The sequence below is a fragment of the Clarias gariepinus genome, chromosome 1 (assembly GCF_024256425.1).
Source record: "Clarias gariepinus isolate MV-2021 ecotype Netherlands chromosome 1, CGAR_prim_01v2, whole genome shotgun sequence".
NCBI classification, from domain to species: Eukaryota; Metazoa; Chordata; class Actinopteri; order Siluriformes; family Clariidae; genus Clarias; species Clarias gariepinus.
Window position 1 is genome coordinate 35,942,280 of NC_071100.1, and position 72,089 is coordinate 36,014,368.

A 72,089-nucleotide genomic window follows, 5' to 3' on the forward strand; every position below is an offset into this window, starting at 1 on the left:
ATTGCGTAGCTTAGTCCAGAATAAGCAATAAAATACAATTTAGGAGAGCATGTGTAGCCAGGCCAAAAAATATAAGAAAGCTTTAACATTAGACAGCCTTTGTTGTCATAAGCTCCAGCTGATTTTGGGAAAATCTATCTTGAAAAGCAAATTATTTCTGCTGTCTAATGGCTTTGAACAAATCCTAGTGGGATGCCTGCCTGAAAAAAATGTGGTGGTCAAGTCTACTGTTACACAGTTTGTGAACAGCATTGTTTCTCAGCTGGCTGTTTTACAGTAAATGTATTCATTTAAAAAGAAAAAAAAAAGCATATTAAAAAACATCGCCCTTTTAGAGATTTAAACTTTTTGTATCCATTTCTTTGGATAGAAAGAGATCACGAGGCCAGGTGGAATAAAATAAATAACTAAACATCAAATAAATTTTTGCCCTCATTTGACCTTTGTTTTTTTCCCCTGCATATGTATTTTTAAGGATCCCATCCAGATAATAGCTTCTGCCCGTGTAAATGACACTCACCTGTCTTGCGAATTATCTATGAACATGTTGCAGAAATACTAAGACACACCCTCATCACACACACCTACCCTACAGTATTATATGGACTGTTTAGCATGACCACAGATCTCCAAATGTTTTGTGTTGAATACACATATAAAAATAGCATTAGAATTACAGGTTTACAAAACTACAGCATTCAGAAAGTCCTGAGCTTAAATCCTTTTGGACGGAGTGAGGCGTAAGGGTGAACTTGATCTAAGTGAACATTGCACGGGGAATTTACAAGCATCAGTCCCTTAGTCAGTAATGCAGAAGAGCTGCTCATTACTATGCCAGCAGTCATATCATATTTTAACCCCAATACTTTCTTACTGTTGCTTGGCGCACAAAATAGCTGTCCACTGACATGTGCTAAAGTTTTAGTGATAAATGTGTTTCATCTTTCTGCCTGCTAAGAAGTTCTTGTTAATAATATTGAGAAAACATCTGTTTTCTCTCGCTGTGTGTGTGTGTGTGTGTGTGTGTGTGTGTGTCTGTCTGTGTCATTCCTTGGCATGAAGACTAAGCTACAAGTGAGTGTCATAGAGAAGGATATACAATTTGCCAACAATTCACTTAAACTTTTCCTTATCACACACACCCTATGTGCTTAGAACCACATCCAAAAATAGTTGGTGAGGATTCAGTGAGACCTCATATGATCAAAACCTTCCAATCCAAACCTTTTATACTTGAGTTATATTTATGCAATATATACTATATTTAGCCTTCCTAAAAAAGACACCACAATCATGAGATCTGGTATTTATGAAAGTGCGTCAAAAATGATCTGCACGCTGAATGTAGGATTTATTTTAATACATTTTTAGAAAAGACAAATACATCATTTTTCGACATTATCTTCTCGCCTTTTCAATACACTTTATCCATCTGTCAACAGCCTTTCGTATTCCCTCTCCTCCCTCAACCTTTCATATTGTAGGCTGAGCTGTGTGCCACGGATGTACAGTACAGATGTCTTTAGTTCTGCATCAGAAGTGAATCTTCGTTCGTCTTGGTAGGGCTGATTTCATGGGACCAAACAGGTGAAAAGTCCGATGTAGCAAGATCAGGACAGTACAGAGAATGCTTTAACACTTGAAAAGAAATTTTTGCAAAGTGTCGACAGTGTGAGCAGAATAAGCATCTCACTGTAATGAGCGATGTTGATTGTTTAACTTTTCCCTTATAATGTTCCAATACTGTCCCTTGAGAAGCCCAGGAATCTGTAATCATCTATTCTCCTGCTGATGGTTGACTTTTGAACTTTTTCTTGGTCGGCGTTTGAGGATGTTTTTCGGTCCATACTGGCGTTTACTCTCAGTCTCATAAAGTACTGTAGTAATGAATCCATGTTTCGTCACCAGTAATGATCCTATTTTAGCCAATTTCACCTTGATCAAAAATTTTGTTTGCAGATATTTAAACTCCTCTGTTTATTCTCTTCCGTGGGTTGTTTCAGTACCCATCTTGCACAAATGGCATCTGGTACACCCGCTCACCAATAAAAAAACAATCACTGCTCTTCTTTGGTGCAATCCAAAGTGGGGCATCCAGTTTTGCTTTGCAGTTACAAATAAACTGGTGTAACACATTCACAGTCAACAGAAGTTTTATTAACTCACTCTCACTTACTCATCTTCTATACCGCTTAATCCTGTATACAGGGTCAATTGGGAACCTGAAACCTATCCCAGGAGACTTAGGCACGAGGCAGGGTACACCCCGGACAGGGTGGCAATTCATCGCAGGGCACACACATACATACACACACTCACACACCCATTCACACACTACGGGCAATTTGGGAACGCCAATTAGCCTGACCTCATATCGAACCCGGACCCTGAAGGTGCAAGGCGACAGTGCACTACATCAACTCGAGTGCAAATAATTTTTGACTCAGCCTGGTATTACCAGTTGATGGTAAATAAAATAATTCCAAGCTGTACTGTAAATACACAAAAACCTAAAAAGAATAATGACAATCCATGAAAAAAGAGCCCGAAGCTGCATCTGATTATATATGACCAATGATTGTAGGGAACACTCACTTGTATGTATTTCTTTTACGAATTTTGTCCACATATGACATCTATAATAAATGTCCAAACATGATTAAAGTAACTATCATCCAAAGCTACAGTACCATACTTCAAAAACAGTTTTAAAGTTGGTGTCAAAATGTATTATTAGGCAGCATGTTGAAACAATTACTTTGTTTAACTTTGTAGGAGGAGGTGACATGGAACAAGTGGTATGTGTTCATATCAAGCTCTTTTCCTTTGTCATGTCATGTAGATAAGTGTAGAGAGGACACAGAAGCGCTTTCACGCGAATCAGAAGCTTTGAAGAGCCTCTAATCTTTAAAGGAAGTCAAATGATATGCACTTTGTCACATACAGAATGTGTGGACTTTTTAACCTCGGGTGCTTATGTGATGTCACGTGATTTTGAAGAAATGATTTGTGTTCATTATATACAAAATAATGTCCAAGAAAGTAAAATTTGAAATACAGCACCAAGTCACCTGTCCTGTTGCTCACATTTTAAATTGAGTTTTCTGTTGTAAGAGTAAAACTAGCTGCACAGTTTATTATAAGTCCAAAAAAACAAGTTGGTACAGTATGTAGACTGGCTACTCTCCAAGGTGTTAACGAGTGTGTGAGTGTGTGTGTGTGTGTGTGTGCGTGTGTACATGGTATGCTGCATTGAAATAGCCTCCTATCCTGGGTGTATTCATACAGTACCTTGCACACAGTGTTCCAGGAACAGGCTCAGGATCTACCATCATCACTGAACATGATAAAGTAATTCCTAAAGTTAAATGAACAAACTTGATTCAATATTTCTTGTCTGGTGTCCCTAAAAGCTGGCACTTTTTAAATTTGTTGATAGAATGCAGAAATATTGATCTGTGGATGTACTTTATATTGATGCTTATTGAACTTTTTTTTCTTATTCTGGTACACATGTATTTGTAATAAGCATGAAGAAAGAAATGTTCTCTCTTTTTTCCCCTACTGCTCTATCATGGTTTTTTTTGTCTGTGAAATATTTGCTCAAGGATGTAGGTCCTTAGAGAGGCGTCTCTTCAGAGAGGTGTTACAGAATAACTTCTGTAGCTTTGATTCGCAAGCTTGCTTGGATCATCGACTATTTCCCACTTGGTCTGTGCTCTAATGTGGCAAAAAAGAGGATACTGTGGCTGATAATGGTAGGAATTCCTCAAATCCCTAAGATAACTGTTTTTGGTTTGTGTTGTACAGTGTTTAGTCTGAAGGAGATACTTAATTGCTAAATAAGGGCTGAACCCAGAACATCTTAATTTTTTGTTTGGAGGAAGATCCTTTTTCATTGGTAGCTAAAACCAGCCAAGCCTAGCTTGAATGAGTCAGAAGATAATGAGAGACGTCAGCACAAAAAAATAAAATAAAAATGAATGAGTGTGAATATGATTAATAAGAATAAGAAAATATTATACACACGGGGTGAAAGTACACTCTCTGGATTCACTACACGGAATTAATCACATAGCTCTAGACACTGAATGGTTTGGCCTGTGTTTGCTGGCATACAGAAAAATGAAATAGTTATATTATCCCAACCATTCTTTAAGGATGTTGTAAATTGTTTAAAATGTTTTCTATGTCGTATGCATTTTTTATAACTAAAACACTAAGACTTAAATACTTAAGTATTAAATTAAGTTTTTAAAGTTTTATTTTTGGTTTAAAAAAGCCTGTACAGTCAGCAGGAAAGCCTTTCTCTTGTAAGTTTAAACAAAGCCTTTGTTTTTATTACAGCACACAAGGGGACACGCAGTAAGGTCAGTACTGTGTCAAGTTTTACAGCACAACTGCCAAGCATCAAGAAGTACAACAAAGTCAACATACAGACTAATGCAGTTAAGCCTGGTTTTGAGTATTACTATATACGTACAGTCACACACACACACACACACACACACACACACACACACACACACACACACACACACACACACACACAAAAGACAAACTAAAAAAATTGTTCAAATAGTATGAAAATAATTCCTAATACTCCCAGAAATACTTAATAAGAGCTGGAATATACAGTACCTGTGCTATCTAGAAAGATCCTGGAAAAGTGATAACCTGGTCATTCAGAACATTCAGGTCACCAGCTGACTACATTTTATTGCCACATAATGTTGCTGAGCCTAGCCCTGACAATCTGAAGCAACCGCAGATCATAACACTGCCTCCAGGGGCGCGTACTGTATAGTGGCCCCTATGCATGATGGGTAGATCACTTCATGTGCTTCCCTTCTTCGCCCGAGGCACCCATCATTTTGGATTTTGGAATGAATTTGGACTCTTTAGACCACATGACGTTTTCCCACTGCTCCTCATTAACAAGTGGTTTTCATAATGCCACACAGCTGTTTTGTCCCAATCCTGTGAGTTCTCATCACATTGTGTGTATATGGAAATGCTCTTTCTAACCATGTTATCTCACCAAGTGTTCAATTCCATCCAAAATCTCCATTTATGATTTTTTTCCCCCAACCACATTTCTTCAAAATAGTTGATGGTTCAAAACATTTTTATGTGTTGAAGGGTTATTAGACAATATTACAAAATATGCTAAAAATTATAAACAAAGTCACCATGTGATCTGTACAATGAATCTGAAAAGTTCACCATGCTCACGCATTGTGAGTGAATGGCAGACAATAAAAGGAGTGGTCATGGTCTTCAGAGTTTGTCATTGAATTAATTGAGACACAACGTACCATCAAGCTGTGAAATATTATTATTATTTTTTTTATTATAGACATAGGAAATAACGCGCTAGTAATGGGGGAAATAACATCTTACAAGGTCAGACTTCCTGCCCTTTCATTTCTCCTGCAGTAAAACTCATTTGCTTTATCATACTGTATCATACCTGGTGCAAACAGATATAGATAAATGCATTATCTTGATTAGTTAATCCTGTCTATCTGGGAGCAGATTATGTATTATATTATGGTACACTTATATGGTAAACCAGTGTTATTTTACATGAATATAATGGGCTGTGCTGTGTTCTGACCCACAGATTAGCTTTTGGGACAGTCATTCAAATTTTTACAAGAGAATTCGAATGCAAAATCCCCTTAGACACGCACACCCATACATACACACCACATTTGGCGAATTATTAGTGCCCACTAAGAATGCATGTTCTTAATTTATTTACAAATGCTAATAACTCTGTGGAACCCTAATATTCCAACTGATGCATCAATCTGGGCTTGATAGAAGGCCAAGAAATCTGGACCCCATTTTCAACCTAAGAACTGAAGGCAGTTCAACTTCTCAGATAACAAAAACTGCTGCAGTCAATCCGAATGGTATCTGTTACATTTGTGCATGCAATGGTTTCTTTTCTTGTTGTGTAGGAATGCTATATAAAACCGACCCAAAGCACGATTTTCAACTGGTTCATATTATCGTGGGGAGAAGAAACACGTTACGTGCTGATTGATGATATGATCAAAATGAAAGATAATATAAACTGAAGAAAGCAACACCAAAGACAATTTAGCAAAGAAAATCTAACTGAATGAGATAAATTTTTGGCATAAGCACTGTTCTTTGTCTAAACAAATATGTCTTCAATAACGACAGATGTCCATAGTGTTGTTGAGTGATATATATGGAGTTGCACTGCGATCCTTATGGAGCGAACAACTGTATCAGCAGAGTACATATAGAGAGTAGCAGCGAGATCCCAAACTATTTCCATAAGTTTACTTATGAGAACCATACGGGCACGCTCTGAGAAAGAGTTAGCCTGCTACACCTCCCCCAGATTTCCAACATGCGCGCACACACACATATCCCTCCCCCATCCCTCCCTCCTCTGAAAACATACAATTCTTTTTTTTGCAACTCTTCCATTGCTCCTGCCTCCCAATCCCCCCCGCCTGTAGAAATTCCGAGGACAGACTGCAAGTCCTCAGTCTAGGCGCAAAACTACATCAGACTGGAGAGCGAGCGAAGGGCTAAAATAAAAAGTAGAAAGGTTTAGGGTGAAATGTAAATGTAGCTAGTAAAAGTGAAAAAAAGAAAAGAGAAAAGGTAACAGGGACCAGTTAAGGAGAGAGAGAGAGAGAGAGAGAGAGAGAGAGAGAAGTTGTGGAAGAATGGGCTCTTCAATGCTCTTTGTGATTCTTCTGTCTGTACTACAGTATCTCTCTAATGTGCAGACTCAGGAGATGCAGGAGCAAGATGCCCTTTGCAACGAGAACAGCTGTTTAGTAATCTACTTTCAACGCAAAATCTTCCTGGATGCCTGGCGCAGCTGCAGGAAGCAGGGAGGCAACCTTGTCACCATTAAAAGTCCAGAGGAGGCAGGCTTGATTGAGACTCTCTTTTCTAACCTGGAACCGATGGAAAGTACCCGTGTGTTTGTGTGGATTGGTTTGCAAAGGCAGCCCCGTAAGTGCGCTGCTGGACATCCCATGCGAGGCTTCTCCTGGATTACTGGGGAGGAAGATACACATTACACCGACTGGCTGCAAGATTACTCTCCAAACACCTGCTTAGTTCCACGTTGCGTAAGCATTGGTTATAGTAGCTCTGCTCAACAAAGCCAGGACAATTTCAAGTGGAAAGATGAACCGTGCTCAATACCTCTGGATGGCTATTTGTGCAGGTACACTTTTTCTGGCATGTGTCAAGCTATTTCAAATGAAGGGTATGGGAATGCACTGTACACAACCTCATTTCACCTTGTCACCTCACTCTTGACTCACATTCCATCTGGGTCAGTTGCAACTGTACCCTGCATGACTTCAGGTGACCAAACAGTAGTGTGTGCTTTACGAGAGGATGGGACTGTGGGTTGGAACAAAGATCCTCCTTTCTGCTCTGAAATTTCCAAGACCACCTGGTGTGAAAAGGATAATGGTGGCTGCCACCATTACTGCTTAGAAGATGAAAAGCACTACTACTGTGATTGTAAAGAAGGCTTTCTTTTGGCTCAGGATGGAATGAGCTGTTTCCAAACTGACCCCTGTCAAGACTCTCCCTGTGAATATGAGTGTCTGACAGTAATGGACAGTTATCGCTGTGCCTGCCAAGAGGGGTACATGCTGGCACCAGATGAGCAAGGCTGTCTGGATGTCGATGAGTGCTTGCAGAGTCCATGCGAACAGATCTGCGTAAATGCCCCAGGCACCTTTGAGTGTCGCTGTCGTGATGGCTATAAACCCAATGAAGAGGGAACTTGTGAGGACATAGACGAGTGTGCAGAGTCTCCGTGTGAGCATGAGTGTGACAACATAATAGGTTCTTATGTATGTTATTGTCACCTTGGTTTTTCTCCCCTTCCAGGGGATCCAAGTCGCTGTTATGATGTTGATGAATGTCAAATTGAGGGAACCTGTGAGCAAATGTGTATAAATTCCGTTGGAGGATTTGAATGTTACTGCGAAGAGGGTTACGATCTGCAAAGTGACCACTCTTCATGCAGACCCACCGATGAGCAGCAATCTTACACAGTCCCTGCATCCATTTATTCAATTACAGATCTTACTAACCAAATGACAGAATACCAAGACCCAGATTACTACAAGCCACTTGAAAGAGAATACTTGGATTGGCTTACTGAGCTTCCTAACGTGGTGATGGTTTCCACTAGTGCTACTCAAGAGGTGACTGAAACTGCTTCATCAACTGAAAGCCCTGTTGTGACCACTAACATGCAATCAGATAAGATAAACCAACAAACAGTTGCTGTGGATGGCTTTTTATCTTCTACTACTACTACTACTACAACTCCACTGCCAGAATATTATGAGGATGAAAGTACCACAGAATTTACCACAATGTCTCTTACCACTACCATACCAGGTGGTGCTAGGAATTGGATCTGGTCCAGTTCTAGCCGAGATGAGCTTGATGAAATGGGACCTGAACAAACAACCTCCATCACAGACAGTGAATATGAAACTTTTGATCCGAATCTTGATAACGCCAGCAATGATTATGAATCTCCAACCTCTTTCACTGAATTACAAACCCCAACACAGCCCCAGGGACCTAAGGATGGCAGCAGGAATGAGCATACTCAGGGCAGCAGCTGGTTGCTGGTTGGATTGTTGGTACCGCTTTGCATCTTCATTGTTGTCATGGTGGTACTGGGTATCATCTACTGCACTCGGTGTACCCCTAAGCCACAGAACAAGAATTCCACTGAGTGTTACCACTGGATTGCTGGTGCTGGTGATAAAGCAGCTGCTGATATGTCAAGTGGTGGTGTAACAAAGGTGTAACCAAACTGTGCAAGGACAAGCAAATGAACATATACATGTACAGTGTTTTGAAATATTTACAGCAAATGATAGGACAAGGAAATTAGATGAAGAACTGTCTTGTATCAATACAATCTTCAATTATTCATAAAGGATGGAGGATTAAATGGAATATCTGTTAGTGATAAGAAAGAGGAAATGAGAAGAGCTTGGACACTTTTAAGACTGTTTCTCTGCTGTACTCTGCTGAAAGTGAAAAGAACCCATTCTTTTATTTCTTCGCCTCCTCATCCTACCTGTGACATGGCTGCTTACCTGTTGAGATCTAGCAGCCCCAAGGTCATAGCTAATGTGAAAAGACACCTTAGCCTTGTTTCACATATTTATTATTATTATTATTATTATTATTGTTGTTGTTGTTGTTGTTGTTGTTTTTTTGTTTGAAACAGCATTTTGATCGGATTAATGTTCATGTCTGACAGTAGCCTCAGAGAAGTGTCCTTTTTGTGAAAGTACTCCTGCATTTGTCTTGATATTGAGCTGTACTACTTGTTTCAACTCTCTGAGCCAGATCTGATGGAGGACATTTTCCAATTGCAACTTAGAAATAGACCGACTTAGAAGTTTGTGATTGTTACCGTGGACATCACTGTGATCTCTGTGAGTCATATTTAACTGCCAGCTATTAGTGTGAGGTAATGGTTTATTAACAATGTGCCCAAAGCAAGTTATGATAATGACTTTATTATTAAGTCACATCCTCACATGCACATAGGCTTGAAAGGAATTAACTGGGATGGAGTTCAAATGAACATATGTTTTATGAGGCTCTTTTTTTTTTACTTGTACATATTATTTGTGGCATCATTATGTTCACACATACAGTATACAGTAAATTACATGGATGATATTGATGTGTGACCAAGCAAGCTATGTCAAAAAATACTTTTAGTCTGTAAATATTGGACAATTTATCTTATGAACACTCAATGTTGGAGTAATCATTATTTTCTGCAAGTTCCGCACATTAAAGTATGATTCCACTTTACTGATGATTTCATTGTTACTTATTAAGCAGAGTTTCCTAATTTTAGATTTCATAAAATGTTTTGCAAAAAAAACAACTCTTTGCAGCTTTCTAAATAGCAATTCAGACTTCAAGTGACACAAATAGTTCTGATATTTTATATGCTGATTTATGTTACAATGATCCTTATGTGAAAATTCGAACTATGTTGTTTATGTTGTGTGTCAACATATTTAAATAAATTTAAAATTTCCACTTAAGTAAAATATTTAATCTAATTTAATTTAATACAGATAAATACATTACAAATTTCATTTATTTAGAAAAATATAAATAATATCAATATGACAAGACCAGAATCTTTTATTTTATCATGTACATAAAATAAAAATTGCACTTCTCCGTCAAGTAAAAAATTAAAGAAATTGCAATATATGCACAATGTTTAAAATAAAACATATGCACAATTCACCTAATGCATTTTATATTACAGATTGCTCCAGCCTACATATATTAAATTTTAACAGTACTTGCCACACTACCCATGTGTGTTTAATATTACTTGGGAACAAAATGTTTGGAAGATCTGGCTGAATTTTTTTAAGTTGGTTTATGGTCACTAACCCAATTTCATCAGGTCAGGCTTAAGGTACATCCAGGGTCAATCACAGGATGGCTGGGCCTGAATGGGTACTAAACCCTGGATTGGATACCAAGCCATCACAAGACACGGTTTAAACACACATTCATACACAATGGAAGGGTCAGGATAACTCCTAGTATTTTAAAAAGTGGTGAAAATACAGAGAGACGAAATGAAACCAGTGTGAACATGAGGAGAACATGAAAAACTCCAGAGACAGTAACCTGATCAGATTTAAACCAGAGACTCTGTGAACTATAAGGCTCCCAGTAGTAATTTGTTTATCCACTATAGCTTGAGGCATGAAAAGAATCTAAATCATATATTGAATATTTTGGAGGCTACCATACCACTCATAAGTATGAGTGCTGAAATCTTTCTCCAGGTTCTGTAAGTAAGTCACGTCTTTCGCTTTATGGCATTTAGAAACCAAGTGTTCATACAAATCCAATTCTTTCTGTATTTCCTGCCAAAACTAGTCTTTATCAAAGACCACAGCTGTCAGAAGTTTTGTACACATGTTAATGAGAAGGGCAGGAGGATTCCAGCGAGCAGTAATCTTGCTAAGCACCAGAAACAAACCCAATGTAAACATGCATATGTTATGTACTGTATAGTCTTCTTTGTTGAGTAGAGGCTTTGTAAAATTTTTGAGTTTGCAATGAGCTTAGTACTACATAATGTATACTTCTCTAACTGAAATAAAACCCTTCAAAGCAATAACATCTGCATAATAATCAGTGCCAAGTAGTTTCTTCAGATGAAGAAAGACTTTCTTAAATGCATAATGTGTATAATAAATATTTGTGACTTTTGTCTTCTGGTTATCTACAAAGCGTGTGTACATAGTAAGTGCTGACTTGGTCACATTGTGAAACAAAGTCTCATTGAACAATTTGACTCATAAAGCTTGTTAGCCTTTTATTAACTACTGTATGCTTAAATTTTCTCCTGATATGCACTACAACACAGTACAGCAACACAGAGGCTTGGAAAAATGCTATATTATAAATGTTGCTGAACAAGTTGATGAAATTTAATAAAGATTTTTAAGGGAAAAAAACATTCCTACTTTTTAAGCTGATATTGCTTCATACAAAAGCTTTGATTGTTTGGCTTTTCACCTCATCTGCTGTTCATTTTGCACAGGTCTGAGAGTTGGAACAACAGATTCATGATTGAAAATGATTTGGAGAGAGGTTTGATTGAGTCACATAAAGAACTTTACCTCTATTCCTATATTCCTATTCTGTATTATTAAGTGATTCTTTTGACTTGAGTCCTTTACATTTCCTGTCAGAGGATTTGGCTGAACTATAGTGTGCCTGATTAGCGTATGAAAGCACTTTGTTCATTGAGTTCGATCTGCTACACACCACCCCAAAACATTAGGGGTAATTTAAGTAATCAGTGCTGATGTTAAAAGGTTATATAGATGATATTGGTCTATAACTATGTTGGGATTGGTATTGTGTTTTGTGTAGTCCTGTGTGTTAAGCCTATGTAGAGATGTGGTACTTTCTCGTATGTATGTTTTGAGATTTCCAACATCTGGATAGTTTCCTCTCTCAGCCATGTGTGCTGCAATGGCTTCACTGTTTTGCTCTCTTTATTAACTCAGTTTGTCTCTGCTGAAATTCTCTGATAGTCCTGTGATGGTTTCTCCTCACTGTAAATTAATGCTTAATTTGTGTTTCAAATGAAAAGTGGTTACACTGACAGAGTTGGGCTTGGTTAATGGTTGTTTATTTTTGTACCAATTTCTTCATTTGAAATGTAATGAATTAACTCTATAGTACTGTTACCTAATTAACTATAAAAAACATTTCACTGACCCATCAGAGGAAAGCTAATTTATAAGCATTATCCAACTATTCAAATATTTGTTAATATGTATATTGTGTATAAAATATTCAGCCTATTTATTGGATCTATCAATCTTTTATAGGCCCATGTTTGAATAATTTATAGACTTAATTTTATTTTTAAGCCGAAGTTTGGATTAAACCCATAACCTTCAATTGAGCAATCAAACATGGTAATATCTCTAATATCCATCAGGACGATTAAAGAATTTATATTCACTCACTCATTGTCTATACCATTTAATCCTGTATTCAGGGTCGCGGGGGGCTGGAGCCTATCCCTGGAGACTTAGGGCACGAGGCAGGGTACATCCTAGACAGGGTGCCAATCCACATTGCACAGAGGCACACACATGCACACACACACTATGGGCAATTTTGGGAATGCCAATTAGTCTAATCTGCATCTCTGTGGGGGGCTGTGGGAGGAAACGGGAGTATCCAGAGGAAACTCACCAAACACAGGGAGAACATGCAAACTTCATGCACACAGAGACGCGAATCGAACCTGGACGGAAATTAAACCTGGACTCTGGAGGTGCAAGGCGACATTGCTAACCCCTACACCACCGTGTATAATGTATAATCAAATGTTTACTCTGCATTTCTTTTGGTCATATACTATACACATATTGAAATTGGATAGGAATTAAACTGAAAAAGATAAAAAAGGATGTTAGTGTAAGAGAGAATAATATATACAGTATACACCATGACTTTTTCATCATGTGTGTAAAATATATAGGTTTTTACATGCAGCCTGGAAATATAGAGATACATCTAAAAGATATTTTATAGAAAGCAAAGGGCACTGCTGGTGCTGGTCCCAAGGCTGGACATCTGGCGTAAAACCTGTGCCAAGTTGTTGTGCGGATTGAGGGTCCAGTGTGGCGAAACAACCAAAAGACTAACAGCAACAAAAATGTACTTGTCATCCTGTAATAGCATTACGCTGTTATGTTGGCCTTAATGCAAATGCAATAAAAACTACATACAGAAGAATAATGTAAAATATTTCATGCTATTAATAATGACAATAAAGTTTACCATTATCCTAAATCTAAGATTAAACAATATTTTTTCAATATTGGTCTGCTCTTTTTTTTCAATAAGTTTGTGCTTTAATTAGGTGCACAAAAAAAAAAACACAACCCAATTCTGTCAATTCCATCTTATTACTATAAATCATTGAACATTCAGTTTCTAACAGGACACACGGTTAGCTTAACTTAACAGCATGTTGTTGAGTTATATCTAGAACTGAATGTGGTGGGTTTCTTTACCTAACCAAAGACATGGTTCATTACAACTTAACTTTGAGAAAAATTTGCTGGCCGAATAGAATATTTTACGTTGCTGTGACAACATGTACCCAGTTTAAAATGTCAAGTTGACTCAAAATGTAATTCAAATATTTAAGTCAGTTCAAGTACAGTAGTATTGGTTGTGGGCTCAATTAATTATATTTCTCTAGGTTTAACTTACAGTAGTCCAACTTTTCATCTAGTCAAAGTTATTTCCTATTGTGGCCTAGTTATGTTGGTTCAAGTGATTTTTCTATACAAACAAGATGCTCCAACAATACCCCCACAAATACACAAACATTACCTAAAAAGACATTATTCTTCCAAAACAGGAGAATACAGGTTCTATTGTGTTTAAAGGTCAATTAAATACCTGGAGACGACCAGATGCTTTTCATTATCTTACTGATTCTTTTATATTACAATATTATAACTGTTTTTAAAACTCAAAGATGAACTGTTTATTTCCCAGTGTGGGAGTCTATGGGAACAAGAGTTTGTTTCTCAACATGTCTCTTCAAGTCCAATAGAAATCATTTGGATGGCTACATAGTTGTCCACCCAGTCCTTTTTGGAATTTAATGCTTAGAGCCAGACCTGACCAAACATCATGCCTAAAACTGCTGCATCACCCAGGGCCCCTAAAATACTACAGTCCCCTCCAACCTTGTTCAAGTTCTTAATGTAGCTCCAAATGGCCAAACATCACGACTCTGACCCAATGCCCCACTGCAGAGCTCTGGTTAAAAATAACAAGAAAGGTCTTGATAAATGCATAAATGCGTAAAAGATAAATGCATTTCACAGAATATATAGGTATGATAAAAATGAAATATATTAATAAGCCTATATACCACCAGCAAATTCTAGTTTCTGGAATTCTAATGATGGGTTAAAGCTGCATATTGTTTATATTCAAAAGTGTTTAATATTTTAAGGCTTTTACTTTGTCATTCTCAAGGTTAACTACATTTGGAGTGATGTTTTAAATTAACTGGGTGTTTACTCAATGCAATTTTCATATGGATAAATTAAACAACATAACACTTGTAGATTAGCATTGGCGACTCTCGCAGTTTTTCTTAAGGCCTCGTTCACACGAGCGTTAAAATAGAGCGGTTTTTTTTTTGCGTTCATAGCATCCGGTGAGCGCAGATCAAGCGCAGAGTGTTTTCTTTTTTTTTTTTTATTCAGTTTGTGAAAAGCAAACAATAACAAATTCCATCATTAACCGTATCAATACAACAACTGTCCAGGGTCTCAGTCCAAGGGAAGTCCAAAGTCCTTTAGCAAAGCCATCGTTCTTATTGCTTTTAAGTTCTTTGATAACTCAATTGATTCAAAATACATTTTCAACTCAAGTTTAAATCTTAAAAAAAGAGGTTTGCATTTAGAAAATTTACATTTATGAATATGATATTTAGCAAACAAGAAAATAAGGTTTACGAGATAAGAATCACCATTTTTTTCACATTCGTGAAAACCAAAAAGTACATTTCAGTAAGTAAACTCAAAATTAGGCTTCACATAACATTTGACAAATTCAAGAATGTCACACCAAAATGATGTTGTATAAGAGCAATTCCGGAATAAAGTTAGAGAAGAACTTCTCTAAAGTTGTAAAGAAGTTTCAAGGTTATCTAAACAGAAACAACAGTTGGTGTCAATATCCTTCTTCAGTTTTTTTAGGAAGCACTTATCCGGATAAACTCTATGAATCAACTTAAACGCTATTTCTCTCATTTTGTTAGTAATTAAATATTTGTGAGGTAATGACCAAACTTTCTTCCAGGGAACATCATTAACTAAACCATTCCAATAAGAGAGTACATGAGGCACAGAAATAGACTCCATCTGAAATAACACTCTAATTTTATTATTGTTTTTTGATTTGGACGCAGAGTGTTTTCTACACATAGGAGTCAATGAGAGTGTTCACACAGGCTTTGGTGACGTGCGTTTGTCCGGCTGCGCGTTTATACGGCATAAAAAAAACGTTGCATGCAGCTTTTTCTTGCCGTTCAAAACCTAACGAACGCAAGGAAACCGCTTCTAGTTCGTTTTCTTCGCGTTCATTTTACGCTTCGGAGGACCGGATATATCCCATGATCCTACAGTACATGCTATACATAGGGAAATGCGGAAAAGGCCAAAAAAAAAAAAAAAAAAAAGTTGAATAACCTACGCGGAATTTTTCGCATTTCTTCATATACCACAAAAAAAACTTCCTTTAATCCGACGTTGTGCGGTCAGAGTGAACCCGGTAACGGCGGGCTTTCATATCCAGTTCCTGACACACTGCCCCCACAGGTTAAAACACAAACTACAATCTGGGCTGCAGGCTGACGTTAGACAGAGACAAACGAACGCCGGTGTAGTAGTCAATCGATCGACACTACAAAACGCAACATGAACGTCTAGGACGTTCAGAGCAGTTTGTTTATCCAAAAGTTTAACGCCCGTGTGAACATTGCCTTAATCCCTTAATTTTATTCTGGGTACGTATTTATTTTTTAATCCGTGTATCTATTTATTTTTCAAATAAAATATTTTTCAGTTGGCATACAGGTATTTTTAGACATTTAAGTCTGAGGTGAGTTACTGTACTAAGCGCCACTACTCCTTAACTGTTCAACATTTTTTTTTTTCTCGAAATTTCGTTAGCTGAGCTCGTGCAGCCCTGTGTGCTGGGGTGGAGCAGGACACTGATGCTGGGCAAAAGTCAAGGCAAAGTGGGGAAACAGATAGATATGGTTATAAACGTTTAGCTTGCTAAACGTTAGCTGACTCACCTCAGGAATGTAAGGGTGCCTTAGTATAACGATACATATATCGATAAAACGCCTAAGTGTATAAAAATACCTGTACTGTAAGCTAATTCAAAATTTTTTTTTTTGTAAAATAAATAAATACATGGATTAATAAATACATATGTATCCAGAAAAGAGCGTCCAAAAACTCACAGGAGTCTTATAAATCACAAGATCAAGAATCAACTTTTTTTGTTTATTCAGTCTGTGTATTTAAAGTTTTCAAGAATACAATGTTACCTGTTGTCTCAACAAATACCAATGTAAGAAGTTGTGCCAACAATACAATATGAATTCATTTAACGTTTATCTAGGTGGAGTTTTTACAGTGTTGTTTTAGGGGTTTGTTGAGCATAACACTGGACACAATGTGGGAGAATTTATCCAGAATGGGGTGGCAGTGCATACACACACACACAAACGTGGGGGGACAAAGATAGATACGGTTATGAACGATTGGCTTATTAGCTCCTGCACAATGCAATAACACACTGATTCACACCTAAGGGAAATTAAGATGTTCATTGATAATAAGTGACTTCTTGAAGCTAATTGTGACTCAACACCTGTGGCATCACAAGACTGACATGATAGAGCAGTGCAGACATGCGAATTGCAGAGAAACCGTCAGGGTAAACATGTTAGGATGGTGCTGAAGGTTCATCAGAGTACTCTTTTAGTTTCTGCAGTGCAAAAAATACTCTATTCTGAGAAATATCACCATATTCCTTTCATATTTAGCAAAAGAGTTAAACATTATGCAGGATCCTGGTTTATTTTCTTAGACTGGAATCTTATCTGAGGTGTAGGTCATGTTACAGTGCTTTTCCACCTTAGTCTCTTACTCAGTGTTTAGGCATCAGGTCTTGTAAAGCAGCAAAACTTACAAAGACCTATCATTTAAACAATACAGCATTAGATCCACAATTTTTTCTTTATTAAGAACCCATATTGTAGGCCTTCGAGTGGCGCAGTGGTAAAGCGCTCGCCCTATCATCCGGAGATCGCAGGTTCGATTCCCGGGTGATGCGGTAACCTCTCACAGCCAGAGGACTAGAGAGAGCTGATTGGCCTAGCTCTCTCAGAGCTCTTTCACATTAATCACAGCTCTACAGCCAATCAGGGGTGTCTGTGAGCTTGCGCAAGCAAAAGGAGCGGATAGCGCTGTCCTCTGAGTGTGTTACGCCGCCCCCAACGCTGTGAGCGGGCAGTTCGAAAAGATGTGGTTGGAAGAAACACGTGATAGACTGAGTGGTAGCAGTAGCCTTAATGTGGGAGCCCCCTAGTGACAGGGAGGAATTGGACACGACTAAATTAGGGAGAAAATCGGGAAAAAATAAAAAAAGAACCCATATTGGAGAATTTTATTTAGCCTGTTTTGGAATTTAGTGAACTAACAAAAAAGATGGAAAACTAATACAATAAATGATTGATGAAATTGCATAATGTAAAAAATAGATAAGAGAAATACTTTCCATGCATGAAATCTGCAATACAAAAAGCCATAAATAGCGTAGGTCCATCCATCTTACACATATTGTACACTCACTGTGCACCTCAATAGGGACACCAATATGACTGATCATTTATGTACTGTAGTTATTCAATCAGCCTAAAGTCTAACTTTAATTGTGTTTTGGATGTTGGTGCCAATTTGGCTGGTTTGTGTGTTTCAGAAATTGCTGATCTCACACAATAGCATCTAGAGGTTACACAGCATGGCGTGAAAGGCAAAAAACATTGAAAGAGCGATGATATACTGTAAGAAAGGTCAGCAAGGACAAAACACCTAACATTGTAGTGTATGGACTACAACAGCAGAAGACTAGAATACAGTGGAAATTCAGATTGTGAGTAATGCAAGATATTTTAAAGGTAATTTTTACAAGAAAGGCTAATTAAGATATTTTATGAACCTTAAAACAAAATATCAACTGTGAAGGAAATAAGAGCTGGACGCTATTTCAGTCATAGAAAATCCATCATGCAATAATGTCAGAAAACAATCTTATTTCACAACTAAAAGACCAAATTTTAGGATGCAATGTTTTTGTTTTTCTTTATGAGATTTCTGTTTTGTTTTTGTTTTTTTTATAGTCAAATATTGAATATTTATAGTCAAATATTGAAGCCAGGGCCATTTATAGTATGAAACGGACTAATATTTTGCAACACCTTTTGTTTACACTATAAAACTTATTTTATATTTCTGTGGAGTTTTTTCGGCAGTGCTTATTGTGTTATACAAATTTAATTAAATTCTTTTGCAGCTTATTTATTTACTAATTTCACAACTTTGTTTTAACTCATTGTTGTTGCACCACATTAACAGTACTTCTGCACAGTGCTCTTAAGATCCTGACATAGAGCCTTGGTCAATCCAAAACTTCCACTTTCTTTTTGTTCAGCTATTTACTTTACTGTTGCTGATGTACTTGAAATCATTGTCCTATTGACTGAGTTTTGGCTAGGCTTCATGTGTTAAACAAATGGCCTTAAATATATCCCTAGATTGCTTTAGTATTGTGGAAAGAGGAATGTATGGTAGACTTGATGAGTACAAAGTGGTCAGGTTATGTAGCTGCTAAACATGCACAAAATATTATTTACCACCTGCTTCTTACTGGGGATAAGGTTTTTTGGTGATATGCAGTTACAAGCCCACTTCCGGAACGAATTATGCTTGTAATCCAAGGTTTCACTGTATAAGGCTATTATGGGTAAAAAATACCAGGGCTTTTTCCAGTCCTCTTTTTGATGTAGCCCATCCACCATAATGTTTGATGTGCTATGCATTCTAAGATGCTTTTCTGTACATCAAACTGAACAATCTAAAGTAAAGGAATGGCCTTTTTCTGATAATTTAAAAAGCCAGTTATGGTCTAATAGCTGTGGAATGTGCGATAGAATCCTGTTGCTGCAAAATCTTTGATATGTGATTTATATCTGACAGAGGTGAAGAGATAATACAGACGCACTTTACCTTGGCTCCACTGAGTCATGACTGGCAGGCTTTTCTTTGAATTCCTTAGCACCAACATCTCTGTGATGTGCCAACCCTTAGCTGATAAAAGAAGAGCCTGTGAAAATATTCGGATAGCCTTCTTCTATTCTGTGAGAAAGCTCAAACAAGGTACCAATATGTGTATAATATAACAACCAACATATCATTGTGTGCACATTTAATGCAAATACCTATGAATACTGTACTAGTTTCATTGTCAATTTCATCATCATCTTATTATTAGTAGTAGTATCATTATTTAGGTAACATGGTGGTGTAGTCATTAGCTCTGTGGCCTTGCACCTTCATAAGTTCATAAGTTAAATTCCTGCCTAGGGTCAGTGTGTGTGTGGAGTTTGCCCGTTTGGTGCATGGTGAGTTTTCTCCTGGTACTTTGATTTCCTCCCACAGGCCAAATCCTTGCAGAATAGCCTAATTGGCATTCCCAAATTGCATTTAGAGTGTAAATCTGTGTGTGCATGCATGCCCTGGGAAGGATTGTGATAGGCTCCGGGCCTCAAGTGACCCTATATAGAGTCAGCCTTTTTTGATCGATTTCTTTTATACAGTGCAAACATTTATCTTACATCCGACATCTCATTTTTCTCTTATGCTGTATTGTGGAAAAACCATTGACATGGAGGACTCTGAATCACGTTCAGGTATGTTGGAGATAACAGTTTTCATCTGTGGAGGGATTTTTAAATGAATTACAGCTTGAGTCAGGTAAATGGAAATATTCAGTGTAGCTAATAAAAAAAAACTGGTTTATGTTCGATTTCAATCCTAGTAACTGCCGGAGTAACATGTAACGTATGAAAACCACCTTGTATACATGTGCACACAGGATGGGATTTTACAGCAAGTCCATATAGTGAGATATTTACCCCCATCATATGTCAATCACTCCCTTTCTCCTTCTCACAGGCTCAAAACAAGCTAAACATAAACGTGTTTGTGGTTTGCTGCAATTTCATGGCAGTTATTATTATTATTATTATTATTATGGAAATGTGATCCTCTCAAATTGTCTTTAATGTTAGTTTCTTATTTGCTGCAGACTTATTTAGTTCCAGTCCATTAGAGAAGGCTGACAAAAGAGATGCACTAAATAGTTGAAGTGGAAGTGAGAATAGATAAGAACCAGCCGTGAAGAGGTGACTCATGTATCTCCAGGCACACCATATAGTGGGTTTATTTGTGGGAAAAAGTTCTGTGGAACCTTTCTTGTGTTCCAGGGTCATCCTTTAGGCCTGCTTGCTTCATTGCCCTAGTTGGGAGAATGCAGGCTATGGAACCATTATACCAGCATGAGCACACAACCATAGAGTCATTAGGAGACCACATCCTAATCCAGCCTTACAGTACATTACTTTTAGGTGTGTTGTTGATGGGTGAAGTGGGGATTTCTGGCAAAGGGCTTTTTTCCCTTTATTGGCATTACTGTATGTTAGAAATTTTTTTTATATACAGGATCATCAGATAACTGTCTGAATGTCTGAAAGCATTATATTCTGCATGTTCAATCCAGCAAAAATCACATACACCCTATACACCCTTGGATTATTTCTGTCCATGCCTTTTTTTTTCTTTTTTTTTTTTTACATTTTATGAGAGTTTTTTTTCTTCTTTTTTTCCTTTTATTTTGCTGTGGACTTTTATATTTATTTCCAGTCTGTTAGAGGGTACTGACAAAGGAGGAACCCTCTAATAGATGCAGTGAGAAGTCAGAAGGTCAATAAGTATAAGAACCAGATGTGAAAAGATGACCCACGTCTCCAGGCACACCATATATCAAATTAATTCTCTATCTTTAGAAAATATATGGAAGGAGAGGATTAACCAGGTATGCTTGATTGGCCTTTTATATGTATATAAACTGTGTTTTCTTTAAGCGCTTGATGATGCTATTTATGTTATTGGTGTTATTAATATGCCTCTCCCCTTACTTGGTGAGTTGTTGTTGTTGCTGTTTTTTTTGTTTGTTTGATTTCATATCTCATCTATTTTTCTAGCTGCACACACACCGATATAATACAGTAATGTAAGACCCTCTGAGCTAGAAGTAATAAGTATTTATATTTGTAACATGTTTCCTGCCATCTTCAAACATAGTACTATTGCATTAAAGAAATGATGGGAAAACAAAATGATGGAAAAACATTATTGAATAGCAAGAGAATCATTATTACTCTTGTGCGACATGTTTTCCAATCTACTGACAAATTGAAAGCGTTACAGGGTTCAGTGCTTGGTGTAAGAAGAGGTGCATGGGTTCAGAAATAACGATCAGCGACCAAGCTGATTAAGGAAGCAGTATGTCTGAAAGTGGTGCTGTGATACAATGAATAGTCAGAAATGTGCGAGCGTGAGAACATCAGGATCAACACCAAAAAGTGCGGTGAGGCACTTAAATCTTTCAACCAGAAAAATGCACTAAATGACAAAGGAACAAGTCCTTTTAAACTTTAAACTTGTGGCCAAGTACAAAACATTTAGGCTGGTTACCTCCATGAAAAAAAACAATGACATCATGATCCCATGATGGAATTGGGATCTCATGGTGTTACAGTTTGGGAGCTTGAATCCCTTGGGCAAAACCTGCTGAATGTCAAAGATTGACAAGCATCAAAAATACTATAGTACACATTGTAACTAGAGATTTTTTAAAAGCCAGTTTATTTATATTCATAGTTTTAGGCTTATTTATATTTTTCTTATAGCTGGGAGTCCAAGAAAGCAAAACGTGCATGTATTCCATTTGTTCGAGAATAAGCTCATGCATGCAAAATGGAAAAAAATGTGACAAAGTTTGAGCTACAGTTTGTAAAAGTGTTGCCTGGCTGGTTTCATGTTTATAGGGCGTGCTCCTGCCTTGTCCCAAATGTTCCCAGGGTGTTTGTGGCATAAACACATCCATGTTTAGTAGGTGCACATCCACATCAAAAGGTGCATTAATTATGATTTATCATAATTATCAACGCATTTTGATTATCTTCAAGGGAAATCCCATAATATCTTGTATGTTTAGAGAAGCAGAGAATCATTATGTAAACGTTTGGTTTCATTAAGTCATTTCAATTGCTTAAAGTCTTTCCCCAAAACAGGGTGAGTTGTATGTTTGTGTGTCTACATCAGTAGTCTATTAGGTACAGTATATCGAAACCGGTCAATCTTTTGTTTAATTTTAGTATTCGTAAGTAATTATTTCCTTAATTTATTCAATGAACCAACAAAGCATATCAGCGGTATAAGTCTGTAGGAGGCTAGACGGATAAATACAATGTAGGCTCTTTCAGGAACTATTTTAGACGGTTATTAACAAATGTTGTTGCTCAAATGCTTTGCTAGTTTTATGTACACATTCAGGGTTAGGAATCGGTCAGTGACCTCTCGTTCACATTAGATCGTGGATTTGTTTCTTTTTTGACCTGACACATGGCCTTTTGAACCATTGCATGAAAACCAATGCAGTACTTCATTTAAAAAAAGTATAAAGCTTGCAGGCAAAATCGATTGGTCTATTATTCACTTAAAACTGTAATCAAATAATTTTGTAAAGCTGCTCTGCAACAATGAACATAAGTGCTATATATATATATATATATTTTTTTTTTTCATTTAATTGAATTAATTGTTTGGTTGAAATTGAGAATATTCAATAGAAATTCATAAGTCTTCTACATGAAACGGGAGCTAATTAAAAGCCCTCTTTTACACGGCATATCACCAAAAAGCCTTATCCCCAGTAAGAAGCAGGTGGTAAATAATATTTTGTGCATGTTTAGCAGCTACATAACCTGGCCACCTTGCACTCATCAAGTCTACCATACAGTACATTCCTCTTCCCACAATATCAAAGCAATCTAGGGATATATTTAAGGCCATCTGTCCAACACATGAAGCCTGGCCAAAACTCAGTTAGTCAATAGGACAATGATCTCAAGTATTTCAGCAACAGTAAAGTAAATAGCTGAGCAAAAAGAAAGTGGAAGTTTTGGATTGTCCAAGGCTCTATGTCAGGATCTTAAGAGCACTGTGCATAAGTACTGTTAATGTGGTGCAACAACAATGAGTTAAAACAAAGTTGTGAAATTACTGAATAAATAAGTTGCCAAAAAATTTACTTAAATTTGTATAACACAATAAGCACTGTTGAAAAAACTCCACAGAAATATGAAATAAGTTTTATAGTGTAAACAAAAGGTGTTGCAAAATATTAGTCCGTTTCATACTATAAATGGTCCGGGCTTCAATATTTGACTATAAATATTCAATATTTGACTATAAAAAAACAAACAAACAAAAAAAAACATTCTGTCCTAAAATTCAGTCTTTTAATTGTGAAATAAGATTGTTTTCTGACAGTATTGCATGATGGATTTGCTATGACTGAAATAGCGTCCAGCTCTTATTTCCTTCACAGTTGATATTTTGTTTTAAGGTTCATAAAATATCTTTATTTGTCTTTTTTGTGAAAATGACTGTATATATAAAATATACTTATATATAAGTTATGGAATGTAAGTTATTGAAAAGTATTTCAGACATTTGTGATCTTGACCCAGTTTGGATTCATTCCAGAACTGTATTGTTCAGCTGATTGTTACAATGATAAATTCATGCAAAGATTTTTTGACTAATTTTTGTGACACCGCACCGAAAATGCTAGTTGGATGAATAAATGGGTGGAGCAACAGACACACAGAAAGCATGAAAACATAAGTGCTAAATCACCTAGTGGTTTTGGCATAATTAAATGACCTCATGCTTTGGAAATCAGTTTGTTACATTAAAGGTCTAAACAAAAGGCCTTTAAAGTTCTGTGACACTTAATTCATGAATGCATAAATGTAGAAAGGCTTCATAACTAGTGGAGTTTTGCTACTAATAGCAAAGTCTTCACACTCATCTTCTGGCCTTTTTAAATGATTTGAGTGAGTTCAGTGGCCCTTATGATGCTGCACTCAGCCACAATAATGTCCTTTTGTTCCAGACAGCTGGGACTGTTAGAATTATTGCAGGAATAAAAGAAGTGAAATGATTTCCAGCCCAAACACTGCATATGAAGTACAACATTTTATTACGAAACACTCAGTCTTAATGCAGCTTTATATTGAAGTAGGAAGGTGTTAAAACTTTTCTTTGGGCTACTGAGAATGAAAATCACTTTTGGGAGTGTTTTTTTATTTAGAATAAAAAGCACTCAACTTTTTGATACTGCTCTATATTGATAAGACAAGAGGTTTGTGGTTACTGTTTCACACATTATTAATATAATCTACTTGCGTGCTGACAGAGATGAAGCACTTGCATTTGCACAGAGTGTTTCCGACCCTGTATAACTGTATCATTTCCACGGGTTATACCCCAAATTTCAGAGCAGGCAGCATGGATTTGGAAAGTTTGACTCCTTTGTAGTACTAATCAGACGACCCATCTCTCCACCGGATGCAGCCACTGATAGCACATTAGGGCCTCTCTCTATGTATGTGAGGCAGCTGTACCAGTCTCCCTCAAGCACTGCTCTTCAAAGTACTGTTGGATTTTTGCTAACAGCTCATTTATTTGGCTCTTGCCAGCTGCCAGCTTCTCTAATCTGCTTTCCAACAAAGTTAAGCCATTCCCTTCGGTTTTATAAAACTGCTCAGTAGAGTTTGCTGTCCACTTTTGCTTCCGCCACTGGAATGTGGGGCTCTGTATAAAATGGTTTCTACACTCCAAACTGCATTGACGCAGCAATAGAGAAAGGAGGTAAGCAGACTGCAGCATTTACATTGCCTTTGAGTCATATTAAGGGCATTGCTAATCGCAGTGTGCTGCACTTAAACCAAGGCTTTGTAACTGCTTGTTGCAGATGTTCAGGTCCCAATATTGGCATTGATCTTTTACATTGTCCAAGTTTGAGGCTTGGCAGAACTCGTTGTCCTGTCCAGACACAAAGGTTGGAAAAATTTTCAACTGTAAACACAAGCTCTACATTTATGGATTGTTGGACAAGACTTCTTTAAAGAGTGTTTATCAGCTACACACTGTCTGGCAAGAAAGCTAGGTCAGGGGTAGCTCAGTGGTTAAGGCATTGACCTACAGTTTGGAAGGTCCCAGGTTCAAACCCAATGACCTCCTAGGTAACCCTGTGGTGCCCTAGAGCAAGGCCCTCAACTGATCAGATGTATAATTAGATAAAATTTTAAGTCGTTTTGGGTAAGGGTGTCTGCTAAATGTCCATAATACAGTACTGGCCAAGGCAACACATTATCAGGACAAAATTAGTACTAAGTCAGACCATAGCTTCTTATAGTGAGTCAGAAATCACTCTCTTTTAGCAGTGCACAACAATACAATACAAAAACAATACAAACTTTAGAAAAAATGATAAGGTTAGTGTTTTTACTAAGAAAGCCTAAAGAATGAGCTTGGCGTTGTGCAAGACCTAATACTGCACACTCAAGGTCACGGTCACAAATAGGTCTTTGCTATTAGTATTTGGCAGGGATGGGGAAAAACTTTACTAGTTCCAAAGGAAACTGTCCTGGAGGTCCAGAATGAAAGAAAGCAGGACCAATGGCAACAAGTCATAGAGGAAGAGGCAAAGGCAGAAGCAGCTGAAGGCCGAAAGCACAAATGTTCATGCTTAATAAATTCATCATACTGTACCTCTCCTAAAATGTGTTCACACATATACTGTATAAGTCTTCTGTCATAGCCCTTAAAACCCAGAGCATTAAAACCCATTTTTTGTTTTGCTGCATTTTTTTAATAAACATATATAGGGCTCAGGATTGTGCAGTATAGAGTGACAGAATTTTTTTCAGTAAAAACTAGGCAACATGATGAACTGAATTTTATTTCACTTCAACCCACTATACAAACATGACAGAACAAACCATTACAAATGGGTCACACAGGCAAAGAAATAGCACAGATATACACGATCACATGTTTTTTCAGTTGTTTTTGGTTGTTTCTATGAACAAAATACTACTAGTAATATTAATTTCATTATAGTGTCAATACTGTCATTTCTAGTCATTCCCATGTTCCAGTAGTGGTAAAAAATTACACGTTATGAAAGTAATACGTTTTTTATATCAGTAACAGTTTGATGTCTGAAATCTCCCTGTTAATACAAACTGGCAAGGCTTCCATATAAGCACATACCTGTATATATATATTTTTTTTAATCATCATTGACCTATGCTGTAGTGTTAGGGTTTTATAGAAATGTGTAACGCCTACGAGCCTGAAGAATACATATGAATAGTTTAGGATAATATTTAAACCCACTAATGTTGTACTGTACAAATTAAACTGAAATACTGGTGCTGATATGGCATAGCAGCTAGAATACAAACCATAATAGTTATCAAAACTTCATTATAACTTTGACTTTTGAACTAAAATTAGTACATTACTGTATTAAACTGCCTGCTAACATTGTGTTTGTGTTTTAATCTAGTAATATTGCATACATTTCAATTTACATTACCTAGTATTAATAAAACAATGATGATACTGTTAAGTGAGATGTGTTCTAAATATAAATATATGCTATCATAAATATCTCTCACCTAGGAAAAAAAAAGGTTTTTGAAACCTTTTTTAACACATTTACAGTAACATGTAAAAGTCTGAGTTTCTCTTTCCTTGTCTTTATCCCACACTGAGTGCAACATGTGTGCTTGATTTGTGTTTTCCTATGGGCGGCAATTTGTCTCTCTTCTTGTTAAGTCGGTTTTTATTAAAACCAGTGGGACATATGGTAACCCCACCACGCCTCCCCAGTAAATCATGGATGTGTCTTTTTTCTTTTTAAGAACCATGCCTTCTTTAGCATCTTAGATGTTTCCCTGGTGAAAGAATATTTAAGCTGTGCTGTTCATTAAAATTTGTAAGTATTCCTTCAAGGGGGGATACTTAGATAATACTTATCTTTCACTAACGCATAAATCTACATAAACCAATCAGCCATAACAATACGACCACCTGTCTGATATTGTGTAGATCCCCTCTCAAACAGCTCTGACCCTTCCAGGCATGACTCCACTAGACCTCTAAAGATGTGCTGTCACCAAGACAGTAAAAGCAGATCCTTTAAGTTCTGTAATTTGTGAGCTGGGGCCTGTATAATTGTCAGCACGTCCCACAGAAGCTTGATTGGATTGAGACTTCAAAATCTGTCAACATCATAAACTCAACCCAATGGTTTGTATTTCTCAATCAATTTTTGAACCAGTGTGTCAGTGCACATTATCCTGCTGAAAGAGGCCCCTGCAATCAGGGAATATCATGTCCATGTATACTTGGTCTGCAACAATGTTTAGGTAGGTGATACTTGTCAAATTAACATCTACATGAATGCCAGGACCCGAAGTTTCCAAGCAGAACTTGAATATGCACAAAGCACCATACTTGAGGTGACTTGCCTTTTTTCCCATAATGCACCTTGGTACTATCTCTTCCTCATGGTAATGTATCAGAACCCCCAGCACACCACAGCCTGCCCAGCATGAGATCCAGCAGGCAAAAAGCCCAAGACAGCTGACCCAGTCTCCAAACTCCACAGATCCCAATCCATTCCAGCACCCATGAAATGCGCTGGATAAACAATCCTGATCCATGGAGGCCCCACCCTGCAACCCAAAGCCCCCAAAGGATCTGCTGCTAACATCCTGGTGCCAGACATCACAGCACACACCCAAAGGTTTTGTGAAGCTACAACATTGGGCTTAATGTTTTGCGATTTAATCTTATGGCTAATCAGTCTAAAGGTTTAAGTACATGTACGTATGTCATCTATTATATTGTAAATCCTATTATATTCTATCATATTTAAAGTGACATAATGTAGTGATGATCTGCTAAACAGCTATACGGAATAACTGTGATGATTTATTTGAACCATATGTGTATCTTTTTTTTAAGGCCATATGTATTGCCTGTAGCACTTACATGCCATCTCCCACTAAGTTAATAAATATTCTTTTTTTTTTCTATTTCTGAATATAACGAGGTTTAGCACACATGCTTGTCTTACGACTATATACTGTAGGCTGTCTGAGGGCAGCTCAATGAGCCGAGTAGTTAACTCTGACAATCAAATAGTGGCAAAAATCTATTCCAAAGTCAAAAGATAAAGAGAGATGTATAGTACAGTATGCAAGTGTAAGCTTTTTAAATTTCTATCCTCTCAGTGAGACGTGATATGTCTCTGTCTGCCTCTTAGTCAAAAGCTGCTATATTGTTAGTTCTCAACAGCCCTCAACTGTCTTGGGCAGCATTTCATAAATTCATATCTCCAAGGCAACCTTGCTTTGGAGACTGTAAGAAGCTCTCCAGAGCATAAAACTGACATGCTGTATAATGGAAATTACATGAAAGATTCAAGCTTAATCTTCTAAATTAGTTCTAAAGTTCTAATATATATATATATATATATATATATATATATATTTTTTTTTTAATTCCCAGATCAAACTGAATAAGGGAAGTGTCTACTGGGTGTTATTTGTATTTATTCTGTTTTTTGCCACTGTCATCTTGGTTTTTATCTGTTTTGTTCCTTTGTTGCATTTGTGAATAACGGGTATTTTTATTATCCTAAAAATGGTACAGTATGTAAAACCTACCCACAGTACAGTAAGCACTTGCATAGTTATAACAGCTCTTTCTTAAAACAATGACATGCACTGCCTAGACCCCAATAAAAAGTCTTGTTTGGAGTAAAATAAGCAAACATGGAGGATTGGATAATTACTGTACTGATTAATATGTTTCAGCTGGCAACAATTCCTTTCACCCTAACTGATGGTGTGAATAGCCTCAAAAACAACTATATCCAAAGACGTGGCATGTAGCTGTGAAAAAGATTTAACTTAAAATTTTTGGCTTGCATCATGCAAAGAAAACATCTAAGGGGATTGCTAATAAACTACTGGTATTGGTTTAGGAACTATCCAATACATTATTAAAACCTGAAAGTTACATAATGTTGAAATGTCAAAATGTGGCCAGAAAAAAAATCATGAATGACAGTGACTAGAGACTACTTGGTGAAGTTGCAGACACAGTGCAAGAAAATATCACAGGATTGAAAATAAACATTTGTGTGAGCACAAGAAAAACACTTATTAGTGAAACTTTTTAGGAAAAAGCTTTAGATTGCTAGCGAGCATAAACATTGGTCTCAGATTTGGATGACAAAAGTTCATGTGTTTTACTTTGTGGTTTTACCATGTGGTTTAATAAGTCAAGATTTATCCTATTACAGAGCGATAGGCATATTAGGGTAAGAACAAAAGTGTATGTACAGAAGTGATGTACCTACTGTATCATGCATCAAATTGTGAAAGATTGGTTTTGGGAACATGAGGAATCGTGTTTACATGTAAATTGGTCACCCAAGAGTCCTGACCTTGACCCCCTTCAAAAACACAGGCAGGAAGTACATTCAGATTTGACGTCAGTAAATAAATGCTCCAAAGATTTATTTGAAACTTAAACACAAACTTCCACAAAGTTAACATTTTAATTTATAATTGTAAACATTATGATCCTATGACAAATTGTACAAACATGACTCTAAGAAAGAATGATTTAATCAAGAGGAGCAATATGGCTATGGCTAACCCAGTCTTGTCATAGTAATGCCATGTTGAATCAATCATAGTATACATGGGTAACAACACATTCAATGGTAATTTAATGACAAATATACTTGCAGAATACTTACAACTAGGAATACTAATTTTTTGTATCACAATGATTTCCTTTTCAGGAAGTCTATACAAATTAATCTAAATTAGTTAACAGAATATATAATAATTAATTAAAAATTTTTAGTATTTTAAGTATGTTCTGTACATAGATAGTTTTAAAATTTAGATCTTTTCTATTTGTGTTTGTTTTTTTAAAAAAAAAAAAAAGACTGAGAAAGCTTTACAGGGTAGTGGTACGAGAGGTACATGTTCCATTGCGAAACACCATATCCGAGGCTAAGCAACACTCTTTCGGGAAGTCCTGTGGACCACATGTTGTTTGCCGCCGGAGGGCCACAGCACAGTAGTCCACCTGCTCTGCATCTGGCCCATTCTCCATCCAGCGGAAGCAGACTATTCTCTGGAAGGAACGTCGGAAGTTGTCAGACACAAATCCATATAGAATAGGATTAGCACCACTGTTAGCATAGCTTAGAATAAGAAACAGCTGAGTCACCATGGGGTCTGGTGGCTGGCAGAAGACACTCACAAGCTGCACGATGTAAAAGGGCATCCAACAAAGGACAAACACAGCAACCACCAGTAGCACCATGCGGGTGATCTTTTTCTCAGAACGCCGCCTCTGCATCCATCCTGCCTTGAGCCCTACCGCTCGCATCCGCACCACAATTAAGCAGTAGCACAGGCAGATAGCTGCCACGGGAAGTAAGAAGCCTAGCAAGAAGGTATAGACCACAAATGCTTCTGACCATGAAGACTCAGGCCACAGAAAGTTGCAGTCTACTCCCCCATCCTGCGCTGGAACAGTGTCTGCAAAGATAATGATGGGCAAGATGACAAGAAGTGAAAGTCCCCACACGCAGACGTTAACCACTTTGGCGACAGTAGGTCGGCGGTAACGTGCTGCCTTGATGGGGTGCACTACTGCAATGTAGCGGTCCACGCTGAGCACAGTCAAGCAAAAAATGCTGGTAAACATGTTGATGCCATCCACGCTAAGAACCAGCCGACACATCAACGATCCGAAGGGCCAGTGGCGCACTGCAGCAGATGTGGCCAGAAACGGCACGCTCAACATAAAAAGTTCATCAGCAATTGCCAGGTTCAAAATGTAAATATTGGTGGCTGTTTTCATCTTGGCATACTTCAGGATAACGTATATAACCATAGCATTCCCTATGATGCCCACACAGCAGACTAGAGCATAGATAGAAGGAATGATGATCTTGGTAGCATTGGACTCTGACTGAAAATCATCATATTCCATGGTGAAATTGAAGGGAAGGTCGGTGGCAGCAAGTATGTTTTCAGTGCCATTGTATTCTGTACCTTCAGCCATTTTATTCTGATTTTGGTCAACCAGGCTAGCATTCAGTATGTAGTCCTTATAAAACATTTGAGTCATTTGATATGCTTTGCCACGAAGAACGTTTGTTCTTTTTAAAAGTAACAGTGGTTAGGTTTAAACATGGTGAATATTTAATCCTTCATCCACCAAACCTGTCCTTGACTGGGGAAAGTTAGAACAACCGTCTATGGGTTTTACTTTTTTACTCGCTTGAATTTGTTTCAAGCACATCAGGAAAATCCATTTTTGGAACTTTTTGGCAAATGGACCACGAAGCAAGTTGGGATCCTCTGACTAAATGGTTCCATCTGTGGAATTTCCAGCTTGAACATTCTTCATGCACTGATAAATAAACCTGTATGCATATATGAGAGTGTTGCAGGTGTTGGTGGGCTAGGCTCAGTGGGAGGCTCTCAGACACTCAGACTTGGCAATGAGAGCACATTCCAATTATTTATATACAATTAGCCCTGGAGAATCATAGTATTATGAGGTTCCCCTTTTAAAAACATAATCCTGCATTCAGAGAAAAAAAATCCGTCTTTGAGATATGTGGTCCTTGTTGCACTCTTGTACCCAATCACATGATGAATTATGCACTTGCGTCTCTGATCACATTATGGAAAATCTGGCACAGGATCCACAGGAACAATAATCACATTTATGAAGTTTTTATGTATGTTCATTGTATGGCTAATATTTTGCACTACTCCACATGCACTATCTGTAAGAAAAAGAAACAAAAAGAAACTTTAGAGACTTTTGGTCATTACTGTTATCATACAATATACACTGATCAGCTGTAACATTAAAACGCAAAGCATTATGTCCAGTATTGTCTAGGTTCCCCAGCTCTGACCGCTTGGAGCAAGACTCCACAAGACCTCTGGGGGTGTGCTGTGACACAAAGATGTAAGCAGCAGATCCTTTGGGTGCTGTTAGTTAATGAGTGAGGCCTCTGCAAATCGGACTTGTTTGTCTGGTGCATCCCAAGGGTGCTCGATCAGATTGGCATCTGGAGAGTTTGGAGATTTGTTTGGCAACCTTGGGCTCTTGGCCTGCTGAGCCCTGTGTGTGGTTCACTGCATTGTGTTCCAGTGCCTTTCTATCGTGGCCAGCATTGAGTATTTTGTGTTGCATTGGCTTTTCTGTGGAATCGGACCAGACAGGCAAGCCTTTGGTCCCCACAGGCATAAATGAGCCTGGAGTGCCAATGATCCTGTCACCAGTTTACTTGTATATAAATCAATATTAGTATTAATGTTATGTTGTGTTAATGTTATGGCTGATCCGTGTCTAAAATTAACACACTAAAATAAAGCAACAAATCAAATTTTAAGTTATTGAATCTCTCAACATATTTAGTGCAGCCCAGAGAAAATGGAAAAAAAGAGCGCAGAGGCATGATGCATCTTTCAGACATGCGTTTTTTTTTTCAACTACCACACACTCTGCCCTTATGTACTCAGCTAGCCGTCTGTAAAATTACCACATTCACAACACAGAAACACCTCTGACACCAATTTCTGTGCTTACAAGGAGCAAACATGCTGCTGAGGGAAGACATAAAAAAGTTTGCTTAATAGAAATATGGTCCAGAAAAAGCAGATGAGCACCACTCACTGTAGCCCACCACTCTCACTCCTTCTCTCTGTCAATGAGGCACACAAAATAGCAATTAGAGTGTTATTAGTAAAAAAAAAAACAACAACAGAAACTTAATTACATCCATGGCTAGAATATAAATAGGATGTGTTTGCATTTGCATTAATTCAATTATTTCGAAGGTCTGGTGATGTGAGCTTTAGAATCTGAACCAAAATCTGTTTTTCCAGCAGGTCAATAACATTAAATAAGCAAATGCAATTCATTAGAATTTTTCAGTTAATGCAAATGAAAAGTCCTGGCCTTCAGTTGTAGTCTTTTTAATGTCTATGATTGCTATGTTTTAAAAAGACATAAGGCTTGAACTATTTGTTAAATCCAGGCTTGGTGTTTCAAACTGTTAACATATTAGTGATAGATACAGTAGCTATTTTAGTGCACTCATCTGACCTGACTGAAGTCGTCTGATAGTAATAAACATGCAAATATTAAATATTATTAGTCAAGTACTCTATAAAGGTATTAATCTTGGAATATGAAGTATACAGAAAAGAAAAATGATAATGGGGATTCATTGTTTTTTATAAGAAAACCCAAGTAATCAGTCTTTACAATAATAAGCTGAAACGTACTATATATCAACACCTAATTGACTACAACAGCAGAAGACCACACTGGGTTGTACTTCTGTCAGCCAAGAATAAGAATGTGTGGGCACAGACTCTGGGGCAGAAACTGGGTAGTTGAAAATTGGAAAAAGACCGCATGATTTCTTTCTTTCATTTCTTTTCACAAATTGTGCACCTGGCACATGATTCCTTGCCTGACTGGATAATTGAATGAATTGCAGGGGTACAGATGTTTCAATTAAAGTTACCAGTGAGTATGTGCTGCTATATATAGCAGCCAGACTTTCTTGTACTATATGTTTAATGTAGTCTTGAGGAATATTTTTCCAGGTTTCCTGAAGGACTTCGCTGGCTCTCATTTTCTGGACGTTTTTGGTCATTTTCAGTCTAGTCGCTGTACCTCACCAGTTTCAGAGGAATTTGTTTTTGTGTTTCAAGCCACACAGTGACCTCTTATTCATTTAAGCATAAGAGCAACTTAAAGTAGTTGGAACAGATAAGAGGGGAAATGAGGTTCCTGCAGAGGGACATAACAATATTATTAGAAATAATGCTCGACCCAGTTTCCCAGAACTAAAAGCTATTTATAGAAAGTTTAATGATCTACCTCGGTTCAGGTGAGCTCCCTTATCACCTGACCGAGGTGCCTTCTGGGAAACTGAGTCTACAAATCAAAAACTATCAAATCAAAATATCAGGCACACAGTGCCCTGTAGAGGTGAACCCTCACAGTAATCCCCACCCCTCCCACCCCCAAAAACGCTCGCTAACGGAGGTCCTGGGCATCTTCCCCAATGTCCCGGGTCGTTCCACCCGGCTGCAACGCTGATGAGCTGTCTCCCCGAGCAGTGTGGGAGGGCGAGTGAGACCGGATTCCCGCCGAAGCCGGGCGACAGAAGCAGCAGCGGCTTGCATCCACCGCTGGGCGGCGGAGGCAGCAATGGCTTGTCCTCTGGGTTGAGCAGAGGTGGACGCACGACGTCGTTTAAGCCGGGTGGCGGAGGCAGCACTGGATTGCTGCTGTAGGCTGAGCGGTGAAGGCAGCGCTGGATCGCCCTTGGTCCTCGCTTAAGGTGAGCTCCCTCTGGGAAACTGGGTCTACAAACTAAAAACTACAAAACCAAAATATCGGGCCCACAGTGCCCTCTAGAGGTGAACCCTCACAATCAGGCCTCCCCAAAACAAGAGCAAGAACAAGAGCAAGGTTCAGAATTGTCTGGGCCAGTAAGAGAAACAACTGGACCATTGTTCAATTGTGCTCTATCTTTTCAGATAAAAGTAAAATTTTTATTTTATTTGGAAAGTTACAGATTTTGATGTGCAATGTGAAGTTTCCACATTTGGAGAAGATTTCCACAGTCATCCATGACAAATAGTCATATACAGTACTGACAAACTTTATGTAGATGCGATTTCCTTTTCCAGCAGGGCTTAGCACCTGTCCACAGTGCCAAAACTACCACTAACTGGTTTTCTGACCATGGTATTATTGTGCTTGATAGGCCATCCAAACTCACCTGTCTGGAACCCTGTAGGAGAATCTCTTTGCTAATGTCAAGAGGACGATAATAAACACCCAACTCAACAATACAGATGAGCATTTCATGCCGTGCCTCATTGATGCAGTGATTTGCGCTAACGGAGCCCTGCAAAAGTTCTGAGTGCATCAAGTAAAATATCGTTTTAGAATTTCTGTAGTGTAAATCCTGTAAATTCTAATATTTTTGAGATACTGGAATTAAGATTTTCTTAAAAATTTAACACTAAAAAGTCTTGAAGTATTTTATGTGGCCTGTAATTCATCTATAATATCACTTTAATAATCACACCTATTGTATATGTTTAAGTGGCGGTGCGGTGGCTTAGTGGTTAGCACTTTCACCTTGCACCTTTGATTACCACCTTGCGGGTCTGTGTGCATGGAGTTTGCATGTTCATCTTGGTGGGCTTCCTCTGGGTACTCTGGTTACCTCCAACAGTACAAAAACATGCAAATTAGGCTAACTGACGTTCCCAAATTTCCTGTAATAAATAAATGGGAATAAATACAACGTTAATCACCATCGGCCTTTGCGGTCCCTAGTTGGACTACAGAGGTTCCTAGATGGATGGATGGAGATGTTTAAGTGTTCAAAAACTACTGGCGCCAGAACTTGGAAACTGGAAGTATAAGCAATAACGAGAGAAAGCAAGACGTGATTGTAAGTGGACAGTGAAAGAGTAAACTCAAGCTGCATAGTCTCTCATATGAAATTAAAGTGAATAATAGCCCAGTAATGCATCAGTGATGACAGCAAGAGAAGGGGAGTAATTAAGAGAAAAGAGAGAGAGAGAGAGAGAGAGAAAAACAAGGGAAAGGGGAACTCCATCAGTCATCTCAGATATGAAGACACTGATGTCAATGCAAAAGGGGCAGTGCAGTAATGATTAAAAAAAAATATTATATTACATGAGTAATTAGTATTGAAATTAATAAAGCATTTTCTTTTCTTTTTTTTTTTTTTTTTACCAAAAATCCATGAAGTCGTATGCCAGTGCTACCTCAGAACACAAAAACTCCAAAGTGTGTCAGAGCTGCAACAGCAAAGAGAGACATAACAAGTGTCAGTGCTTTCACAAGAAAGTAACAAAACATTTCCCTCACAACTGCAGAGCCTTTTGAGAAGAATCTACACCACAATCATTCTCTCACACTTCACTTTCCGTTTGCCAATTTCTCTCACTAAGCATGGTTATTACTGTCACAGTAAGTGGCCTTAGTATAAAACAGTTATAACTGACATTCTTTCTTGGAACCCTATAATTCTTACATCACAAGTGCATGGCGAGTCTTTGCCATCAGTCAGCACACACACCAGCCAGTTTGGGAGTAAAAAATAGTTTAACTGCAGTATTAGAACTTAATCTGAGTCTCCCCAGTTCATTTCATTCCATAAATATTATTAAAATGTAAGTATTAAATAGTTTAATTTCTATGGCAATGTTTGACCACTGACTTTTATAGCAAAAATAAATAAGTCAATGTACATTATGCAACATTTTGCTTAGTTAGCTTCTTTTTTTATTGTTTTATAAATAATTATGAAAGTCGTATATGCATTTGTTGGTAGAAATGGTTTAAAGATCAAGATGAATCGACTAAGCACACATAACGGACATGTTTTTCTAGTTTTTGTTTTTGTCTTTTATGTCTGGTTCGAGTATTACCTAGGAGGAAAATGGAATGCCTTAAAAAGAAAATTAAAAAAGAATAATAGCATAACCTTTGGAACATAACTTAAGAAATTTCTTGTTTGTTTATTTGTTGTTTTTGTTTGTTTATTTGGCCATATCAACCTGCTGTAAATTTAAATTTTTATAGAAATCAAAATCTCCATGAAAATTATTTTTAAAAATAAGTTTTGTTATATCTAAGATGGCCCAAGCTAATTCATACAAATTTGCAACTATGAAGGGTGTCTGGTTTGCTTGAAGTTCACTAAGACAAATCAGCAGCATCTGGCAAAATGACACTTCTGACTTCTGAAGCTGGCTTTCAGGTAAAAATGGATCCTATAGCAACACCTGTGCAAATATTCAAAATTGAGCTTAAATATTTTAATAACTAGAAGGAAAATGTAGTGCCCCTTAGCAAATTATTACACAGGCATTCATGTATAAATGTGTTTAAAAAAAGACAGAGAGAAAGAGAGAGTCAGAGAGAGAGGGGGGACAGTTAGTGACAGCTAGTGTTACCATATTATTTATTTTTCTCTTAACACTATTTGACATCTGGCACTCTCTGTAAATGAAACTTGCTAGACAGAGTATTAAAAATCCAAATCTGTTCCATTTTTGGATGCCTAGCATGTGTCTTTACTGCAGCTTTCACTAGAATAATATGATTCTCTTGGACTATTTTATGGATGCGTTTCCCACAGCTGTCAAAAAAAAAGGAAAAAAAAAAGAGATTAAAATATAGTTGCTGCTGGCAAGCTATGAACTATGCTTACAAAAATATTATAAAGCTTAAATTAAACGACAAATGTCAGGAAAACCACAGGTTAATTCACAAATACAACATATTATGAGTTTGTAATAAAACTTAATGCAAAGGTATATTTTGTAATACACTGTCTGGCCAAAAAAAAAAAAAAAAAAAAAAACAGCTTTAAAAGTTTAAAATTATTGCCCTACAATAGATCTGGCAAAGACAACAAATAAAAAAATTTGAAGTGTCTGGAATTGGGTTTAAAACTGTACTACTACTGTGCTACAGTAACTACTTGTTATTGAGACTTAACAAGTAGAGAAAAAAAACTTTAACTTGCTAGGCAGCATAAAGATTGGACTCTGGAGGAATAGGAAAAATGGCATCTGATTTGAAGAGTTCAGAATATCCCTGTTCCAGAGCAATAGGTGCACCAGGGTACGAAAGTAAACGTATTAAGCGATGCACCCATCAAGCACAGTGCCCACTTTACAAGCTTTTGGAGACAGTGCTATAATCTGGGGTTGCTTCAGTTGGTCAGGTCTAGCCTCAGCAAAGTTATGTGGCAATAAAATGAAGTCAGCCTGCCATCTAAACGTCGTAAATGACCAGGCCATCACATCAATAGATTTTACCTTCCCTGAGGGCAGAGGCATATTCCAGGACTCCATACGGTGAAAGTGTGGTGAGGCAGCAACATCCACAAGTCTACATAATTATTGCAAAGGTAGTAGACTGATTTTTTTTTTTCTGGTCCAGGCAGTGTATTTTGTATTGTAGTGTATTGTTAATTTGCTATCAGTTGGCAAGGGAATATGTTTTATGTGTGAATGCGTTATGACCTTTAACATTCTTGCATCCTTTCTTTTTGACCTAGCATCTATGCACACTAAGGTTGTAACATAATGCATCTGTCTTTATTTGTATCAGTTACTAGGTATAAGAAAAAACTTGCATTATGGCTGTATTAGTGTGCTTGTTACAGTACATTGAGCATATGTGGTACACTCTGAGGATATTCTCTTCCTGGCTTGATTGATTAGCCCAATCCTGGCACTGATTATTACACTCTCTATTTTTAGGGCTCATTAGAATTCCTATTGCTAGCCTTACTGGGAAAAAAGTAAATAAAATGAAATATAAATACATAAAATATATTATGATAGATTAAAGGATTATCTGCTGGAGGTTGAAATATTATCAATCTATTTCTGGAAATTTTATTAATGTCAAGTTTCAGATTTAAAAATTTGGCCCATTGTTTTGCTTTTTCTAAAAATAAAAAAGCTTATCTAGCCAAGCTACCATTAAAACAAATCTTACAGAACAAAAAAAAAAAACATAGTTTGTGTTCATTGAAAGCTTAAACAATAAATACCATATAAACGTCTATTTTTTCTTTGCTTATGCTATGTTCAGTGCATAAGAAGTCATCCCAGTATTTGTTGAATTACAACTTCAAGGATTAATTCTGAGCTGGAGTCTCTCTCTCTCTCTCTCTCTCTCTCTCTCTCTCACACACACACACTCTTTCTCTCTCTTACTCTCTCTATGTGTCTGCATATTTAACCCTAATCAGGATCTGTGAGGAATGAATGAATGAAATAATGAATGAATGAACAAATGATGATTCGATTCCTAGACATGCTACAAATAATTACATTATTACAGTGTTATTCTTTATATCTGCTTTTGTTTTTGATTTCACCAGGATTCCACATTGCCTTTGTCTTTTTATGTGGAATTACATCCTTCAAGGGTCTGAACATAGATCCTGCATAGGCTCCTTCTTAATTACAGATTCCAATAGAGTTTTGACACTCACTCGAATGCTTTTCAAAACCCGTGAGTATTCAGAAAAGTCTTCAGAAGCCTAAATAATGAGATTGTACTCCACCTTGTGGTAATATCACAACGTCTTGACTCTATGAATAAAGATAATCCACCACAACTGATGCTGCTAAATAGGTCATTGATTAAATGAAACATTTACGTAAAAGAATATCATGGTTTATTTAACAACATATGTAACAGAAATTAGAAATTATCAAATTAAAAAAATCGTTAAATCTATGAGGGCAAAGTTAAAAGCCTTGTAGAATTATATCAGCTACCTAATGGCATTTAGAAGCAATTGTTTTTCATTCTTACCAGCAATATAGTCCTACAGGAGCTTTCCCATAGTGATATTTTAGTGTTTTCTCTGTAGAAGGCAGTGCGGTGGCTTGTACATTCTCATTTTCTTCTTTCTATTTCAGATTTTTATAGTCTTAGGAGGTTATAATAAAGCTTCTGTGTTTTATAAATGTGGCCAAAACAATATGCTACAATTTCTATAACCAATTTGATACTGAGTACTATTACCTTAACCACTGGAGAGGGTTTTAAAATTGTACCAATTCCCACTTGATGTTTATTAGAATTTTAAATCCTGAAAATAAATGTGCTTGTTTGATCCTTCTGTTTTTGCAGAACAATGCACAAGCTCATATTGCATACTGCACAATTGTGCATTACAGAAACTTGGCTGGGAGTTATTGGCGCATCCGTCATACAGTCCTGACGTCGCTCTCTCCAAGTGATTTTCTCTTGTTTGGTTTATAAAAGGAGTTCCTGGGAGGCCCTTGTTTCAGATGTAATTCATGGCTCTGCAGTGAGAAAACGTTTTACCTGGATGATATTTATGCACTAGTAAAAAGCTGAAAAAATGTAGCAGGGAATTAGATAGAGAAATTAAAAGTAGTTTTTAACACTCATCGTCTGTAACGCTGTATTCAGGGTCGCAGGGAGACTATCCCAGGAGACTTAGGGCACGAGACGGGGTACACCCTAGACAGGGTGCCAATCCATCACATGGCACACATACAAACTCAGACACTCATTCACACAATATGGGCAATTTAATGAACACGAAGTAGCCAAAGTTGCATGTCTTTGGAGGACACCAGAGTACCGGGAGGAAACCCCACCAAGCACGGGGAGAACATGCTAACTCCATGCACACAGAAACGGGAATCGATTTGGGACCCTGCAGGTGCAAGGCGACAGTGCTAAGCACTACACCACCGTGTTGCCACACTGTTATTTTGCACAATGGAAAGACCCAGTTTGACTTGCACGTCTCTAGTAGTTAAAATTGGCTAAAAGAACAGGAAAAAATCCCAGTAAAAATTTAGTACAGAAATCAATTCATTCAGTTGAGAGAAAATCTCTCTTAATCAATTCAAGCGCACAAACGTAAAGACCACCTGGCTCTCATTATACAGTTTCTTAAGGACTCTCATTAGTATTCAGCACTACAACACGTAGGTGGATAAAAATCACTTGTTAAAGGCGAGAGCTGAAATAACCTGTCCAAACATCAGGCAATTCAGTCAAATGCAAACAAAGACAAATAGGTATTCTTGAGATTGAAATCATCTTTTTAAATAAGAATCACAAAATGCTGCTTTAAAAAGAGAACTGCTATGACTCAGTCCTGATCAGTCTACAAGTCAGTATTAACTAAAGCACACTGAATGAAATAAAATGAGCTGCTCATTCATTAAAAAAAAAAAAAAAAAAGGAAAAGAAATCCACAACTATACTGGTTGTGTGTGTGAAAATAATGACTCAATATGCTTCTACAAACAACAAAGACACTCATCTTATCCTTCTGGAAAAACTACTCATTTATTGGCTCATTAACCTCAAACAAGTATAATAGACTCTGTATGGATTTGTGCGCTCTGCAAATGAAGTCATCTTAGTGTACAATTAAACAAAAATAAAAACCATAATGATGCAAAGAGAGCAGTATTTCCATGATCACTGCTCTATACAGTTTCATTGCTCAGTGTTTACCAGGGGTACATAAAACCTGCTAGTTTTCCTGGTGACATATAATTTAACACAAGAGGAAACGAGACAATGTCAACGTCAGCTGAATCTTTTGTCTAAGCTGCTTTTGATATGCAAATGCTGCTGTTTCGTTCAGCACAAAGAACAACTGTTTCATTACCTGACAGCATTAGTGTAGTCTTGATATTTAAATCCCTGAAACAGCAACTAGATTTTTTTAAATTTTATTTCATGCCTGTCAATAGGGTGCAGTGTGATGGGGATGACTGCTGTGTATTGATTTTCTTTTAACAACTTTGTCCACCGTGATAAAGCGCAAATAATTGTTGCCTGGACAGAAAATAATCAAACCTAATATACTAATGATACAAGAAATTAGCGCGTGTGTGTGTGTGTATGAAGCCACACACAATGTGCACTTCTTAGTTAAGTAATAATTGATCTCTTAATCAATAGCCCATGTCTTTTTATTCTTTAGGTCTGTTTTAGCAGCATACAGACATAATACAGATACATATACAGTACATAAATCTATTGTGCATTAAGTCCTTTGCAATAATCATGGAAAATAGTGAATGAAATTTAAAATTTTAATAGTCAGGAAAAAAGACCCACCTTATTGGATCCAGATAAGAGTGTTTGTATGAGGGCAGAAAAGGAAATATGCAGGGCGCCTGTGCCGCGATTTCTCTCTCAGGGTGCCGGGGACTGGAGACAGCTGAGCTATCCTCTCTTCTCTGCTGCTTCTGCGCATCTAAACAGACGCTCATCTTCTGCAGCATCCCTCTCACTCTAACATTCTTACACACACACACACACACACACACACACACACACACATACACTGCCCCCATCCTGGCAATCTAATTTCTTTCCCTGTTCAAAGGAATCAGATTTTCCTTCATTGAGTTCCATTGCGCGCTCTTTTTCCCTTTTGCACATTTTTTTTTCTTTACTATCGCCATAAGAACCTTTCACTGACATGATAATAAATGTGGATAATTGACAACCCTTCAAACTTCAAATTTGTGTGTGTGTGTGTGTGTGTGTGTGCGGGGGAAAAAACGAACGAATGTTTGCACCACAACAAACCCACCACACAGGTAACTGGAATTTAAGATGAAGCATCCAGATTCGAGCAAAAAAAAACCCGACAAACTGTACTGGACACTGGCGCTCTACAATAGATTTGAACTGCTCTGGACAAGGGGAATGGGCCAAAACTGAACTAAAATTCTGGACATATACTATATGGCCAAAACTTTAAGGACACCTGACAATCACATGCATATGTAGTTCTTCCTCAAACTGTGGCCACAAAGTACGAAGCACACCAAATTACACAAACTTCTTTGTATGCTGTAGCATTATAACCTTACTTCACTGGAACCAAGGAGCTTAAACTTGTTCCAGCATGACAAAGGCCCTATGCACACAGCAAGTAGGCGTGAAATAACTGTGTTGTGAAATAAGTGTCCTGCACAGAGCCCTGCATCCTGCATCCGACTGCATCCTGGATCTCAGTGATCAACATCAGTGCCTGATCATGTCAATGCTCTTGTCACTAAATGAACATGGCGACGCCCAAAATCTAGTGAAAAGCCTTTCCAGAAGAGTGGAACAGCAATGGAGGAATACATGTGAACCTCCCCATCTGACAAGCTCCATTCCACTTTCCTTCTCCCGCTTCTTAAAACCTTCTCAGTAACATTTAACAGCTGCCCTCCCACACAAGGGAGGTCATTCCATGGACCTGATTTTCTGCCACTCCTGTTCAGCTACAGATATCACTAATATCTCATTTCATTCCTCTGATTATTACCTGGCATCCTTCACCTTCACCCTTTCTATCCTGCCTAAAACCAACCACCAAATGTCTCTTCTACTAACAGAGAATTAGGAACTGCAGGGAGAAAGTGAAGGTAATCACAGCTTGATGCAGATCTTGTCTCTAACTGTGTTCTTCTGTCTACATTCTCATGTGAAATGACTCCTGCTAAAACTGCCCTCTACTGGGAAAAGTGGACGTTTTTGCACATGATCCTTGCAAGCTCTGCAACATCTTTTTTTTTGTTGGTCAACCGAATGGTTCTTCTTGCTCTGTCCTCTGTAGATGAGGTTTTGCTATCTTTAGCAATACTCTAAGGTCGTACACTCCAATTCGATCTAATCTCTTCCACAATGCTTAAAACCATTTTACAAGACTTCTTACCCTTCAACACAACAATCATCAACCTTTTCATATTATCTGGTCATGTTCCTGATCATTTAGGAAGGCAATAGTTACTCCCATACACAAGAAACCCTGCCTGGAGCCAACAGTCATTCCTAACACTATCACTTGTCTCTTTTGTCTTTTAAATTCTTGAATGCGGTATATACAATCAAATGTATCCTTATCTCTTGCAGAACAACTTCAATGACGCTAACCAATCTGGATTCAAAGTGGCACATTCCACAGAAACTGCCATTCTGTCTGTCACTAAGAAACTCCATGCTGCTAGATCAGCTAAACTGTCTTCTGTCATCTTCCCCTGGGTCTCTCGGCAGTTTTTGACATGGTAAACCACAAGATTCTCTTGCCAGAATCTGTGGCACATCATGGCAGTGCATTACTTCCTCCATGCAGACTCTCCACTAGTGTCCCATATGTGTCAGTACTTGGTCCTCTTCTGTTATTACTCTATAACGATCTCTTGGTGACGTCATATCCTCACACAGCTTTTTCTACCATTGTTATGCAGATGACACTCAGCTCATTCTTTCCTTTTAAGTTTCAGACACTGATGCTTCCACTCAGATCTCAGCATGTTTGTCTGAAATCTCGTCCTAGACAGCAGCTCATCAATTGAGGTTTTTTCTAAAACAATTAACTGTTGATCATTACAGGTGATTCATCCTCCTGTCAGGATTTTAACAAACTATCTGGACAACACTCAGATCACATCTTCGATCCCTGCCTGTAACCTTGGATAACTGGAATTGTCCTATTCCGCCTCACTTTGATAGCCTTACGCACTCTTGTGAATTTCTTTTTTATAACATCAGAAGAATTCCTTCATTTCTCTCCACACAGGCCACTCAGGTGCTTGTTCATACCCTTATTGTTTCAAGACTGAACTATTACAACTCACTCCTGCCAGATCTGCCTCTGTGCACCATTCGTCCTCTACAGCTGATCCAGAGTGCGGCCACATGACTTGATTTCAACCGATACTGTATGTTCTTCCACATCACACCACTTCACACCATCCACTGGCTTGCTGCCCACATCAAATTCAAAATACTTGCCCACAAGGCCAAAAATAGCCCAGGACCCAAATTACCTCAAGGCACTTATCATGTTTCCATTGATCCTTCAGCACTGGTCAACTGGTCCCACCATCTCTCAGAGATCGAATAAGACATGCATCTAGACTGTTTTCTCTTCTGGAAATTAAGAGGTGGAATGAACTTTAAATGTCCGTACAGCCTGGTCACTGGCAATTTTTAAGTGACATCTAAAGAGCTATCTGTTTAGTAAATATTTGGGATAAAACAACCCCCATTCCTCCTCCACTCCATTTAGGCATGTGGCAGACGCTCTTATCCAGAGAAACTTACATTTTTATCTTATTACACATCTGAGCAGTTGAGGGTTAAGGGCCTTGCTCAAGGGCCAAACAAGGGCAACTTGGTGGTTGTGGGGTTTGAACCGGGGATCTTCTGAACCGTAGTCCAATGCCTTAACCACTGAGCTACCCCTACCCCTGTACTCCTATACTAAATGATGAAAACTTCAAAGCACTTAAAGAAGTCGCTTTGGATAGGGGCTTCATCCAAATGCTGTAAATGTAAACATATGGAGTGGAATGTTCAACAAGCAGATATAGATGTCATGGTCAGATGTCCACATACTTTTCTACACGGGATAGTTAGTCTATACAGTATACCTAAAAAAAGTGTTTAGATACTTTTTTATCCTTCACTGCATATTTGGAAAAAAATGTGTTGCTGTGTCATACAATCAGGCTGCTCGCACAGTAAATGCACACACACACACACACACACACAGACAAACAATAGCTTAGGCTTATTTATCAGCGTGAAGCATGCACATGGTCATCAGCTTGCAGATAAGAATAGACCAGCTGTCCAGTACTGATATACTCTAGTCCAGGGCCCTTCAAATCCTGTCCTAGAGGACCAGTGTCCAGCACAGTTTGTAATTCCCCAACATCTAAACACACCCACTGAAGCTGGATATTAACATCTTAGTTGACTTAGTTGAAGAGTCACCAAGCTGTGTTGGACACTGGCCCTCCAGGATTTGATTTAAAGATCCCTGCTCTGGTCAGTTTACACCGATCTTATTCTCCTAGCCTATTCTTCTCTCTACCTTTTGTCCAACCGCAAAACAATGCATACTAAATGAAATAGAGTTATTTAGGTCACACTATTTCATTCCTAAATATTTATTTCAAAAATAATTTATTGTACTTCAAGTACTAAGGATGTTTATTCTCCAAGCAGATCTTCTTGGCACCATATAAGTTGGTTTAATATTTATAAAAAGTGTTTGTGGCAGTGTATGGTGGAAAAATAATACATCACAGTACTGCGTATACAATCTTATCTTTTTGAGTCCTGGTCTCTACTGCTGTGTGGATTGCCATTTCTCTTCTCTGTTCCTCTTTATTAGAGGAATAATACATAATTCTGAAAAAGCTAAGTTCCAGTATAAATCAAAAGTCTTTTAAGTAACATACATTGTCCACTTTCATAGGAACACCTTTACACATATGAATTTATGCAGTTATCCAATTAACCAATCATGTGACCTCAGCACAATGCAGATAAATCTTGTGCAACCTGTTTTAGATGCTTGGCTAATCGGCATTCCTATTAAAGTAGCCGGTGAACATATATCCCAGAGAATTAACATTTCATGTAATTTACATACAAACTGTTATCAGCCCTGTATGTTGACTCTAGATGTACACTGATTCCAAATACAGTCCTATACAGGCCCTACATTGGGTATCACTGTCAAGTTTGCATTATCTTATTCCAGATGTTTTTCTTTCCATGTGTGCACGTAATCACACCCAACATGCCTGAACATGTTTATACATTTATGTATGACCTTTCCGTTCTTGAGTCTTCAATGTTGCCTTGGTCTGCATTACAATGTCATTTAAAGGAAGCAGTTGCCAGGGTAACGGTGTGTGAAGATGAGCAGCGGGTGTGAAAATGATGAAGCATTTGCTCGTTTTAAGGTGGGAGCATGGCACCTCCTGTGTGCACTCGCTGAGTTTATTTGAACAAGCCCTTTCCACATCAGGAATAAAGCTAATAATAACTATAGAGGGCTCAGAAACTCTGCTATGATTAACCAGTGTATAATTCTATGACTAGACTGATATTGAATGGACTGGATTTGCATTATCATTCCTGCTGGAGCCATTGCTAACCCTGTCTTATGAGACTGATTCCTCTCCCAGTGGGAGCCCATCTGTTCTCAGCAAGTACTGAGTTGCAGGTGAAGAGACTTTTAATTAATGTCAGAGACATCAAATGCTATGCTCCTGAAAGCCCACTTATGTCTACACATTCTGTTCAGTGATATGACAGTTTACGTAATGGTCAGTTCAGTTTGCAATGACCGTTAGACCTCTATATTGACAAAACAAAAGAAATTTGAAATACTCCCAGCGACAACAACATGGCATCCTCAGAACAACACTTACATATGGTGTATAGCACTGTGGCATAGTGGTTAGCACTGTAGGCTTGCACAACTCCAGGGTCGAGGGTTTGGATCCTGCCTTCAGGTCCATGTATGTGGATTCTCCAGGTGACCGAAATGTGTGTTGGTTTGTGCCCTGCAATGGATTGGCACCTCATTCAGGGTGTACCCCACCTAGTGCTCTGAGTCCTCCGTGTTAGGCACCATGCCTCCCATGACCCTATACATGATAGATTGTATAGAGTGAGTAAGAGTGTTTCTGCTTATTAGCACTACAAAAGTACTAAAATTGATCAATGTCTTCAAACAGGAACAAGTTAGATATGATGACACAAAAGAGAAATGAGAATGGTAAGATCTTCCCAAAAGCCTGGATCCATAGTCATTGTTCTTGTAGCTCACATATGAAGTGTGAGAGTCGTGAGAATCAGAATTGATTGAAATCATCTCCACATGGAACAACATCAGTGCTGATACTTTAAGCAATGTTCAATGTTCCTGCATTCAGCATGTAACACTCAGTATGTCTGCAAAACAATTCCTGATCTGGTCCTATTCTGATTATTGTGATTTATACACATTTCTTTACATCTCATACACATTTCAATAATATTCTTTTGATTTTGTAAAGCTGCTTTGAAACAATGACCATTGTTAAAAGTGCTAAATAAATAAAATTGAAACAAATTAAATTGAATATACACTACACATTTAACTAAAAGATTTGCCAACTGTATGTGTCCAGACTTTTTAATGTGCCTGAATGTGTATACAGGCTGCCGTATATATGCATTCAGTCACATTAGGAAAAGGCACTTATTAACTACTGAAAAGTTGATTTGAGAGACGGCCTCCTGCGGTGAAACTTAGCAGGAGTTTATTAAACAGTGAAGTGATTAAATAATGTCTAAAAGCCTTGCTTTTATTACTTTATATTTTTGTAATAAGTATAATAAGTTTGTAATAGCATGACTGAAATGTACCTTTTATAACATAAAACCATGAATTACTGTTCAGTGGAGGCCAAAGGAATTAAGACAAATTTTCCCTTCTGTGCCCAAAAACAGATGACATCACTAATTAGTTCTGGCAGAAGAGTTGTGCTAATTATAAACATTCCCAGGTTCCAGGATTAAACCCCATGATCACTGAGTTGTCCCTGTTGGGCCCTTGAGCAAGGCCCTCAAACGATCAGATGTACAATAACATAAAAATGTAAGTCTCTCTGGACAAGGGTGGCTGGGAAATGCTGTAAATGTTACTTTCACATGAATAGTGAGGCCATTGAGAAACTTCTAATTTTATTTATTTTTTCATATTTTGCGTACATAGTCAAACAGTCTTGTATTTTTAATGCTGTTTTAAAGAATAGTTCTTTAGGCTTTCTGTTTAATCTCTCATTTTCAGTTAGGTCCCTGTACCTGACTAGTTTTAGAGAGATGTCTTGTTTGTTAAGCCGCACAGTGACCTTAGAAACAAAAGCATAAAAAACACCTCACTTAAGGTATGAACCAGTGCAGATGATGACAGATGCTCAGGGCAGTGATTAGTATACTCGTGATGCTGAATGGTTGGAACAGACAAGAGGGGAAATGAGGTTGCTGCTGATGTTTTTTTGTAAACAACCAATCTTTGGGGACTTTGCAGCCCGTCGCAGTAAAACTTGTGTTCCTATTTCTTTAATTGAATCTACATAATTTAATTGGGAATATGAAGAAATGAGGGGTGACTGAAAACCTTTCGCACAGTACTGTACCTCACACTATAAGATCAACAAGCATGTCACTTAGTGTTAAAAAGCTAAATCTATTACATTTTAATTTTAATGGTTATTTGCACCTTTAAAGGTCATAAGAATATAAGTGCTCTCCTGATTAAATACCAAAAGTAATCACAGAAAATGATGAAATCAGGTGAACCCCTACTGATATTTAGCCACTAAACTGATATCTATATCATAAAACCTACATGGCTTGTCTAATACAACTCTAATACTGTAAGTACATCCAGTTAAACCCTGACACATTCTGTATGTGGAAGAGAGACAAAATGATGGGAAGAGGAGCTGAGAACTGAAGAGACATATGTTCCTATATTTCATTTTTACATTACTTCAACAGGTTGTCAATCATTCCACTGTACTGTTCACTCATATACTACCGGTATCACCAGGAAGCACTCGTGCCCAAAGACCACAGCCTTCATGGTTTTAGTGCTTTATATAATGATGCCACATAAAAACAAGAAACAAAGAGCTTTGTGTTTAGATAGAAATAGACACAGGCATAGTTATCATAGTATTTTTTATTTTTATAGCTACATCCGGATTATTGGCATTCTCTCTCTCTCTCTCTTAAGCCCTTTATACTCTCTCCCTGTTTTTTTTATTCCAGGCTGAAACAGACCAGATCAAACTGCGGTGTTTTTCATCAACTCGGTGGTTGCTAGAACAGAGAACAGTAACACAGTCAAGCTGTCGAAACTCTTCACATCACCACCCTCGGCATGTGTCTCGGGAAGAAATCATTCATCTGGGCGACTTCTCTTCTCTCTTCATGTGATAACAGCCGTATCAGGAACATTGTTCTAAATTTGAGATCCGTTTGCCCTGTTTCTACAGAGCTGATCTGTAAAAGAAGGTAATAGATATAGGGTAATGGATATAAAGGATATCATAATATAATCCAGAGTCACTGAAACGCATTATGACAAACTCCTTTTGGAGGGATTAACTCTGATTTTCTGATTGGAGGACATCATCAAAATGGGTCTTTCTATGTACAAGACGTTAAGCCTTATATAAGCATTTATACCTCTTTCCACATTACCTCTTTCATCTGAAATTGCCTAAAAAGCTAAAAAAAAAATAAAAAAAAAGCTGAAATGTTGCACATACACCAATCATCCATAACATTAAAACCCAAAACATCAAGCGAAATATTGTGTAGGTTTCCCTAATGCTGCCAGGGCAGCTTTGACTCCTCAGAGCATGACTCCACAAGACAACTGGGGTGGACAGTGGTGTCTGGCTCCGGGACATTGGTGGTAGATCCTCTGGGTGCAGCAGGTTGCAAGTAGGGTCTCTGTAAATCAGATTGACTGTAGAGCAGTGATTAATGTTGGGCCTATTTATCACATTTCAGGGATCATGGATCAATTTAAGTAAATCAGAATACTTAAAGAAGTCATGTTGCTGTAAGCTTGTGCACGCGGATGGGATCGGATAGTGCCGTGCTCTGACAGTGCATGAGCAACAGCTCTAAAAGATGTGCTTGGTGGCTTAACGTGCATCAGAGAACATGCGCATGTGTTTTCTTGCGTCTTCCCTGGTTGGTGGTAATTACTGACATGGGAGTGTACCCACATGATGGGTGGGAATTTGACACGACTAAGTTGGGATTTAAGACAACAGCCTTGACAGGGATGTCACCGCTGCCAACAAGTCAAAAGTCCTTTATGTTACCAACAAACAGGAAAATGTCAAACATCTTCCATAGCCATAATATGGGTCTTGAATATGCAACACCTCTATATGGCAAACAAGGGTAGATATTAAAAACAACTTCAGACATTTATCTTTACAGTGAACCTGGATTATTCAATATAAACGCTACAAACATTCAATTACTTGTCTTTGATATACCGCACTAATGAGAGCCTTAAGTGGCAGGATAGGATGCAGACTACCTGGAAAAATAATGGCTCGACCACCAAGTGAATGAACTGGAAGAATATAAAATAAGTGCCTCTCTGGTGTCCAGCCAGTGACCAGGTAGAGAAGGAATTAATTAAAAGCAACGAATGGGCCAAGGGATAAACATGGCACATTTTTTGTTTTTTTGGCAAAAGTTCTATTTCAGGCACATCAGATCAGATCAGAGAAGCCTTCTTGCAACTTTAAGTATCTATGCAAACTCTCCAAAGAGAGCTCATAAGGTTTGCTAATCTTGCTTGAACCTCAGTTTGATTCAATGTTCATGCCAGGGCTGTCCTACCAACAGCTTCTCGCATTTGAACAAGCTACAGAGACTAGCAGCTTAAAGTTACAGCACCAGTCAAAAGTTATGGGAAACCATCTTGTTTAACATCTTTTTTTGAGACTTCTATCTACATTTTGAAACAATACTGAAGATTTCAAACCTATGAAATAACACACATGAAATAAGATAATTAAGCAACAACCACCACGTGTCGTTTTTATAATTTTTTATGGTCATGCCAGCTGTTTAGAAATAGTTCTTGCAAGAACAGTATTATCTAGTGCATTTGCAAAACACATCAATCACCATGATGAATCTGGCTCTCATGAAGACCATCTCAGAAAAGCAAGACCAAAACTTACCTCTGCTGCAAAGGAGAAGTTTAGAGTTACCAGTCTCAGAAATCACCAATTAACAACCAGCACCTCAGATTAGAGCTGTTATAAAAACTTTACAGAGCATAAGTAGCAGAAACATCTGTTCAAAGGAAATTATTACATATTCTGGATGCCTTCAGCATCGTTTTTCAATGTAGAAAGAAATGAAAATTAGAAAAGACCATGGAAATACAGTGGAACCTTGGATTACGAGCATAATTCGTTCCAGAAGTAAGCTCGTATTCCAAAACCAAACCAAATTTAATTGTCCCATAAGAAACCGTTGAAACTCAAATAATTCATTCCACAGCCCATAAATGATGATGATGTGTGTGTGTGTGAAAAGGCGAGAGGAGGAGGGGGTGGGGAGGTGAGTGTGTTTGAAGGTGCACAGTGTCAAAGTTGCTCTGGATAAGAGCGTCTGCCTAATGCCCAAATGTAAATGTAAATGTAAAATGCTGAGGTAGAGAAAGAAAATGGATCTTTAACCTCTCTAATGAGACTTGCTTTTGCTTTACACACACTCACACGCGTGTGTTATAAGACACATGCGCTGTACACACACGCATACAAACACAAAAACATGTTTTACGCGCGCACACACATGGTCACAGTGTTGTAGTAAACAGTACACGCGTGCACGGATGTTGTTTATACTAGTGAGAGACGCGCACTAAGACCCAGCAGGGGAGACAATTACCCACAATTCCGCATCGCAAGAGAGAGAAAAAAATCATTGGGCTCAGTTGTGATCACGTGACGCTCGGCATCAAAACAAGAAGCGCATGCGTGATACATGATACTCAGTACGTAAACCAAGACTTGCTCGTTTTTCAAGTTAAAATTTATTAATTTTTGCTCGTCTTGTGGAACACTCGCAAACTGGGTTACTCAGAGGTTAATCTGAGGTTCCACTGTAGAAGATGCATCCAAACTTTTGCCCGGTAGTGTACTTCAAGATTTGTCCAATCAAATGCTTAAATTGATGAAGGGCTAAACGATTTACGTTTCATTTCATGTTTATTAATTAGGGTTACAACTACGTTGGCAGTAACGGGTAAAGACCAATCCATTGGTATTTGATCACGGACAGTTTGCATCACCTTATTTAACAGTCATACAATATATATATATTTTTTTTACTGATTACACACTGGGTATAATTTTTAATAAAAGTCATATGATGCAGCTGATTTCACAACACTGACTTTTCATTATCTTACCATGTAAAATAGCTACACAACAGTCTTCGTGTTTCTGAAAGTTCTTGTTTCGTTTTGCACATTTTAGACTTCTTTAGATTTTTAAAAGAGTGGACATATTTAAATTAATCCAAACAAACCATGTGTTAATAGTGTCAATTACATGATAAAGTAGTAAACTAGAACACAAATAGGCAGTTTAGGATATTCCCTATACAACTACTGAAGCAGTCGATACAGTAACACATCATCATGAAGGCTTTAGACGTCACAAGGAGATCTAAAGCACAAAAGACTCGGATGCAAATAAACTCAGGCTGATTGCAGAAATGAAGCCTAAAATAATTGTTTGGTAAAAGAAAAAAAAAATGTCAAGAAGAAAAAAAAAATGTATATAAATTTAAAAATATTTTCAACAGCCGTGTAGTAATCTTAGTCTCACAAATCAACGTGCATGCTCTATATTTTGGAAACAGTCAATATTAAATGTAAGAATATTTTTATGTTGCATGTCTTCTTTTCTAAACAAACCTGGGCTAAAGCATCGTGTGCTAATTTCTGCTCACTTCAAATAGTCTCCATCAAATTCTCACCTGCGCTACAATAACGTCCGATTCAGGAAGTGATCTAATCAGATTCTTTATATTACCTGTACTACTTGAAGGTTTCAGCATATTTAAACCAGAAAAAGAAGATTTGAGGTCATTCTTTCCCTCCCAAGTGTCCTACTTTTGTCTGTAACATTTAGCATCTGCATCACTGAGGTCAGATATCCCTCAAACGTCTCCTGAAGTAGAAACGGTGCACGAGAACGAGCTGGCGGAATTCCGTTTATCCAGTTTGGACTTTGTCCTCTTGAGGCCACGCTGTACCGTGTGCACTGGGTACCTGTGTGATAGGAGTGCAGCGATGGCTTTTGTAAGTCCCTAAATGTCTGAAGCTTCGGCCGCACTGATAGCAGGTGTAGGGTGTGGCGCCGCTGTGAATGCGCATGTGTGTGTACAGGTTGCCGAGCTCTTTAAAACGACGGCCGCACTGTGGGCACGCGTAAGGGCTTTCGCCCGTGTGCACACGCTGATGCCGTTTAAGACCTGAGAGCACAGGGAAGCCTTTACCACACTGCGGGCATGGGAAGGGGCTCTGCGCACCGCTGTGGCTGAGGCGGTGGCTCTTGAGGCGCGCAGCATGCCGGAATCGCTCGCCACATTCCGAGCACACGAAAGGTTTTTCGCCTGTGTGGATGCGCCGGTGCTGACGCAGGTTGCCCAGGTAGTTGAAGCGGCGGCCGCAGTCTCCACACTCGTAGCCGCCTTCCACCTTCTTCTCGCGGGCTTGGGATTCGCTGGCCTTCCGCCACACATCCGCTTCACCGCCCTGCCCGCCGCTGGAAGAGGAACCAGACTGAGCAGCGCTCTCATCTCGGTGCATCAGCTTCATGTGCTCCTCCAGGAACGACGAGTCGGGGCAGAGGGTTCCACAGAAGGGGCAGATGAAGGTTGGAGCAGAAAAGTGCTGGTCTGAAGGGAGGGGGGGGAAAAGAATGTTATGGTAGTGTGTAAGCATCAAAAATGATTGAGTAGTGTATATATATATAAATATGCATTTAGCGTAGCGTAACACAATGATACTCCCGATGTTAGCTTTTTCTGATGCAGGGATAACCAGACATTCTGCTCTAATATCGTTTCTTTATTGTCCAACAAACCACTAAATAAACCAAAAAAAAGGAAGAAATATATTATATATATTAATATATTTTGTATGTATACTGAATTCTAAACAATATGGCCAAATGTTTTTTTTGCTTTTGTCAACCTGACTAGAACACTCAAATGCAGTGGTTTTATAGCTCATTGCAGATTTAGTGTTTGCTCTTGCAATAACCTTTTCTCTCCTGTAAAGGATTTTAAAATTTTATTTATTTATTTATTTATTTAGGACAGAGGTGCACCGATGGGCGATCAATCGGCACATTTTTAATATCGGCACAGCGCTACAGGGATTTGTGCTTGTTCACCCACAAAAGCATTAGTGAGGTCAGAAACTCGTGTTAGGAAAAAAGGCGTGAGGTTCAGTCGGTGTTCCGGTTCATGGAAAAGGAGCTTTTAAAGTGGGATTTAGGTCGAGGCATAGTGCAGGATGCTTAAGTTCTTCTACTCCAAACCAAAAATGGAAACTTCATGGAGCTCACTTTGTGCACAGGGACACGGTCATGCTAGAACAGGTTTAATCAAGGGCACTGCTACTTGGTGTGTGGGACGAGTGGATTGTACACCCTACATGGCACATTAGCTTTCCATTTAACGCTATTTGGGATTTAACTCAGGAACCCGGAACTGAGCTGAGCTTTGCCGGACTGTCCACCACCTCCTCCATGGTTTATTGTCCTCACCTTGTGGCTACATTATCTCATGTGCCTAACCATTTGACATCACATCTTGATTTTCATCTTTAGACACTTAATACACTTTACTCAGTAGACCTGCACTAACACTGTCTCAGTGCTGGGAACTTTGTTTCTTTGTTATGATGGTAAAAAAAAAAAACTTCATTAAAAGTTTCCACATATTAACTGTGGTCTTTAGAAGACTTACCTGGATCTAATCGGTCTATACTGTCCTCCACTGGACTGCTGTTGTCCTCCTCTGGTGAGCCATGAGCATCCAGTGCAAATGGAGCGGAGGAATCGTCAGAGACCGGTCCTACGCCTCTCCCTTCTTCGGACTCTTCTTCAGTTGTCCCTCTTGCAGCAGTGGCATTCTCACACTTGGACTCAGATTCACCTGATCAAGCAAGAGCACCAGGAATGATTAGTTTCTCAGATGATCAATCCCTCTCCCATGACAATTCAGTAGCCCTAAACAAGGTTCAAAAGAATTCATCATCTTTGAAGTGTATTAAGAAAATACAACCGATCAATGTTCATAATAATAACGCTACCATTTTTAACTTACTAGGTGGCACTAGAGATACAGCACGCACAGAAACCAATTTCAGAGTGAAGAAAAAATTTAACTAAATTAAATCACAATTGTTTTCTCATCTATGATTTTCTAAAGTGGACGTCAAACAGCGCTAGTACTGAAGATGATTATGCCTAAGTGGTTGGGATTCATAACACATTATCTACATGCAAACAATCTTCCCCAGTTAATATCATTAAAATGGAATACATATTTAAAAATAATAATAAAATTAAAAATTCACACACTACAAGCTTTCATTGACTGCCAAAGGCCAAATTGTGAAAAATGATTCCTCTCAGAATCACACTTTCACAGTTTGAATCCTGAAATATGTCTGGTAACCTGGTCATTCAGATCATCAGCTGATTTCATTCTATTTCCACAGAACGTTGTGGTGATTCTCTGACCAACTGAAGCAACCCCGGACCATAACACCACCTCCAAAGGAAGTGGGCACCATGACATGTGCGATAGGCGTATCAGGTTGAGATGACAAGTTTATGAAGCGATGCAACCATCACTTCGGAATAGAGTCAATCTGAACTCATCAGAGCATATGACCTTTTTCCACTGCTTCAAGGTCTAATCTTTATGCTCCCTAGCAAATTCAAGCATCCTGTCTGTCTGATTACTCTATTTTTCCAAGTTTTCATAATATGTTGAAGGGTTCTTAGCCTAGTTCCAGTAATTTTAAATATCCTTAGTTGATATCGGTACCTGATACAGGCCAATAATTTAACCCTTTAAAAAAAAAATTTTAATTAGATTATTATAAATCCTCTTCTATTTTCTTATCTGCTTTCCACAATGTATTGACATTGCACCATTTTAATTCGATGTCATTACAAAATAACTGTATTAAAACGTAATGGGTTAATTTATATCGCTGACATGAAGCAGTCTGGCCCGGTGGTTTTAGCACATGGTCTCATGCCTAATAACTACACAGCAGACCCCCACAGCATGGCCACATTCTTACACTGTAACCCTGCGACTGCTGTGCAAGATATTAAAAACGCTCTGCTCGATCCTTCATACGACATATGGTCATATTATTACTTGAACTATGGTGAAAGTCTGCTAGGTCACTGTAATGACAGACTTTATAAAATTGTCTGGGATCAATCAGAATGCACAAAACATGTGCACATTGCAGTCTGTGCAGTATTAATCCATCAAACGCCAAAGTCATGTTTAAAATACTGAATACCATTTATATCATCTTTCTTTCTCTGTGCCTCCCTTTCTTACCATCCCTCCCTCTCTGACTGTCTCTCTCCTTTTGCTGTCCCGGTCTCCGTCCGTCTCTCCCTACAGTCTCTTGCTGTCTCGGTCTCTCTCCCACCATCTCACTCTGACAAAACGATATCAGCTACAAAAGGAATTAAAAATATGAAAACTAAAATTCCAATAAATTCACTCACTACAGTCTGGACGAAGCTGACGGTGCTTTCACAGCAGCAGAAACATTTAGAGAAAACAGCAGAAGTGTTTATATTTCCTGCTTATTAAATGAAACATACTAAATTATTTATATTATACCGTCCTTTTAAATTTCATATAAGGCAACAGATATTTTTTCATTCACTGATTAATGTGAGTGTGAATCTACTGTATTTCATTGTTAAATGTTGCCTGCTGAGTTTAATGTTAAAATTTTAACCTGATTGTTATATGAAAGTGAGTGTGTGAGAGACAGAAAGAGAGAGAGAGATCAATTACACAAATTTCAAGTTTATTGTGCTATTATTTTAAAAACATCCCCATTTGCAATTCAAAGGAAGCAATCATTAAATGAAGAATGAAATCAGATGAAACTGGAAGTAGTCAGAAGGTTTATGCAAAGTTATTAATATAATAAGTGTATAGAAAGCATTTGATGGTCCTCTTTCAAACCGCTCTCCCATATGAACTCTACTTCGTTTGGTATCACTTTATGTCTCTTCTTTACAGAATCTGTTATTGTTTGCTCTAGTCACGCTTTCTTCTAAGTATTAACAAGATCCCTAGTCATGTGACCAAATATGCCTTTTGGAAATGTTCGAAAAAATTAGATATAAACAAAAAGATATATATTACATTTTTACATTAATTTGTGGATGTCTCATTATACAAAGAATTTCAACTAAATTAATATTTTGATCATTGTTTAACCTGATGATGGAAAATGAGTATTCAAGTGTATTTTTGTAAATCCCACATATTTCAATGTGTGCATTAAAAATGGTTAATGATTCTGTCTCTAAACTGCTTTAAATTTATTGTGATTCTTTGAGGTAAAAGAAAACACACGTCTTTAAACTTGTGACCCTGTTTAGTGCACGGTAATTTGAGCTGTTATGACAGTTACATCATCATTGCCTTTTTACATTTACATTACATTTAGGCATTTGGCAGACGCTCTTATCCAGAGCGACTTACATTTTTATCTCATTACACATCTAAGCAGTTGAGGGTTAAGGGCCTTGCTCAAGGGCCCAACAGTGGCAACTTGGTGGTTGTGGGGTTTGAACCTGGGATCTTCCAAACCGCAGTCCAATGCCTTAACCACTAAGCTACCCCTGGCCCTTTTTCAAAATACTGATTACAATTATGATACACCTTCTTTTGGCCCAGTGTAGGATGTTTTTTTTTTTCCTCTCATCTTATAGTAAGAAAGTGATAAACACTGATAAGGTAAGAGATTATAATATTCCCTTAAAATAAGCTATCTGTTTATAGGAATTAATGACTAGTTTTACATGATGAGCTTGGAACAAGGGTTGGCGCTACAGACCGAAAATTATATCTCTGTATTTTTAGGTTTAATATTGCTACATATATTATAAATTTTTTTGAACTGGTCCATGTGTTCAGTTGTAAGTCGGACCACATGTGAGATGTTAAAAAACAGACCGTCATCAAAATAAAGTGGTAATGAGAGGGTTTCATTTTCCTGTCTGAAATGTAGAAAAAAAAAAATATGTGACATGTCAACAACTTGTGTTGCCGTAGGTAAGTTTTCTACTGTGATAGGCTGTGGAGTTTCCAGAATTGTCACAGAGAGAAATAAATAATTACTGAGGATGTATTGAATGCGCTTTCTTTCAGAATAAAAACTTTTTGAGCTGTGAAGGCTTTGTGGCACAAAGTATAATATTCTCTTTGTACTGCAGTTTATGGAGCTGATAATGCCGTGTTGAATACTTTACACGATCACAAAACATCAAAACAACAGAATGGGTCAGGGCTACATCGAGTCACAGAGGGAGAGTGGGGGCGGGGCAGCGTGGAGACGAAGAGGGAGAGTGGGGTTACAATGAGTCTCAGGGGAGGGAATGAGGGTGGGGCTACACTGTCACAAAGGGATATTGGGGAGGGGCTTTACTGAGTCACAAAGAGAAAATGGAGTGGGGTTATACATAGGGGGAGAATGGGGGTGGGGCTCTACTGAGTCACAAAGGGGGAATGAGGCAGAGCTTTACAGAGTCACAGAGGGGGAATGGGGGTGGGGTTATACAGAGTCACAGAGGGGGAATGGGAGTGGGGTTATACAGAGTCACAGAGGGGGAATGGGGGTGGGGTTATACAGAGTCACAGAGACAGAATGGGGGTGGGGTTATACAGAGTCACAGAGGGGGAATGGGAGTGGGGTTATACAGAGTCACAGAGACAGAATGGGGGTGGGGTTATACAGAGTCAGAGAGACAGAATGGGGGTGGGGTTATACAGAGTCAGAGAGACAGAATGGGGGTGGGGTTATACAGAGTCAGAGAGACAGAATGGGGGTGGGGTTATACAGAGTCACAGAGACAGAATGGGAGTGGGGTTATACAGAGTCACAGAGACAGAATGGGAGTGGGGTTATACAGAGTCACAGAGACAGAATGGGGGTGGGGTTATACAGAGTCACAGAGACAGAATGGGAGTGGGGTTATACAGAGTCACAGAGACAGAATGGGAGTGGGGTTATACAGAGTCACAGAGACAGTATCGGGGTGGGGTTATACAGAGTCACAGAGACAGAATGGGAGTGGGGTTATACAGAGTCACAGAGACAGTATCGGGGTGGGGTTATACAGAGTGGGGGTGGGGCTAAAGTCATCCCCGTGTGGTCGGAGAGTGTGAACGGAACTCCACCAATTCACAGAGGGAGAATGGGGGCGAGGCTGTGTTGTGTGTGAACGTAATGAAAACTAGGGGTTCTGTTAACACAAAGCCATGGTCAGGTAGACAAACAAAGATTGCAGGCACAACCACCAGAGCAAATTGTTCTGGAGGCAAAAAAAATCCTACAAACAACTTCATCTGAAATACAGGTTTCTCTGTTAAAAAAATAAATAAATAAGTGTGGCTGTTTCAAGATGCACTATACGGACGTACTTAAACAACAACGGGTAAATGATCAAATGATTGCCATAAAAAAGCCATTACTGCACCAACAGCACAAAACAGCCAGTTACATCATGCCAAACTGCGCCTAGAAAGTCATTTGGCGTGATGAAACCAAAATTGAACTTTCTGGCAACAACCATAAACGCTTTGTTTGCAGACGAGTCAACAAGGCGTACGAAGAGAAGTGCACCATCCCTGCTGTGGACATCATGGACATGACCCTCTGATGTTATTTGTGGATTTGAGCTGCAGTGGCACAGGGAATTAGTGCAAGGGTTAGTGTATGATAGCACAGTTACATCATTATTGGCTTTTTAAAATACTTGTAAAAATAAAAGTATTTTCTTGCACGGCGTGATTTTTTTTATTTTATTTTACAATAAGAAAGTGATAACACACCCTGCCAGAATTATTTTTTATTTTATTAATTTTAAAGATAGTTGTGAGATCAGATATCATCACATAATTATGTTAGCCATTTTAAAATCAAAATGCTAACACAAAATCGCTAAAATAGCCCTGATCTGAAGTGTAAATACTGTTGAATGTTTGGTCTGATAACATACACACAAGATGACTGACAGGTTTATAAGAATATTAAAGGGAAGTCACCACATCCGTGACTTATTTGAGAGTTATTAGTGTCTCCGTATAAATAGCCAGTGAGTTTGTGAGCTCTTAAAAAAAATAAAAACTCATGCACATTTCATCCAGGGCTGCAATGACCTCGCTAAACACTGAGCCATGGGCAAATCCAAAATTGTTAAAGGATGTTTGAGCTGCAGTGGCACAGGAAAATTATTCAAAATTTATGGCAAGATGAATGCAGCTTGTTATCAGAAACTATCGGAGGCCAATTTGCATTCATCAAGCCAGAAGCTGTGCATGTAATACACTTTACAGCATGACAATGATCTAACCCACAAGGTCAAGACGACCCTTCAGCAGCTACAACAGAAATAAATTGTAGGATCTTGAGTGTCGTCACAGTCTCCTGAAATCAATATCAGTGAAACACTTTGGGGAAGATCTCGCATATGAAGTTCATGCAAAACAAACCAAGAATTTAACAGGACTTAGGGGTGTTTTTTGTAAAAAAAAAAAAAATTGCACAGCCATACAACCTGGAAATAAACTTTTTTTTTTTTTACAAAAACAAAAGAAATGTGTTTGCCAAGATAACTAACGTTTTCCTAAAAAAACTGAACATCTAAAAATTCTACCAGAGTATGTAAATGTATGAGCAAAACTATGTGTATGTAGACGGTATATAGCCTCCTTGCAAGCTCTTTCCATTTGTCTTCCATAATTTCTATTAATACCAGATTTTAGGGCTGGTCCGAATACCATTTTTTGAGCTTCGAGTATTCGATAGTGATCAACATCAAATACTCGAAGCTTCGGTGGGAGAGGGCTGAATATATTCTTATCTCTAATAAAGGCAGAAATCTCTGTGTGTGTGTCTGTCTGTTGTATTTTTATGTCGAGAACAGGTCATCCAACTGCTGCTGACGCAAGAGAGTGCATTTTTTTTCCTGCTTTTTTGTGTAATATGGATACAGGCAAGTTGTCATGAACTAACCTGAGTAGACCAGAAGAAGTAGCTTTAGCGGTTAGCTCTTTGTAGCATGGATGGTAAACCCAAACGCGGAGTAACACGAGTAGGCAGGATAACCACGCGATTGTTTTAAGGACTCTCTCAAATGGGGAGCAAGGGATAAACACAATTTAACCTGCGTCCTATTAACACACACTCGGCGAAAGCGTCCGAAGCGACATGGGCATGTGCCGCGCCATCTTGTCTCCTTTTATGCTTCCTGGTTCCTTACGCATGACACAAGTTTGCCGCGAGGGCTAGTCATTTAAGCGCAAATGAGAACCTCAGGGATCGATGTCACGGGTAAATTTTTTTTCTTTTTCCGAATATTCGAATCTCAAAATGAAAAATCAAATGCCATCCCTCCAAACGAATATTCGAATATTCTGGTCCGGCCCTACCAGATTTAATGGAAAATTCCTACTGATATGTTAGCTTTAGATTCAATTCAATTCAATTTTCTTTATATAGTGCTTTTAACAATGGTCATTGTCCCAAAGCAGCTTCACAAAAAAAAAAAAAAATTAAAGTTTTTTTTTTTTTTTTGATGACCCTAAAGAAAAAAAAAGTCAAGTTGTGTGAGTTTCTATTTCAATGGTAGGATGGAAGCCAGTGATTAAAATAGTGTAATTTTCCTGGTTTGGAAGTTTCCAGGTTCAAACCTCAGCACCACCAGGCTGCCACTTTTGGCCCTTTGAGCAAGGCCCTTAACCTTCAACTGCTCAGACTGGTAAGAAGATAAATCCAAGTTTAAGTAAGTCTGCTGAAGGCGTCCAAAATATGCAGGAATCTCCTTTGAACAGTTGATATTGAGATGTGTTTGCTACTTATGCTCTGTAAATCCTTCATAACGGCTTTATTGTGAGCTGATTTTAATTGGTTATTTTTGAGGCTGGTTACTCTAAATGAACTTCCCTTCTGCAGCAGAGGTACGTTTTGGTCTTGCTTTTCAGGGATCATCTTCAGGAGAGAAAGTTTCATCATGGTGCTTGATGAATGAATTACCGAATGCAATGTTTGTTTTTAACAAAAACAAGAGAAAAATTCAGTATGTTCTAGAATGTAGAAAATAAATCGAAACTTTTGTCTGATACTGTAGTTATGATCATGTGTGAAATTATAGCCAATGTTATTTAAATCAAGTGTCACCTGTACATTTACATTTTGCCCATTCCTTTTCTCTTTTCTTCTGAACTGGTCACCTAATGGCTTTAACGTTTTATTTCTTTACTTATTTACGTTTAATTGACAAGCATAAGGACATTACACACACACCCAAATCAAGAGTCAGGACTAAACCATTCCACCTCAGGGAAGTAAACTGTTGTAAATGATTTCACACAAAACAGAATGATGAAATCTGCCTGGGAAACTGTGCAGTACAGTATATAGTGTAGTGTTTTGTGCTATAGTGTTTTGAAACTGTGGTTTGTGCTATAGCATTTTAGAGTGAATTGCTTTGCTGTACAAAGTTATATGTCCCCTGCGTTGCTCACAAACTAGAATCCATTATAGAACATCAGATCCGCACAACAACATAAAAAATGTGGCTGAACTTCTGAGAATGATGTTATTGTTCTCAAGTTTTCTTTTCTTTTTTTGCGCACTCTAGCAAGATGCCACCCTACTGTAACATCCTAGACGGCTCTCACTCACTCATCTACACCGCTTTATTCTGTATACAGGGTCGAGGGGGCCTGGAGCCGATCCCAGGACACGAGGGTGCCAATCTATCGCAGGACACACACACACACACACACACACTCATATACATATTAGAGTAATTTGGTAACACCAATCAAAATAATCTGCATTTCTTTGGACTGTGGGAGGAAACGTGGGGAGAACAAGCAAGCTCCATGCAGGAATCTCATACCCTGAAAGCGTCACACCATAACAGCCCTAAGTGTAACAGAGTTTAGAACCAGCACCTGCCTGATGATGTCTTATTTACCTTTATACTCCGCGCTGGAGTTGAGCTCCACTCCGGACATCCACTCATAGTCGTAGAGCCTCTTGCTGGCGGAGGGTAACATGCTGAAGATGTCCTCGCTCTCGGTCCAGGGGCTGAGTGAGGCCTGGTGCTGCCGCTCGCTCTCCACCTCAGCACCGCCCCGGGAGTTCTTGTCCTTCATCAGGTAATCGCAGATTGCGTCGATGTTCTCCTTCTTCACAGCGGGAGCGGCCGCTTTGGCTTTCTTCGGCTCCGAGCCGCCACCACCACCGCCACCGCTGCTGCTGCTGCTCTTCTGCGGCGCCTGGAGGACGAAGTCGGCTTTCCGGGCCGGCTCGCTGGCCACACACTCCAGCCGGGCTCTGAGCAGCTCGATCTCGTCGGTCTTCTCCCTCAGCTCCATCTTCAGCAGCCTGGTCCGTGCGCTCACCACTTTGCGGATTTCGGCCAGGGCCTCCTCCAGCGCCACGGTGATGTTCCTGCCGAGGTGCTCGGTGATCTCGCTGACGGAACACACCAGCTCCTCATCGAGCTCCAGCTCGCAGAAACCCTCCTCCACCCGCGCACAGGGCCCTGAGCTCTCCATCAGCGCGGCCTGAGAGTCAGCCAGCTGCCCCGTCTCAATAAAACCGTGGTTTCTTTTACGACTCATAGCTTCAAAATAAAACACTGTTTTGAACGCTCGATGCTCCGACACCGTAGAATTTTGACAACTTCCGCCTGCGCTGTGACGTGCATTTACTAACAGCGCCCCCTGGAGGAATGGCGGCGCTTTGAGAACGCAGGATAGATAGATAGATAGATAGATAAAAATATTTACTTACCATTTACCCATTGAGTAACATCCAATTTTTAATCTGATGTTGGCCCACCTTTTGCAGCTACTGTATAACAGCTTCAACTCTTCTGTGAAGATTTAGCAATGTGTTTATGGCAATATTTGATCATTCTTCCAGGCGTGCATTTGTGAGATCAGACACTGAGAAGGCCTGGTTCGCAATCTCCACTCTAATTCATCCCAAAGGTGTTCTGTCTTGGGTTGAGGTGCAGGCCAGTCAAATTCTTCCACACCAAACTCGCTCATCTATGTCCTTATGCACTGTCTTTGTGCACTGGTGCGCAGTCATGTAAGAATAGGCTAAACGAAAGTGTCCAAAATGTCATGGTATGCTGAAGCATTAAGGGTTCCTTTCACTTGATGTAAGAGGCTGAGCACAATGACTGAAAAACAACCCCACATCTGTTTCAACATGACTGCGCACCATGCACAAAGCGAGGTCCATAAAGACATGGATGAACATGTTTGGTGAGGAAGAACTTGCCTCATAAATGCGTTTCTGAAAGGATGGTCAGAAATGCATATAAACACACTCCTAAGGCTTGTGAAAAGCCTTCCCAGAAGAACGGAAGCTGTTACAGCTGCAAAGGGTGGCTTTAACATTATATTAAACTCTGTGGATTAAGAATTTGATGTTCTTCAAGTTTACTAAAATAGAGATTAACTCACCTATTATTATTTATTATTACAAAAATTTTGTCTTGTATGTTTTATTTCCATGTTGTATTAATCTCCCCAGCAGACTTTTACATTTATTCTTAGACTTTTATCTACTGAACTAGCATGAGGATGTATTTTTCAAGTCACTTGTCAAGGGCATGAAGTAAATGTAACCTCTATCAGGTTATTTTAGTGTGTAAGTGATTTCATATTTATTCTGTCTGGAAGAGAATTCTGCATCCCTCTGATTTTCATAATCTGGTTAGCGTGTAAAACTAGGTAAAATCTGAAACTAATAAAAACTAATAATTGATTTCATATTTGAAATATGAGTAGAAAACACTCTGCATAGTGTATGTCAGCAGTAGAGAGCAGCAGTGCGCCGCATTGGTTTTTCCAACCACGGCAGCTTAGTGATGCTGGGGTTTAAACACAATCTTGTGATCTGTGACTCAAATCGTTAGCCACTGAGTGACCACAACCTTACTGCACCTAGCTTGCATTGATTCACCACTTCTACCACTGAACTGCCTCCAGTAAAAGGCTGCATTGAATCAATGCATGTTAGTTTAGTTTGTTGTGGTTAAGGTTTCAAGTCACAGACACTGTAGAAGAAGTGTTTAAATCCCAGCACCATCAGACTGCCTTGATGGGTCCTTGAGTAAGATCCTTTAGCTAGTTGTACCCTGCATCAAAAAAAAGGGGCCAATGTGTTAAGTTGGTAATTAATTTAAATAATGTAAGATATTACAATTCTTTATATATGTTTTACAGTTGTTTACTCTAAATATTAGTACTTTAGTGGCAACCAAGGTTGATAATTTCTTTTACTGTGATATTTTATCTTGTGATAAATTTTTAATGGTCCTACAATGCTTCTAAAATGGGATTAAATATTTACTAACAGCGCCCCCTGGAGGAATGGCGGCGCTTTGAGAACGCAGCATCATTCGATAGATAGATAGATAGATAGATGGATAGATAGATAGATAGATAGATACTATATTGACAAAAGTATTTACTTACTATTCGATAGATAGATAGATAGATAGATAGTAGATAGATAGATAGATAGATAGATAGATAGATAGATAGATAGATAGATAGATAGATACTATATTGACAAAAGTATGTACTTACTATTCGATAGATAGATAGATAGATAGATAGATAGATAGATAGATAGATAGATAGATAGATAGATAGACAGATTGATAGATAGATAGATAGATAGATAGATAGATAGATAGATAGATAGATAGATAGATAGATAGATACTATATTGACAAAAGTATTTACTTACTATTCGATAGATAGATAAATAGACAGATAGATAGATAGATACAGTAGATAGATAGATAGATAGATAGATAGATAGATAGATAGATAGATACTATATTGACAAAAGTATTTACTTACTATTTACCTATTAAGTAACAACCAATTTTTAATCCATTGTGATATTTTAACTTTTAATGGTCCTACCATGCTTCTAAAATAGGAATAAATACAATTGTAATTTTCATTGGACTCCACGCTCCCTAGTTGGACTGCAGTTCAAACCCCACCATCATCAACTTGCAACTGTTGGGCCCTTAAGCAAAGCCCTTAACCCTCACCTGGTAAAATGCACAGTAAACCTGAATAAGTAAAATAACCCAATTTTAAGTACTCATTCATATTAATCATTCTTTATTTGCATTAATGAGTAGCCTAACTCATACTATTTACTAGTAATTAGCTTTATTTGTTGTTGTTGTTACAAATCAAAGGAATTGTTGGTCTTTCACCTGCTCCCAGGTCGCCACAGTGGACCATCCGATCCACACACAAGCTTGGCACAGGTTTTACCCCAGATGCCCTTCATGAAGCAGCCCTCTCATTTTAAATGGGCTTGGAACAGGCACTTCATCAAGTGTCTGAGAATCGAACCCGGGCCTTTCACCTACCACTGAGCCACCAGCGCCCTGTTACTTTCTGCTATTTTCTTTATTTTTCTTCAGTTAAATCTGAAAGTACAAAATCTATGAATATTAATACTAAAACTAAAACTAATAGGAATTCGGGATTTATATTCAAACCCCGAAAACCGGAATTGTAAACCTAACAATTTCAAAAACTAAACAATTTATGCTAGTAAAGTAGTTGGTTTAAATTAAAGATTGATATTTGCCAATTACAAGAAATCTTGCTTTCTAACCTCCTAAACAGTAGGTAGCAAAAAAGTGGAGCTTACGTTTTCTCCTGTGTGCGTCTAAACACATTTTATTCTAGAGAGTACCAAACCGCTTGTCGACAATCAGATGACATAAATCAAAAACATCAACTTTAGGGTCCCCATATTTGTAAAGATTATACTTACAGCATCTTGCAAAGACAAACCAATCCACCATCTTGATAAAAACAATTCAACGTGGGCAGTTTACATGTGCATTGATGATGTCAGACACAAAATCGCTAGGCTGAAAGATTTTAAGTTGGTGGAACTTTTAAGAGACAGTTACTGTGGCTTAAAATATATAAGGTTGTTCAGCCAAGTGCAATTTCTACAAACTCATAAACACCAAAAAGTTCTAAATACTTATTAAGGTCTATTAATTTGATCTAATTGTAATTATTTAAGTTAATAGTACTCAATATGTTTAATTACTTTGAGCATTAGGGTTTACGAGATTTTTAAAAAATGTAAGTCGCTCTGGATAAGCCCAAATGCCACAAAGTAAATATTTGATATTAGGTAAATATTTGTGAAGAAAATCTAGTGTGTGTAGCAAAAAGGCCCAGGTGGGCAGGAAAATTATTTCTTAACTGACATAGGACATTCATAATGCACATGTTTTTTAGAGTAACTCTTCCTTTCTTCAAAGATATTACTTGACAAAATCTCCATCACACGTGGTACGTTTGAACCATCATTGAACCTAACTCTCAAATCCTCTATGAAAACCCCTTTTGCTGCAGTTGATGGTCTCCCACTGCATGGTTTGTCTGCCGTGCTGGTTTTCACTTTTTCATCTATCTGTGCACATTGCTCTTGTTAATGGTGTCATCTCTGTAAACATTCTATAGTGCAGTGTGAGACCATCAACTGCAACAAACTTTTACAATTTGAACAACCTTGTAAGTTAAAAAAAAAGCTATGCCCACTTTTGCATTACTCTCAGTTCTCCCCTCGTATTAAATGCTTATAATAATTTTTCTTAAAGAAAGCTAAAAAGTAAATACGTATATGTATAAAGAAGAGTGTAAAAACTATCAAGAAAAGTATCATTTCTTTAGGATGCACTGTGGTATTATAATTTTTTTTGTTACAGTTGTCTGGTTACAATGGCTTTTTTTCACTAAGAGTATGAAGCGCGTGTTGCCTTTGTGGTTTTTCTGTTGATGCACCACTTTTACTCAGAGGATGGAAAAGCTCAGCCAAAGGAGAGCTGAAGTCCTTCACACCTTGCTCACACAGTGTGGGGTTTTTTTGACCTGCTTTTTTATGCTTATGCTGCTGATGTGACCTTTGTTACAGGAACCCTATCGCTCTTGACCAGAAAACATAGAGGACACATGTCCAAGACATTTTATAGATATGTCACTGCCTATGTTGTGGTAAAAAAAAAAAAAAAAAAAAAAACTAGGTCTTAAAAGATATTTATTAAATGTTAAGTAAACAATAATTATTGCATAATTATTTCAAAATCCAACATGCATAAAATCAGCACAGTGAATGAGTAATATACTGCATGTAAGTATTAAGAATATATGAGAATAAAGTTTTATTAAACATATTGCTGATACATGGGAGATAAACAGGAGCTTGAAGCTCCCAGATCTGCCATTCATATCTATTTATAATGTGAAATTATGCAAGGCCTCTTTGCATGATTTTCGTTTTCATGATTCTCATTTTCATGATTTTGAAGCGACCTATTTGTCTACCATAGTAGAAAGAGAAATATAAACAGATGGAGGTTCAATGGGCTATACAGTACTACAGTGGTTTCATGATAGATCTGGGTATGACTTTCTGGTCGTAACTGCCCCTTAGTAAATCTTATTTTAAAATTAAAATTTAAATAAGATCTGTCCCTTACAATGTCAACACCAAAAATTTGACAATTTCCAAAAAAAGTCCCACAGCACATCGGCTACTAAAAAAACAGCTAAAAGAAATAATACAAGGTTTGGATAGCTTATTTATTTATTTATTTATTTTTTTCTTTAAGATACACCGACATGGCCAAGAAAAAGTCACTGCTTTAGAAATGCGAAAGTATTGGACTGCATCAAGCTAAGAAAACATAAAAAAATTAAATGACCTACAGTGTAGGTTAAAAACTGTTGAATAAATTCTTAAAGCCTGGAAAGATAGTGCTGAACCATCAACTTTGTGGAAGAAATGTGGGCAGAAAAAATACTTGAATAATCATGATTGTAAACTTGATGAAGTTACATCATAGAAATTCAACAATAAAAACACAGCTATGGTGGAATTAAGCACCTGTGTGGCCATAAGAAAACAATTTGTTAGTGAGACTAATCAGAGAAAAAGGCTTGATGGTGAAATATAGATTAGACTCTGTAGCAATGGAAAAGGTTATGTGGTCTGAGGAGTCCATATTAGCGAAATTGGTTATTTCTGCTATTGCAGAGTGATGGGTGCTTCAGGGTAAGAAGGGAAGTACATGAATTGATGCACCCATCATACATAGTGCCTACTGTATAAACCTCTGGAGTGTTACTGTTTGATCAGGGTTGCTTCTAATGCTTTTTTTATTACTTGTGAAATAGTCAGTTCCTTTGCTTTCAATTAAGTGAAATCCTGCACCTGCATTAGCAACTACAGTGGGGAAAACTAGGTAAGTTTTCTGCATCTCAGTCTGTTTCTGTCTCAGTCTGCATCTCCCTGCAAAGTGGGAGACTATAATGTCCTATCACAATAGGGCTGCGGCATGGGAACCATCTCTAAATGCAAACCAATACAGTACATTTTTATAACGTCTGCCAGTTCAGAACAGGACTATACAATGACACATAACATATACAGTATATAAAGTACATGTTCGGGCATAACTTACAGTATATCTATCTAAATCATGCTCATCCATCCATCCATCCATCCATCCCTTCATTCTTCTTTAACTACTTTATCCTGGCCAGGTCAGGCATTACTGTACATTCACATGCATACTGGACATACAATTAAATAGCAATTAAAATACATTTAAATAGGTTCATGATAACTGGAAATATTTATTATTTTGTGTCTTGTCTTTGAAACTGAAAGAAAGCATTTACTTTTATTTTAATCATGTTTTATTTATGTTTGTCTGATGTTGAGAGTCAGGGCTGAAAACATTACTGTGCTTCCAGGCAAAGTGGGTGAAACTTAAACTATTAATTCGAAAAACTTTATTAATCTCCGAAGAAACTTGTTTGAACTCATAGAATAGATTATGAGACTGACACACTACCTACTGCACTAACAAGGCTAACATGGAAGCTTTTGTTAATGTTAATGTAAAATCTCTTCATGCATACATATTTCTAAACATGATCAATAAAAGTACAAATCCAGTTTCTGGTATTTTCCAACTTCACACCAAACCCAAAAGTATTAACTAATTAAATCAATAGGGAACAAAAACAAGTTATATACAAAGAGAAGTGATAATTGCAGCCATTTGTGCACCCATTTATGTTGACTAAATAAGCTCGTCCAAGCCTTCTACATATGTAGAGTAGCAAAACAGGGGACATGAAATCCCCTGGCACAATAGTAATGGCAAACACATTCGTAAAAAAAAAAAAAAAAAAAACCCTACACCTCTGCCTCAAGTCTAAACAAGGCCAAAACAGCATTTTTCTGACATCAACATGACGCTGACACCGATATATGTGGAATATATTCAAAGGCCTTGTAAACTTTACATGCAGACATAAAAAAAATAACACCAACAATTACCAAAAAAACCCTTTGAGAACTCATTAGTCATAAGACACACAGAAATGTGTTCAAAGGGGTAGAATCGCCAAGTGAAATCTCTTTGAATCTTTTTGAGAGTAGTTTCAAGTGTAGGAGTGACATTTATTCTCCTTTATGACTGTCAGAATAAAAAAATTATTTTTGACTATCTAAGAGAATGCTCAATACAGCACTTGTTAAGCATTGTATGTCTCATTCACACATTGTACTTTCATTTGGCTTCTGATGGAAACAAAAAATATAATATGGAGAAAATAACAATTCAGAAAAAATAGAGTCAAATATTGCATTTATTTTTGCTGCATCAGTGAAAATAGTTCCCAATTAAGCTTCAGTAGGCAGCGACAAACTGGCAAACTGTATTACGTGTCTAAAGGAAATTTCTAAACTATTGGATATAGCTTTTCCAATGAAATTAGCTTACTAGACCTAACTCTTGTATATCATGGAATTAAATTTTTTTTTTTTTAATTTAAGCGAGAATTAAAAAGTAAATTTAATCTTACAATAAAAAAAAATAATAATAATAATAATAATAATAACAATAAGCTTATTACAGAAAGCTTTACAAATACTGGATGCTAGCAAAAGTCCTTTACTATGACAAATATTCACATCTTTGGTGAATGACATTTATGGATACAAAGTAGACAAATAGCAAAAGTGAAGAGAAGAACAGCTGATCTTATAATTGAGAGCAGTACTAATATCTCGATCTGAAAATGAGTGTCTGCAAAACAAAACATATAAAAAATAAATGAATTAATATTTCAATAATTCTTGCTTGTATAGACCAGTGCAGTGTATTAAATGAAATGGTCGGTGTTCAACAGTGCTTACCTTTG

General features: G+C 38.0%; 4 protein-coding genes across 4 annotated transcripts in view; 1 reads left to right on the forward strand and 3 right to left on the reverse strand.

The window, feature by feature from the left end:
- The first annotated feature begins 6,684 nt into the window (after positions 1 to 6,684).
- Positions 6,685 to 9,876, forward strand: cd248a (CD248 molecule, endosialin a). Its single transcript, XM_053503140.1, has one exon. The coding sequence runs from the start codon at positions 6,717 to 6,719 to the stop codon at positions 8,847 to 8,849; it is 2,133 nt and encodes a 710-aa protein (XP_053359115.1). The 5' UTR covers positions 6,685 to 6,716; the 3' UTR covers positions 8,850 to 9,876.
- Positions 9,877 to 30,419: 20,543 nt separating this feature from the next.
- sstr1b (somatostatin receptor 1b) lies at positions 30,420 to 31,548 on the reverse strand. Its single transcript, XM_053498716.1, has one exon. It carries the CDS (start codon positions 31,536 to 31,538, stop codon positions 30,420 to 30,422), a length of 1,119 nt encoding a protein of 372 aa, XP_053354691.1. The 5' UTR covers positions 31,539 to 31,548.
- A 21,129-nt stretch (positions 31,549 to 52,677) lies between these two features.
- Positions 52,678 to 64,464, reverse strand: znf16l (zinc finger protein 16 like). The gene is made up of 3 exons (XM_053504360.1): positions 63,770 to 64,464; positions 55,473 to 55,661; positions 52,678 to 54,395 (listed from the first exon to the last, which is right to left on the reverse strand). Exons 1-3 carry the CDS (start codon positions 64,419 to 64,421, stop codon positions 53,710 to 53,712), a joined length of 1,527 nt encoding a protein of 508 aa, XP_053360335.1. The 5' UTR covers positions 64,422 to 64,464; the 3' UTR covers positions 52,678 to 53,709.
- A 7,310-nt stretch (positions 64,465 to 71,774) lies between these two features.
- LOC128527899 (uncharacterized) overlaps positions 71,775 to 72,089 on the reverse strand; it is a 1,574-nt gene continuing 1,259 nt past the window's right edge. The window contains exons 4-5 of the mRNA XM_053500552.1: positions 72,085 to 72,089; positions 71,775 to 71,974 (exon numbers count right to left, since the gene is read on the reverse strand). The exon at positions 72,085 to 72,089 is cut by the window's right edge and continues 328 nt beyond it. Of these exons, the coding sequence (XP_053356527.1) occupies positions 71,856 to 71,974; positions 72,085 to 72,089 (124 nt within the window). The 3' untranslated portion in view covers positions 71,775 to 71,855. The remainder of the gene's footprint in view (positions 71,975 to 72,084) is intronic.

Excerpts from the sequence above, each read along its gene's own strand:
- cd248a (XM_053503140.1), top strand. The coding sequence starts at position 6,717 with ATGGGCTCTTCAATGCTCTTTGTGATTCTTCTGTCTGTACTACAGTAT.
- sstr1b (XM_053498716.1), bottom strand. The coding sequence starts at position 31,538 with ATGGCTGAAGGTACAGAATACAATGGCACTGAAAACATACTTGCTGCC.
- znf16l (XM_053504360.1), bottom strand. The coding sequence starts at position 64,421 with ATGAGTCGTAAAAGAAACCACGGTTTTATTGAGACGGGGCAGCTGGCT. Across the intron at positions 55,662-63,769 it reads CTCCAGCGCGGAGTATAAAG|GTGAATCTGAGTCCAAGTGT; the intron begins GTAAATAAGACA and ends TTGCTTGATCAG. Across the intron at positions 54,396-55,472 it reads TATAGACCGATTAGATCCAG|ACCAGCACTTTTCTGCTCCA; the intron begins GTAAGTCTTCTA and ends CCCTCCCTTCAG.